This window comes from Oryza glaberrima, chromosome 12 (assembly GCF_000147395.1).
Source record: "Oryza glaberrima chromosome 12, OglaRS2, whole genome shotgun sequence".
NCBI classification, from domain to species: domain Eukaryota; kingdom Viridiplantae; phylum Streptophyta; class Magnoliopsida; order Poales; family Poaceae; genus Oryza; species Oryza glaberrima.
Window position 1 is genome coordinate 10106579 of NC_068337.1, and position 72089 is coordinate 10178667.

Consider the following 72089-nt stretch of genomic DNA (forward strand, 5'->3'; position numbering starts at 1 on the left):
GAATTTATTTGATGCACTCGATTGAGAGGGAAGGGAAATAAATAGGATGTTAGCCTCAAATTATTTAGCAAGGATTTGGAGAAGTATTCGAGGCTAATGGGGAACTTGGATATTTGGCGATAAATAAGAATAGGTTTGAAATCAAAGGATGGGTCGACAATTAATTCTAATAAAATTGGAATTGCTTCGGTTTAGGTTCAAAGGTATTGTTGGAGGATTTCTTGGACCATGATTCATAAAAGTAAAAAGGATTTTCAAACTAAAATTAAATAAATGAAATTTTGGTCGAAAGAACGTTTAAGATGCAAAATCAAATCAAAGAGAATACCTCAATTTAACAAGACCAATTTTTAGAATAAAACCACGAAAGATTTTAAATACCAAAGAGGGGTTTTATGCATGTTAGTTTTAGGAGGTCCCTCTAATTATAATTTCTTAAGTTTAGGAAGTTATTAAAAACATAAGAATCGGCGTGATGCATATGTAGAAAATAGCAAATTTTCGGTATGTTACACGTGCAGGCAATGCAGCTGGTTGCGGTGGTGCCCCCGTTCGCCGACTCGCCGCCCCGGGGATCCCCGTGTGCAGCGGGCTGGGCGAGGCAAGGGGACTAGGAGGGGAGGCACGGACCTGGGTGAATGAGTACATGATGCTGGTGCTGAGGGAGGCGACGCCGAACACGCGTGAATCACCACCGGCTTCGTCTTCGGCTCCAGCAACGGCGGCATCAGTCTCCTCTGATCTGCGTGAGGTGGGGAGGGGCAGCGAGCCTGCGGTCGGATCCAGCGCCGCTGCCAAGATCCTCGCCGTGGTAGTTGGCCCTCCACACGTGGCTTCCTGGTTGGCTCCCAATGGCTATTGTGAGTGTTTAACCACCATACAACCATCATAAGTCACCTATAAATGTGCACTAGTGATGCTTGCGTACGACTTTTGTGACGCTCGGGTAGAATCATTGAGAGTTTCCATGGTACCTGGTGCAAGTTCGGTGCACCGAATTACCGTACTCTCTTGGTCATTTTCTTAGTCAATCATAGTCGAAAATACCCATTCTTGCTGATAGTTCTTGCTCTGCAAGAGGTAGGGTGTGCACCATAACCTTCTAAATGCTAACGCGCCCAGTCGTCTAGCATACTCATTCATGAGAGTAGCTTAGAAGCACTGGTGAGATATTGAAATGTTGGATCAAACTTATCGAGTCAATGCACATAGCGCGATTGGATTAACGGTACCGTAGAACTTCCTGCTCTATCGTAATTTCGACGTTGAATAAATATGTCGGAGATATTCTAGATTTAGCAAATTTTCTAATTCGTGATGCCAGCCATTTTCCTATATTCAAAACATGCGCAAAATTACATTCAGGTAAGAATGCACAATTGTTGCAATATAATGATACACAAAAGTTCCCGCAAATAATTTCAATGTATTCTATGCAATTCTATACATTTTACTGCAAAGATATTAACTAAAGGCAATAAAGCATTACAAATAATCAATAATCATAAATGCGATAAATAAATTTCATAATCATATATATCAGCAATAAAGGTACCTGAAATGCAAAGTCGAGGTCAAAATTCAATGTCTCGTGGCCCCTTTCATGCGAGAATATGATTTTCGGTGATATTTGCAAATTTTGTACGCCATTCAAACAAATATCCCAATAAAGAGGGTTAATTGTGTAAATTATGGAAAAATCAGGGTTTAAAAGGCAAAATTTCCTATGCAAAGGAACATGCACTTAATTTCTAAAAACTACAAGGGTCCTTTTGCAAAATCACATGAGCATCTTTCCTTTCTCTTTTTCTTTTGAAAGTTCAAGTGCCATTAATTTGGTTTTGGTGATTAATGACAAATCCAATTACATGAGACCAACATTGTTATAAGCATTTCTTTGTCTACTAGTCTCATATGGATATAAAAGTGGAATATGTGAGAGGTGATATCCGGACTTCATATGAGTGGAGAGAGAAACGTTCATTGATGATGTACCTAAATCACAAGGATGAAATGCATGGAGATCAAGCTATATATGTCACTCTTTCTCTCCGTGCACATATTGCTATATTCATACATATATATATTTTCATGTGATTACATAAGCATGTGAGACTAATGCTTTGTTTGAGCCATATCTTGTTTGGTCTCTTTACATTGAGAACATGAAGATGATGAATGTATGTTTTTATTTTAATGCCTATATTTGATAAATGCCTTCGATTCTTGTATAGGATAAGCTCCTAATGTTTCATTCTTTTATGCATACTCTTGCTTCACACAAACATTTTGTATGCATGCATTTAGGGGGAAAAATCCTATACTTTAGTTATGCTTGTAATCGATCTAAGTTATTCACTTTCATTTAATTGGGATATTTACATTTGAGCATATATTTGAGTATATGACACTTGTGGTGTTGATAAATACTTATCATTTATTCATATCATTTTATACATGCGATTGGTTGGTCAACATGTGGAGGTTGACAACCGGATCATTGGGACTAATAATTTTATTGAGTTGAATGAAAGAAATAGGTCCCAAGGATTGCAAAGGTGTTGATGCTCAAGTGATATAATTACACCTAACGATACCAAGAATGATAAAGTGAAGATATTGAAGATGTGGGATTCGAAGTGGCTACTGTGGCAAGACGGTGAAGGGCAAGCGATGGTCGGTCACGATGGACCATGCGGCGGTGAAGGGCAAGCAAGGGGCTTGGCACCGAAGAACCAAATCGGTGGTGAAGGAAGAGTGACGGCTTTGTCATGATGGACCGTGCGAGACCATTTGAAGCTACAAGTAACCGCATCAATCATTTGAAGAATATATGGTGAAACGGTTTCTGCATTGGCGTCCCTTAAGACAATGAAAGAAAGATGTAAAGAAGGCATCCCTATTGGTATAATTCTCTTCCTATTTACATTTGAGTTTAGGAATGTCGTACTATTAAGAGGGATGCAACGTCGAGGTATTTGTGTATGTCTCGGTGCTCAAAGCGACCTATCGTAGTGCTACCTTGAGAGAAACCCAAGCTTTAACCTATCCTTTGAGTGGTTTTAGACCTTGCTTTTGGTTGAGTTGGGTAGTCCTCTGAATGAGCTTTCCATAGAGTCCAAGATCATCTAAAATGGACTCCCGAGCAAAAAGTTATAGTCATTTTACTTTGTGCTTTTCGGAAATTCCGAAAAACTAAAAGAAATTCCGAAAATATTTCGGAAATATCCGAAAATTATCGGAAATTTTGAAAATGGCTGCGAATCTGAGATTGGCTTCTGTAAGTTTTTGGACTTATCCGAAAATGCATTTCGGAAATTCCGAAAATTACAGTGTTGGCCTCCAACGGCTAGTTTTTGAGGGGCTCGGGTATATAAACTCCTCCACTCTTTCTTTGAGTGGCTGCTGTTCTTGGGCAACATTAGACAAATCCAAAACCAAAGAGCCATCCCTGTTTTCCCTACCTTATGTGGTGCCTCTTTGTGAGAGGGATTTGAGAAGGGGAGAGATTTGGATTAAGAGATTAAGAAGTTGAGAGCTAGTGAGCTTCACTCCATACTTTGAGCACTCGAGTTCATAGCAAGCAAATCTTTGATTGTATCTATTACCCTTGGGGACTACGGTCTCCTAGACGGCTAGGTGTTGCCGGTGAGCACCCAAGGTTGTGGTGTGCCATGAAAAGTTTGTGAAGGCTTCGATTTCGCCTCCGCAAGGGAAGAAATCAAGAGTGAAACCGATGATTGCATTTGTGCAACCTCGTGAAGAAAGTATTGAAATAGACCCGGCCTTATGGTCCCTCAACGGAGACGTAGGATCCTTGGATCCGAACTTCGGAAAACAAATCAACGTGTCTCCTCTCTTGGTTTGCTCGTTCTAGCCATCTCTCATATCTTGATCTTGTTTTTACCTGATCTACTTGCATGCTTAATTAATATAGTTGGTGACCTTATATCTTGCTTAGATACCTTATTTGTCACCATTTGATTCATATACATTTTGTTTATTCGAGCTACGAGTTCATAGCTAGTGTTTTATTTCATTATCCGCCGAACTTTTTGCTTGAGACCGGAACTTCCAATCCCATACTGGAAGTTCCGATTTGAACCGAAAGTTCTCATCTCTCCAATATGCTATGAAGTGTGATATTTTTTTAGGAACGCCTATTGTAACGCCCCGATTTTCGTTCGGGATTAAAAATCATTAAATAATGCACCTTCTAGAAATTAAATAAAAATTAAAGCAATTTAATCAAGTGAAATTATAGGGGAAATTAAATTTTTCCTTTAAAAATCACTGGCCGAGAATATTTTGTAATATTCTTTGTGCCCTAATGAACTCTTTGAAATTTCCCGCGAATTTTCGGAGCTCAAGAAATAAGTTTAAAGTCACAAAGTTTATTAAACTCATTTAAATAAAAAGAAAATAAATTAAAATCCCCTCTTTGTCTTTGGGCTCGGCCCAATCTCCCCTTTCCCCTCCCAGCCAGGCCACCCTCTTCCCCCTCTTCCCCTCGGGCCACCGGCCCATTCTCCCTTCCCCTCCCTCAGCCCGCTTGGTTCTCTCCCTCGAGTCTAGTTTGCCTCCCCCAGCTGTCTCCTCCTACCTCCTCTCCCCTGAGCCGCCGACAGGTGGGTCCCACCTGTCGGGCTCATTCCTAACCTTCGGCCACGCCGCCCACCCCTCCCGCCGATCCGCGCTTCCCCTCGTCCCAACTGGCATGGACCCGAGTCCTCTCCACCTTGCGCCCACATCCCGCCCCACTCCCCCTCTCTCCCCGCGGGAACCAGCCCTACGCTGAGCCGCCACTCGCCCATGTCACTGGAGTCCCATGCCACTGCCCGTTGCCGCCCATTCCGGCCATGTTCTCCCCTCCCCGAGCCTATAAAAATGCTCCTCGGGGCTCCCTCTCTCTTTTCCCCATTTTTCCAAAGCCTCGGCTCACCCTTCCTCGCTCTCCCCACGCCACCCCGCGCGCCGCCGCCCACCGGCGAGCTCCGACTGCATGCTGCAGTCGCCGTAGCCACTGCCGTGCCGCGCCGTTTGTGCCGTCGGCTTCACCTCGCCGTGCTGCACCCCGGCCTCTGCTCCGCTTCCCCATTCGATCGCCGGAACCACCATCCCATTGCCAACTCGAACCACCACCGCCATTCACCGCCACCAGCCGCCCGCTACTACCATCCTAGGGGCCGCCGTGCCGCGCCGTTTGTGTCGTCGGCATCGCTGTGCCGAGCTCTACCCTGGCCCCTACTCCATTTCCCCTCTTCGCCTCCGTAACGCCGCCGCCACGCGCACCACCTCTTTCCACCGCTGCCACCGACTCCAGCCGCGCGCCACCGACGCTTCAAACGTCGCCGTGGCTCATCGCTTGCGCCATTGGCTTCGCCGTCGCAAGCGCAAGGCCGGCTGCCACTTAGTTTGCCCAGTCCACCTCCGAAGCACCACTTTCGCCATCAACCCGAGACCGCCGCCGTTTGCCGCCTCCGGTCGCCGATCCCCGCCGTTCCCGACCTCCTCGCGGTGCACCGTCGCCTCCTTCGGCTCCGCAAGGACAAAGAGACCCTCGGCCACCACCTCCTCACCTCCGGGAGCTGCCGTAATCGCCTCCCCTCACTCCTCGGTGAGTCCCGCCGCAAACGCCGTGCTCAGCCGGTGTTCCTCGCCGTGCCGCGAAGCCTCTCCCTCTCCTAATCCCTCCTCTGTACTCCCTAGGTCCCGCCGGTCCTCGGCCGCACCTCCGCCGCTGTCAGATCCCAAAACTAACGATTCAGAAACCGAGATGTTTAATTGTATCAAGCCTTGGATCAGTAGATTGATACAGGTTCAACAATCTGGATCTTCATCGCATATATTTGGTAAAGACTCCAAAGGAGATATCTTTATATAAAATAATAGGATATTTACAAGTTTGTGGCTAACTATTACAGCAGAAGCTATAGAATGGCTTAACTCTAATGTTTTGCTATAGACTTAAACCATCTATCTAGTCTATACTTGAAAATTAAGTTAGAATGAAACTAACTTATATGATTGAACTCCCAGCTTCGGCAAAAACTCCAAATAGACTCTGAAAAAGAGGGGTTGAAGCAAGGGTGAGTACAACGTACTCAGCAAGCTATTATATTATTCAACAATGAATGCATGAGAGGTAATATCTGTGTAGAGCTAGATTTACTTGCAGAATGCTGAGAATAAAGAGGTAGAAATCCTGAAATGCTTGATATGCAGCAGTATTTAAGAAAATCTTGAATTATATTTCTAACCAAAGTACCATATGAGTCCCGATGCTCAAATCCGTGAGCACGGCTATTCGAATAGTTTTAAACATATTCATACTGCAGTAGATGTACGCTTTACCCGCAGTCCATAACTTGCCAATAATCATTAGCTTAGTCATGGCCCAGTATTAAGTTATTAACAATTGTGGCACCTGTTCCATGAACTCTAGTCCCATGCGCTCTGAACGTAACGTTATCAGCAGCGAGAGGAGTTCTGGAGTTCCCGAGGTTTTTAGAGAGAACTGGAGGAGAGACCCCACGTCATCTCAACCAGGTTTCCATAAAATCACACAAACATCGTGCGATAATCAAGATATTTACCTGCGCCTCGGTAAATATCACATTTGCCCTGCTCGGCATATATTTGCCTCCTTCGCGAGGACTTACATAAGAACCACTGTACAGAGGTACCACATTGTTAATTAACATAATATCTAGGTCTGTCCCCATTCTAGAAGCTGCGGTCGTACTCGTTCGTTTGACATAAGCACTTGGTAAACTTATATCGACTGAGACAATACTAGCCACCCGCAAATCAACCAAATCTTACGTACTGTCCCAATCTAAGTTCATTATATTTTATGCAGTCTAACTAGGCAGGGCTAAGCAAAAGCTAGCATATAACTGGTTTGCTATATGTTCAGATTATGCATTCAAAATCATAAATGGCTAATGCATAGAATAGAATGTAGAATATAGGATAATTATGCTCAAAGAAAGGAATAATAACTTGCCTTGCTCCAACGCAAATAATCCAAGATAGGCAACCTGATTATCCGATTCTCGAAATACCATAGGTTGCCATCCAAAAGACAATAGACTCTACTGAGAAAGAGGAAGAACCAATTTCAATAAAAGCCATAAAATGGTAAGAAAACGATAAACGGCTAAAAGGGCTAGGGTTTAAGGTATAACCTATATCTTTTATAGGGTATAGGGATTATGGGGCTAGTATTTGCTAGCGGTAGGTTTAGGTAGTATAATACCTAGGGTTTAGTTGTATGGGAGTCGTTTGTGGAGTAGGATAGCATATCGGCTAGGCTCTATATTTTTTGTGGAGGCTCTCGTGGTTTGGACGATAGGAAATGTACTAGATAGTTGATATAGTTAAATAGGCATGTGGCTAATATGGGTCAAGGTTGAGCTTTTGTAGAATAGTGGCTAGGGTTTAGTTGTTTAGGCCGGTATCGAGGTAGGATAAATATTGGCTAGGGTTTTGGGTGTTCGCTAGTCGTCGCTAGAGTTGGACAGCATGACAACTAGGTTTGGTATCATTTCTAGCCGTGTTGATAGACAACATATCGGCTAGAAGAATAGGAGGTGGGTGCAGTTTTAGTGGGGTGGAAGTGTTACTCCGTCAACCGTGAATAGCGGCGGAGCGGCTAGGATCACACAGAGCTCAAGAGCTAACTGTGCGGCGTGCAATGGAGGTCAAGGGGATAGTGAAGCTCCGACTGCTGTACGCATCAAGGCGTGGGGTGCCAGGAGCAGCACTTCGACCTTAGGTTTGGTTTTTGCCGGGCTTTACAACCAACGGTCTGACGTTGAGGTCCGTAGACCGCGCAAACGTCCCCATGGAAGGCGTAAAGCCGGCGGCTTTTTAGTGGCTAAAGGGTATTTTGGAAATAAAAGAAAATATTTGGAAAGCAAATATAAGTTTAAATTGTAAATTCAATTATAAGATTAAATCAAATATTTATTCAAATGGTATTTGAATAAATTAAGGAAATTCAAATAAAATCTTAAAATAGCAAATTTGATACCAAAATGAAGAGTTTGAATTTAGATGAATTTAGGTCCAAATTTGACCGGCGCTCGCACGTAATAGAACACGTGCGCACTTTATGTGCGCGGTTTAGGAGATATGGGCTTCTAAAGAATAGGATTTGAATTAAATCTAGAAAATGAGAAAAGTCACTGTGCAGGGGCCCACCTGTCAGTCTTTCTTTTTCTTTTTCTTCTCCTTCCTCCTCCCGTTCCTTTCTTCTTCTCTGTTCCAGAGAGAGCCGGGAGAAGAGAGAGGAGAAGGCAATCGGGGCGGCGGCGCTTCGGTGGCTGGAGGGCGGTGACGTCGGCGTCATGCGTGTTCCCGAGCACGACGCACCCGGGGAGGGCGGTGGCTGGCGGAGAGAGCGAGGGAGATGGCCGAAACGGCGACGACAAGAGCTCAACTCCGGCGAGTAAAAGAAGTGGTGATGGTGGCTTATAGGATGGCTAAAGGAGAGGGGAAACTAGAAAAATGGGTTCGTCGGAGGGGGGCAAGTATGGTGGCGCGAGGATTTGGTTAGTGTTGCTCCGGTAAAGGAGATTGGGCATGGCAAGATGGTGGCCGGCATGGGAGAGAGAGAAGAGAGAGAGTTCGGTTTTTGTGTAGAGAAGGGCCGGCTATTTATAGGACGGAAGGGCGGTTGTGAGAGGCGGTTCGGAGGAGGAGGTCGAGGAAGACACGGCAACGGTAGCGTGAAGAAAAGAATGACGGCGGCCGGTAACTTCGCAGCGAGGGAAGGCGTTGGCGGCGGCGTGCGCCGTGCGCAACACGCGCACGGGAGGAGGAGGCGGCTCCGCTGGGGTGTGGGCTGGTTTGGGCCGGCTCGGCTTAGCTGGGCCGGCAGCCCAAGAAGGAGGAGGAAAATAGAAAAGAAAAGGGATTGGGCCAAAAGGAAGAAAGAATGGAGTTTCGGCCCGATGACAAAAAGAAAGGAAGTCTAATTTGAATACTTGATTGGATAACTAGGTTTGCGAAGAATTTGAATTCGGAGAGAATTAATAAAAGAGATTTCTTAATTTATTTGAGTGCAATATTTAGAGGTGGAGTTTGAGGGAATTTATTTGGAAGCACTCAAATAGGAAGGGAAATTAATAATATTCCTCAAAATATTTTTGGGAATATAGAAGGGAATTAGTTGAAGGCAATAAATAGGATACCAATTCTAAAATTGGTATTATGTATATTCGTGGCTAAAAAGGGTGAATGAAGAGTATAAGTTGGAATTTTCTTAGCACAAGAGCAATTATTCACAATATTTGAAATAATACTATTCTTGTGCTGAAGAGGAAATCAAGCCACAGAAATTAAATTGGTGGCTAGATCAAAAGGAGGAATTTGGATATTTGGATCGAGAATCAAAGGATGGGTTTAAGATCAAAGGATGGGCTAACAATTAATTCCAATGAGATTGGAACTGCTTTGGTTTAGGTTCAAGGCAAAATTGGAGGATTTCTTGGACCATAATTCATAACAGTAAAAATGGTTTTCAAACTAAATTTGAATAAAAGAGTTTTAGTCGAAAGAAGGTTTAATATTCGAAAATAGAATTCCAACAAGAAATAAATATGTTTTTAAATGAAAAACACAAAAGGGATTAAATACCATAGATATTTTTATGCAAGTTAGTTTTAGGAGGTCCCGCTAATTATATTTTCCTAGGTTTAGAAGGTTATTAAGAACATAAGAATCAGCATGATGCAAGATTAGAAAATGACACATTTTCAGGATGTTACAGCCGCGGCCGGGAGTCATCGAAGCGTCATCCCCGACTCCAACCCAAGGAGCGCCGCCGCCTAACCTCATCGCAGGCCGCCTTCCCGTCTTCGCCTCACCATCCCGTCCGCTCGGTGAGCATCCCCCTTCCCTCCCAGCCTCACTCTGCTGCATCCCGTGCATGCCGCCGCGCCAGTGGTCGTCGCCGGCGACCATCGGGCCATGCGCCGCCGCTCCCCTGCCGGCTGGCCGGCTTGAAGCCGTGCCGAGCCCGGTAGCCGCCAAGCACCGTTGGATTCACCCGAGGCCGTCCACGTGGCTGTCGTGGTGCTGTCCCACGCTGGTGCCACCTTGGCGCCACGTCCTTGCCAACTCCCACGTCGGTCCACCGTGGCCACCGCGTGGCTGCCACGTGGTGTGCCCACGGGCACGCGTGCGTGGACTCGGTCCACAGTGCGCCCGCCCCTTTTAGCCACCGATAGGTGGGGCCTGCTTGTCGTTGCTACCCCTCTCCCCTCGGTGACGTCATAAATGACTTTAAATTGCGCAATAAATTCAGTTAATAATTATAGAAATTTATTTGATGGCTCAAAACTTCTAACATTCATATCTAATTCATATGAACTCCAAATTGAGCCATTCAACTTGTAAAATTCATCTAAAATTGAGATCTACATGTTTGTTTACTTTTTATGTACTGTTTGCTTGGTTTTTACTAAAGTTTTTCCTCGTTTTGCGTGCCAGCGTGTAGTTTCCATCGTTTTGAAAGATCGCAGGCGCAAGGAAAAGAGATCAGAAGGTTGTTGTGAAGAAGCAAGGCAAGTCACACATTCCCCTTGAGCATGTTGATCTCAATTTATAAATGTTTTATCGTTTGCAAATACATATGCATGTTTTGCTAATTACATGGGATCAGGGTTTACCTACCTGCTTGCTTGTGCCATATTATTTGATATATGTTCTTTGTCAACCTTGGGTGAATAAATCGCCTAGATTGTGTTACTTATGTTGACGTAGCTAGAACCATTTGCTTAGCCATGCTTAATTACCACTAGCACAGTTGATGGGATAATTGTAGTATTAGACCTTTTAATATCATGACGAGCTGCATGCTCGGGACATCCGACCATGTTTCTTTGGTCATAATTATCCAACTAAAATGCGACTGAATGGTGGGCTGTGGGTGCATGGTTTTGCTAGTCGCACCCATGGCAATTAAGGACCGGTTCGCGGGATAGACTGGAAGACATACAGCGCTTACCACAAGCGGGAATGGGTAACTGCCTAACTTGAAGTATAGCTTTCCTCTGGTTGACGCATCCAGGCAAGGGTGAGCGTGATGGAGTTCGGATGGGCCCTACGACGGCCTATGCGGCTTTTAGATTCGCCTAGGCACGAGAGGGAATTGCCCGCTGCCCGTGGAAAGTAGGGGTGAAACCTGAGGTGTGGTGTTCTGAGTGTTTTCAATGGTGATAAAATCTTTCTTTTAATGTCTTGCTATTTTAAGATTTTGACAGGGGTGTGCGGTGTAATTCCATTGATTTTTGGATTTCGATCGTATCTAAGATCCTAGTTTATCTGGGTTGCTAACTCAATGGTAGAGTACTCGGCTTTTAAGTGCGACTATGATCTTTTACACTTGGATGAAGCAAAAAATTCGTCCAGACTCTTGGTAGAGTCTATAAGACCGCGACTGATCCTCAAGGGTAATGAATGGAAAAAATAGCATGTCGTAATAAAATCAATTTCTTATTTTGGAATTTTGGAATGGAATAAAAAAATTCTGATTTTCTAGGTCTAATGAATAAATGGATAGAGCCTGGCTCCAATTCTGGTAAAACAAAAAGCAGCAAGCTTAACTTCTTAATTGGAAGAACTCCCTGATCTAATTAGATGTTAAAAATAGATTAGTGCCTGATGTAGGGAACAGCTGGTTTTCCTATGAGTAGACCTTTGATTTTTTCTTTTTTTTAGAAATCCTAATTACTCTTGATTTTGGATTGAAAAGGATGTTATGGATTGAATGTGTAAAAGAAGCAGTATATTGATAAAGAGACTGTATCCCAAAGTCAAAAGAGCAATTGGCCTGCAAAACTAAAGGATTTGTTCTCTTTTGTAATTAGAACAAACATAAACAAATTGGATAGAAAAGGAGCGGGAAAAGATCCATGGATTAGACTCCTTTTCTTCCCCAGGGGTTTGTATTAAAAAATGCAACACCCTGTTCTGACCATATTGTACTATGTATCACCATTTGATAAACCGAGAAATATTTCTCTCTCTCTGATTCAAGTAGAAATAAAAATGGAAAAATTCGAGGGTTATTCAGAAAAACTTAAATTTCCTAGACAATATTTCGTCTACCCACTACTCTTTCAGGAGTACATTTATGTGTTTGCCCATGATTATGGATTAAATGGTTCTGAACTTGTCGAAATTATTGGTTCTAATAACAAGAAATTTAGTTCACTACTTGTGAAACGGTTAATGATTCGAATGTATCAGCAGAATTTTTGGATTAATTTGGTTAATCATCCTAAACAAGATCGATTATTGGATTACAACAATTTTTTTTATTCTGAGTTTTATTCTCAGATTCTATTTGAGGGGTTTGCGATCGTTGTAGAAATCCCATTCTCGCTACGAGAACAGTCTTGTCCGGAAGAAAAAGAAATACCAAAGTTTCAGAATTTACGATCTATTCATTCAATATTTCCTTTTTTAGAAGACAAATTTTTGCACTTACATTATCTAGCACATATAGAAATACCCTATCCTATCCATTTGGATATCTTGCTTCAACTCCTTCAATACTGGATCCAAGATGTTCCATCCTTGTATTTATTGCGATTCTTTCTCAACTACTACTCGAATTGGAATAGTTTTATTACTTCAATGAAATCCATTTTTATTTTGAAAAAAGAAAATAAAAGACTATTTCGGTTCTTATATAACTCTTATGTATCAGAATATGAATTTTTCTTGTTGTTTCTTCGTAAACAATCTTCTTGCTTGCGATTAACTTCTTCCGGAACCTTTCTGGAACGAATCATCTTTTCTAGGAAGATGGAACATTTTGGGTTAATGTACCCTGCTTTTTTTCGGAAAACCATATGGTTCGTTATGGATCCCCTTATGCATTATGTTCGATATCAAGGAAAGGCAATTCTTGCATCAAAAGGAACTCTTCTTTTGAAGAAGAAATGGAAATGTTACCTTGTCCGTTTGTAGCAATATTCTTTCTCTTTTTGGACTCAACCGCAAAGGATCCATCTAAACCAATTAGCAAACTCTTGCTTCGATTTTCTGGGGTACTTTTCAAGTGTACCAATAAATTCTTTGTTAGTAAGGAATCAAATGCTGGAGAATTCATTTCTAATAGATACTCAAATGAAAAAATTCGATACCAAAGTCCCTGTTACTCCTCTCATTGGATCTTTAGCAAAAGCCCAATTTTGTACTAGATCGGGGCATCCTATTAGTAAACCAATTTGGACCTGATTTATCGGATTGGGATATTCTTGATCGGTTTGGTCGGATATGTAGAAATCTTTTTCATTATCACAGTGGATCTTCAAAAAAGAAGACTTTGTATCGACTAAAGTATATACTTCGACTTTCATGCGCTAGAACTTTAGCTCGTAAACATAAAAGCACGGTACGAGCTTTTATGCAATGGTTGGGTTCGGTATTTTTAGAAGATTTTTTTACGGAAGAAGAGCAAGTTTTTTCTTTGATGTTCACCAAAACAACTTACTTTTCTTTCTGTGGATCGCACAGTGAGCGTATTTGGTATTTGAATATTCTCCATATCAATGATCTGGTGAATCCTCTTAATTAATCATTAAACAAAACTAATAAACTAGAAATGATTGATAAATGATCAAGGTAAAACTTTCACAGTTTCTATTCTGAAATGTTCTCTGTACTATAATAAATAGTAAGTGAATCAACTTACTACTAAAAAAATTAGTAGACTTCCTCTTCGGAATAGAAATAGCCTATTTCTACATAGGGAAAGTCGTGTGCAATGAAAAATGCAAGCACGATTTGGGGAGAGGTTTTTTCTCTATTGTAACAAGGAATAATTATCTACTCCATCCGACTAGTTCCGGGTTCGAGTCCCGGGCAACCCATATGGAAACTAGAAAGGAGCAATCTGAGTTTTGATTTTTCACTCACTTCATTTACAAATTTTTTTGGTTTGGTAAATTTTGTTGTATGGATATACAACTGTCAGGGCTGGCTTGGTTGACATTGGTATATAGTCTATATTATACTGTTAAATAACAAGCCTTCTATTATCTTTCTAGTTAATACGTGTGCTTGGGAGTCCTTGCAATTTGAATAAACCAAGATCTTTCCATGATTGCAATTTTAGAGAGACGCGAAAGCACAAGCCTGTGGGGTCGCTTCTGCAACTGGATAACTAGCACCGAAAACCGTCTTTACATTGGATAGTTTGGTGTTTTGATGATCCCTACCTTATTGACCGCAACTTCTGTATTTATTATCGCCTTCATCGCTGCCCCTCCAGCAGATATTGATGGTATTCGTGAGCATGTTTCTGGTTCTTTACTTTACGGAAACAATATTATCTCTGGTACCATTATTCCTACTTCTGCTACGATCGGATTGCACTTTTACCCAATTTGGGAAGCTGCATCTGTTGATGAGTGGTTATACAATGGCGGTCCTTATGAGCTAATTGTTCTACACTTCTTACTTGGTGTAGCTTGTTATATGGGTCGTGAGTGGGAACTGAGTTTCCGTCTGGGTATGCGTCCTTGGATTGCTGTTGCATATTCAACTCCTGTTGCAGCTGCTACTGCTGTTTTCTTGATTTACCCTATTGGTCAAGGAAGTTTCTCTAATGGTATGCCTTTAGGAATATCTGGTACTTTCAACTTTATGATTGTATTCCAGGCAGAGCATAACATCCTTATGCATCCATTTCACATGTTAGGTGTAGCTGGTGTATTCGGCGGTTCCCTATTCAGTGCTATGCATGGTTCCTTGGTAACCTCTAGTTTGATCAGGGAAACCACTGAAAACGAATCTGCTAATGAGGGTTACAGATTTGGTCAAAAGGAAGAGACTTATAATATTGTGGCCGCTCATGGTTATTTTGGCCGATTAATCTTCCAATATGCTAGTTTTAACAACTCTCGTTCTTTACACTTCTTCTTGGCTGCTTGGCCTGTAGTAGGGATTTGGTTCACTGCTTTAGGTATTAGTACTATGGCTTTCAATCTAAACGGATTCAATTTCAACTAATCTGTAGTTGATAGCCAAGGTCGCGTTATTAATACTTGGGCTGATATCATCAATCGTGCTAATCTTGGTATGGGAGTAATACACGAACGTAATACTCACAACTTCCCTCTAGACCTAGCTGCTCTTGAAGTTCCATCTCTTAATGGATAAGGCTTTTCTGCTAACATATAGCAATTTTTGAAGAAAGGAAAGCTAGAAATACCCAATATCTTGCTGGGTATTTTTTATTTTGAATCTTTCTATTCTGAATTTAGTTAACGATGAGATTTAGTATCCTTTCTTGCACTTTCATAACTCGTGAAATGCCGAGTTAGTACGAATTCCCCCAATTTGCGACCTATCATAAGATTTGTTATGTAAATAGGTATATGTTCCTTTCCATTATGAATCGCAATTGTATGGCCAACCATTGCGGGTAGAATGCTAGATGCCCGGGATCATGTTACTATTGTTTCTTTCTCCTCCTTCATATTGACCTTTTCTATTTTTGCCAATAAATGATGAGCTACAAAAGAATTCGTTTTTTTTCGTGTCACAGCTGATTACTCCTTTTTTTTTTCCATTTTAAAGAGTGGCATTCGATGTCCAATATCTCGATCGAAGTATGGAGGTCAGAATAAATAGAATAATGATGAATGGAAAAAAGAGAAAATCCTTTAGCTGGATAAGGGGCGGATGTAGCCAAGTGGATCAAGGCAGTGGATTGTGAATCCACCATGCGCGGGTTCAATTCCCGTCGTTCGCCCATCCCATTATTGCAAATTCCAAAAATGCAATTTTCCATATTCCTAGTTACGTATTTACTTACGGCGACGAAGAATAAAACTATCACTATATTTTTTCCTTTTCCTAGTTCTTCCAAGCGCAGGATAACCCCAAGGGGTTGTGGGTTTTTTTCTACCAATGGGGGCTTTCCCTTCACCACCCCCATGGGGGTGGTCCACAGGGTTCATAACTACCCCTCTTACTATGGAGCGTTTACCTAGCCAACACTTAGACCCGGCTCTACCCAAACTTTTTTGGTTCACCCCAACATTACCCACTTATCCGACTGTTGCTAAGCAGTTTTGGGATACCAAACGGACCTCCCCAGATGGTAATCTTAAAGTGGCCGATTTACCTTCTTTTGCAATCAGTTTCGCTACAGCACCTGCTGCTCTAGCTAATTGCCCACCCCTTCCACTTGTGATTCCTATGTTATGTATGGCCGTGCCTAAGGGCATATCGGTTGAAGTAGATTCTTCTTTTCTCTCATAAAACCCCTTCCCAAACTGTACAAGCTTCTTCCAAAGCATACGGCCTTCTAGATGTATATGACGATCTCTAGACAGATGGATCTTATATGAATCGTATGATGAAGTACCACATGAGTGGATATATAGGAAAGGAATCCAAATCTGCCAAATCGCTCATGTTATGATCTTCTACATCCTAGGTCTCCGCGTTCCGTCATCTGGCTTATGTTCTTCATGTAGCATTCAGATCGAATGACTCTATGAAATTACGTCGATACTTCTACATATTATGGGTAACGTAGGAGACATCCCTATTTTCCCCCGAGGGTCTTAATTACCACTGCTTAGCTTTCAATTCGCCTCTAACCATCAAATTAAATGTGAATAACCCATCCTCCTCTCTTTGAAACAAGGGCGCTTCCGGTTCTGTGGTCAGAGGGGGTTATATGAAGGGTCTTGTCACAATCACTCGACATGGTGACATGTCTAGCCGAGCACGGTGACATGCCGATGGATTGTGTCTTGTGGGTACAGTTGTGCACCTCTGGCTAGAGTAAAATTATTCGAATAGTCGTGCCCGCGGTTATAGGTGATCGACCAGATTCACCGTGATTAGTCTCACACTTAATAAATCGACCCAATGCATTGTAGTTCAGGTGGGTTGGTTGGGCCTATTCAACGTGGTGTAGTGTTGATCAGTAGAAATTTAATATTACTTTAATTAATCAATAGTTTTACTGTTTTGCTCAATAAAATGTTTTACAACTGCCTTTATGCAAATAGCCACAAGCCATCCTTGTATCCCATTGCACGTCTGCATCATTGGTGTGGCTTGCTGAGTATGGTGGTTGTACTCAGCCTTGCTATTGTTCCCCCTTTTCAAAAGTGTAGTGCTTCTGAGTTGAAGACGAAGTTAGAGGACCAAGGCTTAGACCCTAGTTGAGTTTTGCCTGTAGAGTGGAGCTGAAGCCTCGCTAGGATCGCCTTTTTCCGCTGCTGCTACTTTCATTTCGGTGCGAGGACTAAGTGCCTCTTCTGTAAGTATTTTTGCTTTATTTACGTTTGGATCTGTTTATCACTTGTCGTTTTGTGTACCCTGTCTTGTCCTGGACATGGATTTAATACACAAAATAGCTTGGAAATTTGGGCTAAATTTCTGGGCGTGACGCCTATTCACCCCTCTCTAGGTGACATCAAGGTCCTTTCAATTGGTATCAGAGCGAGGTCTCTCATTTTGGGCTTTACTGCCCCGAGAGAAGATGTCGACAAGAGGTGAAATGTTCCTAGAACCTCTTTTCCTAGATGGTTCAAATTACATATCTTGGAGTATTCATGTGCTTAATGTGTTTAGGGCCATGGGTCCTCATATAGAGCGAGTTGTAGATGTGAGTATTTCTCCTCCTAATGATAAAGAGCTATCATTTGAAGAGGGAGAGAAATGCACACATCTCAATGCTCAAGCTATTAATGTTTTGTTTAGTGCTTTGAGTGAATATGTGTTCAAAACCATCATGCCACTTGAAGATGCTCATCTCATTTGGATAACACTAAAGGAAAGATATGACAAGTCTAAATGTGATGGAGAGGATACTCTTGTGGAAGCATCATTTGGGAATTGCTCTACTTCATTACCTCATCATGACAAGTCCCAAGTGATTATCTCCTCCGACCAAGAAGATCTCACCTCATCATCCATCTCATCAACATACACTATGAGCAAGGTAATAAATTGGTGAGTAAGGTTGATGATCTTCCAACTCTCCCATTGGACTCAAATAACACCGATAATGAAATTGCTATATTTCATAGTGTTGTTGACTCATGCATATCACCTAGCACTAAATGTGTGCATGAGGATGATATGGATGGATGCTCTACTTCCTATAGTATTTGTGAAACTAACCTTTTGAAGGAAGAAGTGAATGAACATTAATGGTTAATTGAAGAATCCACATCATCAATTTGTTCATCTTCCATTGCTGAAGATCATGTGTGCTTTATGGGTGATGATGATGACTTCGTGGTTGATCACTTGAACAAGAAGGACACAACAATGGTGATCAAACTCATGAGGGTTATTGAGAAGCAACAAGCATGCCTCATTAAGAAAAATGAAGAAATCAAGGGTCTAGCCGATGAACACAAGAAACTCAAGGGATCTAATTCTTCATTAATTATGAGGTATGAAAAATTGGAAAAATGAATTTGCTTGTGCCACTAATTCTATTGCTTGTGTAGCATCTTTGGAGAAGGAAAATCAAGAGCTCAAATCTCAACTTGAGGAGATCACTAACAAGTATATGGATTTACAAGAAACACACGATGAACTTTTGTGTTCTCATGAGAACCTTGTAGATTCTCATGCCATGGTAGAGATAGCTCATGAGGTGATAATTGCAACGGTAAAATCCTATGAGCCACATGTTCAAGTTGATTTTACTTGTGCTAACACTTGTTGCTCCAACACAAACATTTCCCCGAGCACTACATGTGACTTGGATTGTGTAGGAAAAAGAGAGAAGCACATGGATCATGGACTTGTGGGCAATGCTCAACCTTCTCAAGATACCCGTGGGAACATGGTGAAGAAGCTTGAGAGGGGATCAACAGTAGCTTGCACCAAGTTCTATCAAGAAAACAATAAGTCCAACAACAAGATTAAGGGACAAATTCAAAGTTGGATCAAAACTCCCATTACTTGCTTCATGTCTAAGAAAGTGGGACACTATGCCTTGATGTGTTTCAACAAGATTGATGACCAAGCCACACTTCCAAAGAGGAGAACAAGAAGAAGCAATAGGAAGTGCTATGGATACAATGAGAAGGGTCATGAAGTTGCATCATGCCCCCACATGAAGGATGACTCTGTGTCATCAAGGAAGAAGCTTAATAGCAAGGTAGCAAGTAAAATGCAAGATGTGGTGAAGAAGACACCATGTAAAGACAAGAATCGACTTTGCTACAATTGCCGTGCAAAGGGACATATTGGTAAAAATTGTCCTCTGAGTAACATTTCTAAACTAAACTCCTCATTTGATTATGATTTGCTTAGGAAGGCAAAAAATGACATTTGTGCTACTAGGGTGACTAGTTCACCACATGCTAGCACAAAATTCATTTGGGTGCCTAAGTCTTGTGTGACTTACCTTTATGGACCCAATGTTGTTGGGGACAAAAATGTGCTACAATGAGAATATAGGTATGACTCATGAAAGAAATGGTGGATCTCACCAAGTTCGGAATTTGGAGCCAACCATTGCAAAATTCACGTAAAGAACCAATGTCATCTCGGTAACATGTATCTACAACGAATTATCTTGTATTTAACCTTGTGTAGGTTACATTGCATTCTCATAGCATTTAAGAATTAACATTTCTTGCATATGTGAAAGTCATCATTTATGCATTCTTAAGCAAGATAGGTTGTGATGTATGACTGTTTAATGCTCATTCATATCCATGTATATCACATCTCATATATGTGTTCAAGTTGGCTAAGTGCTAGTTGGTAATTTCAAAATAAACTTTTTAGCCAAAAATGAAAATTTTGAAAACTATAGCTTTTCTATAAAAATCTAATTGGAAATGATCTCAATGTGTGTTTCAAATATCTCTCAATACTTTTATATTTCAAAGAAGAGCTAATTTTCAAAAAAAAAATGAATTTCAACTAAAAATGTAGCTCTAAGTATCTTGTTTTAGCTTTTAACTTCAATTTTTTTGTACAATTAATTCTAAAAGGAATTTGGAAATGGTTTCAAAACGGAAAAGATAGGGTTGGCTAATTCAAACATTTATGGTATTCAAAGTTTCTCTGAAAGGCCAACCGATCAAAATAAATTTAGATCCCAATCTTATCCAAAATATTATCTAGACCATAAATGGCCACTACTAGCACTTAGATGAGTTCTCATTGTTGGGGTTGCATAAATGCATCATACTAGCTCAAATGAGTGCATAATATTCATTCATAGTCATTTCTCACCAAAACCATCTTCATTTGTGTGTGTTTGCATTTTTGAAGAAAAGTGTTTAAAATAGAAGCTTATGTAGCTTTTTGCTCAAACTTGGTATTTTCTTCTAAACCTTGACTTCATGGAGTTGAAGTGTGAAATACATCAATTGAGAGTGGTCTTAATCATGTCAGCATGAAAAATTCCATATCTATCAAGGAACAAACAAAAATCTTCCTATGTTCTCAGACAAATCCAAGAGCAAGCTACTTGACTGGCAAACAAGATATCGCATAATCGATTATAAGCAATTTGCGATGAAGAAGAACAAATCAAGAAATAGTGGAAGAAATCAATAATAAATCAAGAAATCGTGTCCTCCTGGCTTCCCTTGCCGTTGCGGCAGAGCTTCCACTGCCATGGCGAGAGGATGTGATACGCCGGTGTCCTCCGCCACACCTGCCATCACCGTGTGCTGTTACCACCACAGTAGTAGCGCGCTCGCAGAATCCCTAACCCTAGGAGAGGAGGGGAGAGGGGAAGGGGAGGAACTCACCGGGGAGAAGGTGGCCACCGGAGGAGAGACCGTGCCGTCGCCGTCGTGTCCGAGTCACGCCGCGTGCTGCGCTCCGCAGCAGCGCCTCCTCTCGTTATGTTGCCTCCTCCCCTCAAGGGTATTTTCCACACGCTCCGGAGATGTTTTTTTTCAGGGCCGGGGCGCAGGGGAAACATCGAGATGGGTTGGGTTAAAATACCGACTGGGCTTAATCGAACACGTAATTTTTTGTAGTCGGTATCCTTTCCACACCGAGATGATCCATGAGAGTTGGGCTGTGATCCTGGCCATTCCCGCCCCAACCGAACAAGCCCTTATTGGTGAAACGAAAAGAGGAGATCTAGGGGACAAAAACCCCTCAAACAATTTCGTAAAATCTCTAAGGATTCGACCGAATTGGGTGGAGGAAGGCTGCGGCTTTGGGGTGGCATCGTGGTGGAGCTAGGACTCCCGTCCGAGCTTGAAGACGACCCTGACTTGTTGGGTCTGGGCCCATATGTCAGTGGGAGGAGCGAGGGAGGAGGCCCAAAAGAAAAGGAGAAGAGACGAGGGAAGGAAGCGAGCCGGCAAGAGGGAAACATGTGAACGGAAAGATGAGGAGAAGTGGGCCGGGTTCGCCCCAGAGAGAACTGATGGATTTTAATTATTTTTCATTTAAATAAATGTTAAAATGATCTTTGTATTAATAAAATTAAAAATTGAGCTCTGAAAAATCCGATAAAATTTCAGACTGTAATTTATCACGAAGAATTTAATAAAAATTAAGTCCAACCATGTTTATTTGGGAAAATTTAGTTTACACACTTTACTTGTAAATTAAGTAAATTAATGTGTACTTAGTATAAATTCTAGAAATAATTTATTAAATAATTTATAAATCTCTGAAACGAAAATCAGGGTGTGAAAATGTTGCAGACGGCTCCTCCATCCCCCTTCTCCCTTCTTCTTCCTAGTGCCTCTGCTACCGACCATCGATGAGGCATGGCATAGGGAGCTCGCCGTCCTTCCCTCATTTCTCCTTTTTTTTAATCTATTTTTTTGACTGACATATGACCCCATATGTTTTGTTTTTATTTTTTTAATTTTGCTTCCAATGCCATGCTCACATAGGATGAGAACCAACTCAAACCAGTCACATCAGCCGAAACAACCATCCAGACCGTTTTAGGATCTTGTTTGTACTAGTTTTGGATGATGAGGGATACGTTATGTTATATCTAGTTTTACGATTGAGAGACACAATTCAACCTCAACCCTTAGATGAGGGACCTGGGTGAACTTTTTCATTTCGGACCACGCCAATGGTCTAACGGGACGGGCCCAACTTATTCAGTTTCACCCCAGAAATTAGATCAAAACAAGCCCACTACGCCCATCAATAAACCCTAGCAGGGTACCAGTCCAATACCCGCACGCGTACAGCACGCCGCCAGCTGCTGTCGCTTCTCGGCTTTCCTCGCTAGTCGAGGCTCGCGTCGCGTGGTCGGCCCCTCCGCCGGCCGTTCCCTACTTCCTTCGCCGCCAGTCGCCCGGAAAGAAGGCGCATCCACCCTTCTCGCTGAGACATTTCCATCGAGCCACCCACAGGCGGCGAAGGAAGGGATTGCGCGGCGCGATGGAGGGAGGCGGAGAGGATACGGCGGCGGCCATGGCGATGGAGGTGGAGATAGAGGCAGAGGCCGTCCTATGCATGGGGACATCCTCGCCCGCGACGTCCAACTCCTCGTCTCCAAGCCCTAACAGCGGCATCTCCTCGAGACGTTTGGGCCTCAAGAACAGCATCCAGACCAACTTCGGCGACGACTACGTCTTCCAGATAGCTTCTTGGTAGGCGCCCTTCCCCCACCCTGGTTCATTTCAGACTGCAAATTCTTTACCCGTTTAAATGGATTTCACTAGCTTCAGATGATACTTGTCGACCACTTTAGCTTTGGTTTGGGATGTTAATAACCGTGGTGTGCTATTAGGTGTATGCTTTTATGTTATTACGAATTCCATGACATGCAAAAAGGACCATTCAGATTTCAAGACCACATTATTCCTGTCTTTGTTGTTGCTGTTATATTATCATGAGTAAATTTCACAAAACTACACTTTTTGTGGTCCAAGTTACAGAAAACCACACACACTTTGACACTTGGCACTTGAGTACATATATTTTGGTTGTGTAGTTTTCTGCAACTTGAAATTTATCCATACTCATCCTTTTCTCTTTTCATCTTTTTTATGCATGTTGTATGTACTGCTGATATTATGCATGCTTTAGGACTTATGCCCTCTGCATCTTATTTCATATATCTGGTAACAAGTCAGGAGAACTCTACGCTCGCAGTTTCCTTGTCAACAAATGCACTAAAATTATATTCTCCAGCAACTGGGCAATTTTTGGGTGAATGCACTGGACACAGCGGAACAATCCATGAAATTTCCTTTTCAGCCCCATCATCCCCACAAGTAATCTGTTCTTGTTCTTCAGATGGAACTATAAGAGCTTGGGATACAAGAAGCTTTAAGCAGGTCTGTTTTCCTAATCTGGTTATCAAATGCATAATTAAGGGAATAAGTATACTTTACTCTTGCCAGCTGATGTATTTGATTAATTTTCAACTTCTAACTATGGAATAACTGACACCCCTTAACTATCAATACCAAACAAACTCCCCCCTGGTCCAATTCCACCCGGTTTGACGCCACATCACCCTGCTCTTGTTGGTCAGGCCAGCTGCCGCCGTATTGGAGGACCCCATAATTAGCTTCGGCCTAGCATGAGAAGCAGGCCAACCTTTACTGTGGCCAGGAGTCATCAAGTGTGTCAATGACTACACAAATGGCACTGTGTGTGGGCGATGGGGATCCTCACATTCAGAAACTATGGCAGTTCATTGTTTAGGGGCAGCCAACAGCAGGGACCTGTGGTAATAGGAGGGAGATGAAGAATTTGAGGCTGGCATGTGGGAATCACCATCTTTTGCTGATTGGACTGCACTTTTAGCACCTAATCAGCTAAACCACCTTTGGATAGTCTTAGAGATATGCCTGCTATTGATAGTTGGCAGTGCTATTTGTCCTGCTTGATAGTTGGAGGGAAATGAGAGAACTGCAGTACTTGAGATGGGTACAGTAGACTGTCCACACTATTCATTATGTTAATGTGCTGACAAATCACATACTTAGTTCTGTTACTTAAAAGGAGTTAGTGATGATGTTGTGGTCTGCAACCCCCCGACACATTCTCCTAAAGGATCTTCTATTAATGGGTCAACTTAGACCTGTCTACATATTTTGGGCGCTGGTGGATGGTTGGTCAGATATGAATTATACATGTTGAGTTGAGGACAATCAAATTTGATTCTTTTAAGTTCCAGTTTTTTGGTATATCTCTTCGAGATACGGCCCAAAGCACAACCACTGTGCTAGCTTATGCACTTCTTGCTCAGTAGTATTTCCATGAAATCATCTTTTTGAGTTTATCTTTTACATGGTAAAATGTAAATGCATGGCCTTTTGTTACACATAAAGACCTTCCCGAATGCAACTTTTATATCTGGTAAATTCTAATAGTCTACTCAATCTTGTGCAATTAAGTTTGTCTCTGTTCTGCTGATAATTGGATCACAATTGATGTTGCCTTTTCATGGAACTAACATCAATATTCGGTGTATATGGTTATAAATTGTCATGATATTGTTTTTGTGCTTATGCTAAATTATACAGACAAAATTTTGCATCTACTACTGCTTTTCATACTCTATTTGTTGTCCATATCTTTTCAATATAACATTACTAGGACTGATTTAACATTATTAAGCAGTGCGATTGGCTTAATTGTACGACCAGTCTGTTAGCTGTTTTCATTAGTATTATAATTGGTTTAAGTAATTATATATATTTCTAAATTCAACCATCACTGGTTCAAATGTTTTGCATAGATATCTTTGCTAAGGGGTTCTCAAGAATTGTTCAGCTTCTCCTTTGGTGGATCAAGTGGTAACCTACTTGCTGCCGGTTCTAATTCCCAGGTAATTGAGTTGAGTTTTATTCTTTCACAGATATTAGGACTGTTTACATTCTCACTTAACTGAAAACACTAGAGCAAAAGTAATGAACTGCACCATCCACTGTTCGGATTATAAGCCACAAATTCTAATCCCGGAAGTCTGTTTGTTTGGCAAAAACTGGCTAAAACCATAATAAATTGATGAAACTAATTTGTTGAATGCTTCAATCTGGTGTTCAAATAGATCAAGATGAAACATCAAAGTAACTGAGAATTGAGAATGATGGCTAGATGTACAATTTCTGAATAGTGGACTATTGTTTGCTCAGCCATTCTGATGCTTGTGTGCACCGTCTCTTGCATGAAAGGCAATTGTAGCTGTAGATCGGTGTCTCCAGCCATTGCAAGGGAAGGGGAGCATCTCCAATAGCCTCTCTATTCCAGCCCCTGTAGCTATATTTACCAATTATCTCCAAAACCAGTTCCAACTATGAACTATCTCAATCTCAAAATTTATCTGATTAACATACCAGGATGGTTTACTTCCATATGTTTGTGACGTGACTTCTAGAAAAAAGAATCTTATGATGTTACACTTGTTTTGATTCTTGTTGTCTCATTCTAATTTGTTGGTTGTAGGTTCTATTGTGGGATTGGAGAAATTCTAAACAGCTAGCATGCTTAGAGGAATCTCACATGGATGATGTGACTCAAGTATGTATTGTTCTATGTCATATATTTTACTTTGCATTCTTTTTGTTACTCAGGACTGTTTGTTCCTTCTCTACATTAATGGAACAATCTGTTCAAGAAAATATTTGGGTGCAAGTAGTCCACAAATAAAATTGGTCATACATTTTTATGTTATTGTGTATTTATGTAAAGTAGCTGACTCATTGCATTATTAGAGCCATAGTACAAAAAACCGGACAGGCCGGGGGGTTAAACCGAAAAAACCAGAACCAGAGGTCTGGATGGCTTGGTTTGCTATAAAGACCGCCCCTGCATGTGAAGTGGAACAAACCGTCTAAACTGGATGGTTTTCATGTGAACCGGTGAACTAAGGCAAACCGAGCCGGCCGGTTTATCATGCCAAGAGAGGATGAGCCTTGATGGGCCAGTCAAGGGCCTTGTGCATGCAAAGATCACAAGGCCCACGGTTCATGTACTTATTGAAAATAGCAAGAAAAAGGTAGAGAATGGGGGTTCGAACACAGGTCAGCTGGTTGAAAGCTCTACGCATCCACTGTCCAGCTAACTTTCGCAAGTGACAAATGGAGAATATGCATACAATATAGCACTTCCGGTTCAACATTCGAACCATGTGAACCGGCAGTTGAACCGCTCTTGTTTAGAGCATAACTATCTCAACTAAAAGACGCCTTGCAATAGATAGCTCTTGTTTAGTGTTGACTTGAATGATGCAGCCTCAGGCTAGGTACATGAATCAGTTTCACCTGTTAAAGGAATGTAATGTTTAACCTAATTGGAGGAATAGGAATCATGGACCAAGCAGGATCAATGTTAAAGCTTGTTTACTTGCTGTTCTGTTTCATAGCTGCTTCATTTGGTAGCTGCATTTGTGGAATTTGGAGGGCTCTGGTCCTGGTGAATGGAGAGTATTCACAATCTAAGAGGTATTGGACACCTGGCTGCATCAATAGTTAGATCTTATGTGCAGAAAGATCATTTGTGCAATCTTGATGTCATGCTAATATGCATGCTGCTGCCTAGTCACCGACTAGTCATCTGACTAATTACCCAAACTGACCTTTTGTGAGTTGACTCGACTTGATGGCTTAATGCTGTGAGCAACTGAGCATTACACCTTGTGACTTCATCTTTTGGAGCAGACACTGAATGTGTTCATCTGTTATGGACACTAATTCATGGATGGGTTAAGGGTCTAAAGACTGGGATAGAAGTGAGATCACTCTCATCGGTACTAGGCTTGTCCTCATTGCCAGTAGACCCTGATCAAGCTACACCTACTTTATGATTCTTTATTGCTTACTTACATGGGTTACATGGGTCCCTTATATGGGAGGTTCTTTTGCTGCAGTACTGGAGGCACTTACGTGAACAGTACCATGAATAGTATCTCTACCTTAACACACCATATTTCTAATTTCTAACTGAACATTCCTAACTACTACCTCCGTCCCAAAATACAAGGAGTTGTAGACTTGGGCACGGGTATTAAAGAAAGTAGGTGGTATTAAATGGGAGAATGATTGATTAAGAAGAGGAAGTAGGTGGAAAAAAATTGAATGGTGGAAGGTTGTGTTTTGTTGAAAAGGAATTGTAGGTGGAGAAGTTGTTCTATTTTGGGATAAATTTTGAATGCTAGAAGTTGTATTTTGGGAGAGGGAGTAATAGATATAATACCAAATAACTAAGCCATATTGACACAATAGATGTGATTGGTTGAGGCAATAGATTTATTATGGAAGGTAAATCCTAAACCTTAATTGTATTGCTACACTGCTACAGTACATGATACTGTTCGTGCACTACATCTGTTGTGGCAAGGCATCTCAACCTCAAGCTGTGGCAGTAACTACGGCTGAAGTCTTTGGTGACCCATGTCGATGAAACTGTATGCCAACGGAATCTTGTGTAGACGATCATAGGCTCTCCAATGAACAGTTGTGAAGGAACCCTTCCATAACATCACCTTTATATAAAAACACTTAGGCTGTGTTCTTCCCCCCATTTTCCCAACACATCTCTCGTTTTCCGCGCGCACGCTTTTCAAACTGCTAAACGGTGGGATTTATGCAAAAACTTTCTATATGAAAGTTATTTTAAAAAAATCATATTAATCCATTTTTCAAAAAAAAAGTTAATACTTAATTAATCATGTAATAATACAAGCTTTGTTTTGCGTGCTGGGAACCTCCTCCCGAACACAGCCTTAATCAAGTGAGAACTGAGTCATCCTGCTGGCATATTTGAAGGCATTAATGCTGGAGACTACATGTGTATACTATCAAAATATGTGAGCATGCGGATATCCAATCGAAATGGTCCTAGAAGCAAACAGTACTTTTATATAAAAATCATGATCTAATGATCTGCTGTCTCCGTACCATGCATTATCAGCATTTAGATTGATGGACTAGATATCAAATATGCACCATTATATTTTACAAAGTGATGCTTGGATGGTTTTGTATGTTTTCTACTCTTCATGGAGACAACTATTTTTATATCACAGGAGACAACTACTTTCATCACTTACTCTAAACATTTTGATAATGTGCTTACTGAATCACTTGAATGCATTTTATTGTGAAAATATCTTGTATTTGCTACTGTTCCTCTCATACTATTTCTGTATTCTGGGTGATTATAAATTTTTATGTTGTCACCTTTTTTGGACAGGTAAAATTTGCACCACATCAGCATAGCAAACTCATTTCTGCAGCAGTTGATGGATTAATATGTGTTTTTGACACTGATGGTGACATGAACGAGGACAATCATTTGCTATCTGTATGTTTTAGTTGTTTCCTGTGCCCAAATGCCTTGTCTTACATATCCTGCTATGTCAGGTTATGGTTTGATACTTTGATGTTTGTTGTTTACTGAAGTATCCCATTAGTACTTCAAGTTATGTTCCTTTGTTGTTTCATATGACGATGCCAAATGCGCATGATGTTTTTTCCCCTTTTTGTAACTTCAATAACTGGCCATGTGTGTAAAATGCTGTTATTTGTTCGTGAAGTACATGATAGAGCTTACAATTTTATTCCTCACCGCTTCTTATAACAATGCTACTGTTAATCTCCATAGTTCTTTGTTAATCTTCATACAATAGAGCTTACAATTCTTGTATGTTACGGATGCAGTTCTAGTTTTGCCTATTCTTTTCTTGGTTGTTAGTACTATTCAATTGTGGTATTACAATATCTCCCTTTTGAAGTATTTTTTTTTTAATTTTAATGGTTCTGCATGAGGTTATTTGTATGAAGATGTCAATTTTGGGTGATAGTTCTCTGATATCTGATCTTCCCTAGGTTATGAATGTGGAGACTTCTGTTGCAAAAGTGGGATTTTTCGGCAACACATACCAGAAGATCTGGTGCTTGAGCCACATTGAAACATTAAGGTAGTTTATTCGGTTTGCTTTCTCTGGTTTGGCAATGTCATGTCATCTGACTTATATTTCAAAGTTCAAATAAATAAATAAGGACAAAAGTCTAATTGTGATTTTTGCTGTTGAATTCTCACAGTACCTGGGACTGGAATGATGGGAGTAGAGAACTGAATATAGATGATGCTCGTTCCTTGGCAACTGATAGGTGGAACCTTGACCATGTGAGTTTCTAATATTTGCCTTTATACATTCTAGCTACTCAGCATTTGTTGGCATGTAGTGTGGTATTTGGTAATTGACAGTTTTTTTTATATTAATATTAGAGAGTTATGATATTCAAACAATCATACCTCATTAGTTCATTGCTTTCTTCATTTGGCTCATGGTACAAAAAGATTACAGAACTTCACGAAATGAATGATATTGTAGCACCTTATATCTGTAATCGTCTTCATCAACTAACTCCAGAACTAGCCAAATTTTAGATATACTCCCTCTATTCTTTTTTACTTGTTGCTTAGGACATTGACATAATCTCCAATGCACTTGTTTAGGGTATATAGAGTGCGTGACCGTCTTTCTTTACTCCTTGCACAGTTCCACTGTGGAGACACTATAGGGAACTCTCCATTCCAGTCACCATTCTTGCTGGCTACAGAAACCTATTCTCTCCAATCATGGAGCCAATCCAATATCCTCATGCATCATTTTATGTTGCACCCTCTTGTCATCTTCTCATATGAACCCAAAATTTGCTTGATCTTTATTTTTCACAGCTTACTGAACTGACTATCTCCTCTAGATGCCTTGTCACTGTTGTTGCAAGTGTTACATTCCCGTTTACGGGACCTCACTACCATAGTGAAAAACCGGACCGGCCTGGCGTTTGAACCGGAAATAACCGAAACCAGAGGTTAGCTCGGTTCGGTTCAATAGAAAGACCGGCCATGTAATCGAACCGGTTTGAACCGCTTGAACTGGCTGGTTTTGAGGTGAAACGGACAATAAACTGCTATCGGTTGAACCGGGCTAAGACATGCGAGAGTGTAAATGGGCCACACGAAGGCCCATTTAGTTCTTCAGCCTACCAAGACGATTTTTTGTTTTTTTTGAAAAAATGCCAAATCGCTCACGGAGGAGATTCGACCTTTGGTCACCAGGTTGTAAGCCGGCTGCGCTGACCATCCCACCACGTGCCCTTATGTGCAAGTATCAAAAGTTCAAAACATATAAACTAGATGACCTTATTAAACCGCGGTTCAACCGTCCAACCCGTCGGTTCGACCGCTGGACCGGTGAACCGAGGTGTTCACCGGGTCATCCACCGGTCCGGTTTTTTCAACTATGCTCACTACGCCTCCATTGCTGTCCACCTACTTAGTCTAAACGTCAACTCAGCTTTTCCTGCTTCTCTCTAGATTGGTTGATGTGGCGAAACAGAGGGATTGCTGCCACAATGTGAAACTACACGATGTGGCTGCCCATGATGCTTCATTGTTTAATTAGCGTGGTTGGCAATGCAATATAGCAGTCCAGGGAGGCAAATTACCTAGACAATTTATTCTCAACGTCTAATTCTGTTTACTATATTTTGTAGGTGGACTATTTTGTTGATTGTCACTACTCTCTGCCCGACGACAAGTTATGGGTGATTGGCGGCACAACTGCAGGGACAATAGGTTACTTCCCTGTAAGAGCTGGTCTTGAAGGGGCAATAGGTTCCGCAGAAGCTATCCTTGAAGGAGGCCATACAGACGTTGTTAGAACCGTATATCCAGCCGCAAACACTCATACTGGGCAAAACAGGGGCATTTTTGGATGGACAGGTGGCGAAGATGGTCGTCTGTGTTGTTGGCGCTCTGGTGAAATTGCTGAGATGAACAAGTCTTGGATCTCTAGTTCATTAGTGTCAAGGGTTCAAAAGAAAGCTAAATGCCGACAACAGCCATACTAACTGATGCGATATATGTCCGACACATATGGTTAACAAAATACAGCTGTTCTCCTATATTAGGAAGGTTGACAATTGTTAATCCGTAATGTTTCCCTTGTATGTGCTATATAGATTATTTTCGTTTCAAATGAAGTAATGTTTGTGTTTACTACCTTCGTCCCAAAATATAACTACTTCTAGCTATGAATTTTGATATAGATATGTCCAGATTCATTGTTAGAAATGCTTATATTCTTTGAGAATGTCTCCGTCGTCTCTTTTTTAACCTTATTGCCCTCACAACTACCTAATAATCTCCTACAAGTGGATCACTGTCAATTTTACATTTGATAGGGTCACTAACACTGTCATCGCCGCTATCGTGTGCTTGTTATTGTCATCTCCTACAAGTGCTATCTTGTGGTACCGTTTGTATCTAGGCTTGCGCGTATAGTATTTTCGAGCCTAGGACCAACATGGTACTGATTTTGAATGATTTTTCAACTTTACATTATCTGATTTGAGCATTTGCTATTCATTTACTACATATTTGAGCCTACTTGAGCTATTACTTTGGGTGGGCATAGTGAGGTGGCACCGGGAGGCCACGTGGATGGCCCAAATTCCCCCGAGTTGAATCGGATGACCGGTGCAAGTGGGAGTGGGGCTCGACAATTGGCTGGCTGGGTAGCGGCGGCGCGTAGCCCTATGATCACTAGTGACGACCAACTGGCACGACGGCGCACATGGGAAGCGGTGAAGGTGGGAAGGAGTGTGACGGTGTGCTTACCGAGGGAAGAAGACGACGACATGGCACATGAGGTGGCCGGCGGCGGTCAGCGGCGGTGAGAGAGGTGGCGCGGGAGTAGACGAGGAGAGGATTCTCACCGTTCGCACGCGACGGGTAGGGGAGAAGGGAAGGTGGCCGACAGCGGTGCTCCTCCGGACGGGGATGGCCGCAACCTCGGGAAGGTGAAGGAGTTAAGGGAGGGAGAGGAGTCGCGGCGCAGCGAGAAACGCTAGCTGGAGATTGAGTTCGCAGCGGAACTCACTAGGGAGTGTGAGAAAGCAGGTTTGGGCCCCGATTTGAGGTTGCGGATGGGTGGCCAAGCTACTGCTAGGCGCATTTTAGCGGAAGGTGGAAGCACCGCAGCCTAGCGTGATGCCAATTGCTGACAGTGAGCAGCCAGATGCTACAACAGTGGCGGTGGTTCGGATTGGCGGTGGAAGAGGCACTCTAGCAGTGATGATGTGAACCCGCGAGGGTTTGTGTCCCGATCTTTCTATGGGAGGCGGGGATAACTCACTTGGATGAAGAAGACGTTCACGACCCAACTACAACCATCTAATGACGCTGCGCCTTAGCAACCAATACAACGTCTGTTGTCGCGAGCTTGTGGTGCACAACAACCAGGCAACGAGGTCGCTCTTCCTGCAAGCAATCGAAGAACAAGTAGAACAAACACTAAATGAATATGAAAGTTTCACTATGAAGAAATCACAATATGGTGGGGTTCCGAAGACAAACAGACAGACAATTTAGCCAACACGCGCGCTGAATGCAAGTATCAAGTTGCTAACTCTAATAAACAAAACCCCATTGTTCTTGGTAAGAGGGGGAGAACGATCACATGGGTGCTGGGGTTGTTGACGGTCGTTACCGACAAATTTCGACCATCAATATAACTAAAATAATGGAGAATTAGCTATACTTACAATGCATGTTTATTTCCAAAATAATATATTTCCGCTTGTACTTGGAGAATAACATGTTGCAGGAATTTATCAAATAAAATAAAGATAAAAGTTAAGAGACCTCACTCCTAAGCAAGCATATGGATAAGGAGGGCCCACATATCAGAAGCAACCGCCGGAAACCGACTTTTAACTACCACAACCGCCTAAGGGACCCACTTGCTAGCGACTTGCCAAAGCTGGAGGCTTGCTGGGCCAGCCTAGGTTCGGCCGAACCTTGGCAGCTGCGGCTCCAGCTGGCCTTACACGTGGACGTCCAGGATTGCTTCTCAACGATGGTTGTAACGGCAAAATCGACATTTCGTGTTTCTACAACCGTCATACCGGCTCTATAAAAGGAGGAGCTCATTCACTCTCTCAACACACTCAAGCAAGCTAAAGTCCTCTTCATACTTTAGTATTAGTAGTATAGTACTAAGTGGAGTAGAATAGAATAGTTTTCGGAAGTCATCGGAGTCTTCGGAAGAGTTTTCGGTATGGCTCTAGCGGCTCTTGTAATCTCTTCTGTAATACTTTCCAAATTAATGGAATACTCTTCTTTATATATCTTCGGTACTTTACTTAGTTGGCAAAATTTGTTACAGGACATCCAGAAAACGTGTAATTAGCTAGGAGACACCGCAAGAACGTGTTCCGCTGTAGGGCACCACAAAAAACTGGTAATTAGCTGCTGGACACCCGCGTGATTATTTTATTATATCTGGAAGAATTGAAGAGTGAAACACATGTGTAAGTACGCTTCTACCCTTTGATTTTTTTTCTTTTTTTCTTCATTATCCTTTTCTCCCTCTCTCATTCTTTCCCGCGATGCTCACCGGCGCCGTGCGCGCCGACGACGTCGACGCCATTGCGCTGGTCGCCAACGACGGCACCGGGCGCGTGAGCTGGTCCGGCTGCCGTGCGGCGCCGCGCTACCGGTGATGCTCGGGGCGCTCGAGTACGAGGTGTTCCGTCAATGCCATCGCAGCGGTACCGGAGCAGGCTCCAAACATCTCGAAACATCAAAAACCCAAGCTCGCTACTTGGCAAGCTCCAAATCCACCTGTGTAACTCAAAACGATGCACAGACAGAGCAGCTAGCAACCGGAGCAAACCAAACAATGCAGCTGCCACTGTGAGCAAGAGGGGACATGACGCGGTGTAGCCGCCGCCTCCTCTGCAGCCTCTTCCTCGCCGCTGCGGCGCTGTGCGGCGTCACGTCAGCCGCGGCGCCACGACTGGGACATCACCTACCAGTTCACGTCCCCGGACTGCGTCCGCAAGCTGGCCGTCACCATCAACGGCCACACGCCGAGCCGCACCATCAGCGTCGTCTAGAGGGACAGTATCGTCATCAACATCAAGAACTCGTTGCTGACGGAGAACGTCGCCATCCACTGGCACAGCATCCGGCAGATCAGCAGGCCGTGGGCGGACGGCATGGAGGGCATCACCCAGCGACGCTGTCGAGGAGTGCGCTGTCGACGCCACCGCAGCCACTGTGCCACTCAGGGTGCGCGGTTGCGGCCGTTTCGATGCCTACTTCTCGCGGAGGCTGGCGAGCTGCACGCTCGACGGCGCCGACGTGGGGTTCACCACTTCACCTACGACGGCGACACGAGGAGGACATACTCATAGTGGGGCCCACATTGGATTAATTTGAGCCAAGGGCAAACTGGTCTTTAATGATTGTTTTTCTCTCCTATCCCTCTAAAAATAATAAAATAATCCCGCTGGTGTCCAGCAGCTAATTACCAGTTTTGTTATGATGCCTTACAGCAAATACACGTTCTTACGATGTCCCCTAGCTAATTACATATTTTTCGGATGTCCTGTAACAAATTTTGCCTACTTTGTTTAAGTACTAGTCTTATTTTATATCTGTATTATGTTAATTGTGTGGGTAGCCTACCAGAGAGGTGTAATGGTGCGGGTTTAATGTCTGATTTATCAGTTACTCTATGTCTAGCATGCGGGTATAGAGTAGTATTTAATAATGTAAGTATGGTGCTTAGATTATTAAGCATCATTAATTAGGTATATATGCTACAGGACAGTAGAGGTGGGCCGCTGATGGTGACAGCTCAGTACGGGTATTCCTCCTTGTTAGTATATATTTCTAAGACAATTTCCTGGGGAGAGTACTCATCCGTATTTAGCCCCGGTTGGACTACCATGACAGGTTGTCTTAAGAAATTCGGCAACCCGAGGTAGTCTCTCAAAGTATCAGGAGGACACTGTTAGGGGGTATCGGCCACATAATTGTACATTAACAGATGTAAGTTAGGATTTAAGTGTATACTAGAAGTATAGGAATTGAGTGCTTTCTATTTCTTCTTCCACTTAGTAGAATTATTCGTTATGAGGATTGGATAGCTTTGCTTCGTGTCACTCTACCCTTATATTATACTTAAACCCTGTTTAGGCTCTGACAATTATAAGTAATATATGTATAAAGTGCATTAGTAAAGTTCACTCTTATTATCTTCCCTTGGGATAAAAAATACGATACCTTGGGATAAAAAATGCTACAATGGTATATCCGTGCGCTTGCGGATTATTTCTGTAACTATAAATATACCAGGACTATTTCTGGCGCCATTGCTGGAATGACTATTTTTAGTAATGTAGTTAAGAAATACCAATACGGACCGCGGTGGCCGATTGCGTACCCGCCAACGCCGAGCCGCTCCCGTCAAAGTCAAGCTCGGGCAGCCCCTTCTATGTCGCGTCCAACCCATCCTCCTCCCTCCTCCCCGCCAGCGGGGTGGGAACCACGGTACACCGCGCCGAAGCTACCGGAGCCGATGCGTTGCTCGGCAAGAAGCAGCCGGTGGCGGCGCGGAGTGCCACCATCAGGAACAGCTCTACCGTCGTGTTCGGGCCCTTGGAGAGCAGCGCACTGAGCCGCCGCTCCACGCGCGGTGTCGTGCCGTCGGCTCGGCGTGGATGCGCCCGGAGACTGGTGAGCTGCTCCTCCAATGCCAGCCCAACTCGTCTTCTTTAACCGACCGAAGGGTATTTTGGTCAGACCATGTGTAGAAAATGATGAAAATTTTATAAAATGGTGAATATGGCAAAACCAAATGTTTGGCATTCATTGGGAGTGGCATTTTAACGATACTATTCCGTGGAATGGTATTGTGATGAAACCCACTCTTTACAGTGGCGTAATGTCCAATTTGTCGCGCACAAGAAGCGAGAAGCAGAGAAAGAAACGAGGGGGAGAGAGCAAGAGAAGATACCGACAAGAGGAAGGAAGGATAAGAGAGAGAAGAAAATAAAAAGAAGAAAAGAAAAAGCCGTGGGACCCACCGGTGGGGCCTACTGTGTTGTGACTCCTCGGGACCTTGACGCTGCCGAAAAGTCTATTTCATCTCCCTATTACATCCCCTGCCGAGCCCACTTGCGGCCTCTTTATCCACTACAAGTTCATACTACATCCCCTTACAACCCGAGTTCCTCTCTGTAAGTTTGAAACATCTCCCTAATTCTTCTCTAATCCCACTGACAGAGCGGCCTCACGAAGAATATTCATTGAAAGGAAACCTTTTCCTCGGATTATTAATCCGTATAACCTTCGGAAATTCATATCTTGCAAACTGTGACTCCGATTGACTCCGTTCAACTTCCGGAATTCTTTTAAAATTGAGATATATCCAACGGCACTTCTGGTTTGAAATGTTTGGTACCTTATTTGGAGGATTTTGTTTGGTATTCTTGTATTAACTGCGTATCGGATATTGCGGATATTCAACAGATGTGGATTTCTCGAAGATATCGATTTCTAAAAGCAAGGCCTGTTGAACCCATGTTACAAATGCTTTGTTTATAAATAAAGTTGCATGCTAATTTCCTTGATATTGTTACCTTTATATATATCTTTGTTGCCCGAGTCTATTTGTTATACGTGGTCAAATATTGACATTGCTTAGTACTGCTTATTTATAGACGATTGTACACTCCATACTAGTTGGATATGAATGTGTTGGGGGTGGTCACTTGTCGAGAGTGATTGCCAAAGAAGGCGGGTGGAGACATGAGCGCCACTCGCAGGCCGCAGCACAAAAAGCTTTGCGAAAACCAAAAACCTAATAAAACAAATGTTTTCGACTGGGGCGGCACGGATGGAATATGGGTGGTTCTGGAAACGACTCGGCGCAGGCCCTGGTCAGTTAAGGACCAAGTCAAGAAGCTATGCAGGAAATGATCAGAGTACGACCACACTTCTCGAGTGGGTATAGAACCGGTGGACTAAGAAATCCTCGTGGGGCGGCACCCCTATCATGGTGGTTCTGCACTTGTGATGATGTGATGTTGTTGCAGTGTGGTGGATTGGTTTGGTTATGCTGGCAAAACTTAAAACACACCTAACCTACATGTAATGTAACTTCTTGTGATATCGGGAGCGCCAGGACTCCCCTCACCTTCCGACTCGAGGTAGGGTTGGGCGTCGGGGTGCAATGGGAGTTCATAGTCCTTGGAGTGGGTGCCGTAATGCGAGGGTTTACTGAAAAACCGGGCCGTGACACGTCTCATTTGTTGGGACTAGGCTCATTCGTTAGGCAAGTCGCGGAGTGCAGGATTAAAAAGCGTACATCCATTGCAGTGTGAGTAAATCAAATCTATTCGAATAGCCGTGCTCGCGGTTAATGAGTGCCGGGACTTGTACTACTCTTGATTAGCCTCATAGATTTTAATCTTGCTTAGATTGAGAATGAAGTGTGACTTTGCTCGTTGGACAGGAAGGTCATTTTGTGGTTGGAATGTGAAAAAAACTGGATGCAAGGGTAGACCGGACCAAGCGAGGCTTGGGGAAGGTGGATGAACCCTCACGGATTAATGACAACATCAACTTAATGTTGTTTTTCACTTAAAACTGCTAGGTCATAGGTTTGTGAAATGAATTGTGAAAACTAGCTTTATGTAAATATACCAAGCCATCCTTGAACCACTGTGTGCACTAAATGCATCCTGTAGTAGTGGCTTGCTGAGTAGGTTGGTACTCACCCTTGCTTAACTAAATCTTTTAGAAAGGAGTTGGAGTCGACCATACGGGAACAATGTTGATGAAGAGATATTGAAGACGGTGGAGTCGGGACCTAGGTTCACCAGTCGATGCCTATGGAGTACGTTGGACCGCCGCTGCTTCGCTTCCACTATCTCATCTACTTCTTTTGGTATTTTGTAATGTATATGACCATGCTCGGTCTATTTGGGTCCCATTTGGGTTATCCTTGTATTATTAATGTATAGTTTAACCTGTATAATGATGTCAGCTTTTGATATACAACTGTGCCATGTGTGTACCATTTACTGGTCTAGGGAATGGTATTGTAAAACATATGGGGTTTCCGGTGCATAAAATCGGGGGCCCACAAGCTTGGTATCAGAGCTAGACGACTGCAGGACCTAAGGACCCTTGCGACCACCCTTAAGACCTAGGATCGGCTAAGCGTAGCCTATTACACATAAACCACATATTTTCAAAACCTATTTCGATAAAACCTTAGATTCTTACTACTCTCCCTTCTCAAGTATTATTGAAAAATTTCTTTTGATAAATCTCGACTTATCCCCAGTATTCAAATACTCCTATACAGACCATAAGGATTAAGGTTGAAGAGATAGAAGGTATGCTAGAGCTATCCTAACCACTGACTGAACTGACTAAAAACGTTAGATGTGTGTTGTAGACATTGTATTAAGCCGCTCACTAGTGCGAGTTCTCGCAATAAGGGGCAGCGATCCATTATTTGTGTATTGTTTTCCTTGCTATGTAGCTGCCACCTTTTGGGCAATCTTTGTGGGTTAGTTTCTCATCCCCTTTTCAAACTCAAATCCTTATCTTTCCTCCCGGTGGATTCTTTCCCCAATTTTCTAAATCTGGTGCTGCTTAAGATAAAGGACAACCACTAACAAGTGGGCACTAAGAACCAGCTGCACCAAGATCCAACCTGGCCTAATTATGATTAGCCGACCGCGAAGAAGCCATTCGTATGCTTAGCAACCTGAGGCAACAGAAGCATGGGACCAACATGAAGCTTCGACCGTAAGGAATAAGGACCAGCACAGTGTCTGACCGTTCAAGGACCCCGGAAGACCTGGAACCACTGTGTGCTGATGGCACTCGTGGGAACGCAACAGGAACCCTGATCGACAGGACCTACAGGAACTCTGACTGACGAGATCTACAGCAGAGCACTATCCATCACCAGTAAATGGGACCGACCATACCACAGGATAAGCACTGGAGCTACTGACCTTATCACAGGAGCCCCAGTGGTTGGTGCCTATAATAGGAGCCCCAAGCGACCCTGAGAAAGTGCACCAGTCCTCCCCTCCCCTCTCCTTTGAACTAAGCTAGCCAGAAAAACCCTAGCTCCATGGCAGACCTCACAGTAACCATAGCTGCGCCCCCTCCAGAACCACCTCAGCAACCACCTCAGGTACTCCCTTAGGTGTGTACTATTGGGTATGCCTGGCAGCTGGGTCAGCTGCTCCAGCACCTCGGTTTCTTTTCTGGGCCAATCTATCGTGGCGAGCAAATCGTCCGGGGATCCCAGAAGTACTGGAAGGTGAAGCTCTTCCTCCCCTTCCCCAGAGAGGAAGAGAAAGAGATGATCATGATCTCTTTCCAGACTCGTCACCCTCGGATCATCCTAGACGCCGCCATCCTACGATGTGTTCCGCGACACCCTGTATCGATTCTGCAAGCTCTCCGTCCCCCTGGGTATAGTCAATGTTTTGAGCTTGTACCCATTCCGCTCTGAGGACGACAACCGATACCACCTCCGCTTCACCGGACCAACCCAAGAAAGTCGGTGTACCCTCCTCTCCGAGCTGGCCCGCACCATCGAGGATGCCTACGAGCTGGCACTCGAGGAGCTGGACGAGCTTCGAGAGCAATACATGGATCTGGAAGCCCGCTACCAGAAGATGAATCGCAGGAACACCTCCGCCCTAGTCGCACAGGCAAGCGTGAAGTCCGGTATGATCCAATCCCACAGGTTGGGAAGGATTCGCAGGAAGCCCCCCACTTCCGGTCGATCCACTTGCGCCTCCACCATCTCTGTGAGAAAGGCTAGGTGTGTGAGCCCCTGTTGGGTGTTCGTTGTTAAGCTTGGTAGCCTCTCTGTCCCCCTTGATATGTATCTCGTTGTGCCCTGATGTGAGATGGAATGGAATGGAATGAAGCCTGATGGTCCGACATGACTCTATGTGCTGCTTAGGTCACTGAACGGGTTCTTTTCGTCTGTGCTCAAGGCAAACCTTACGTTTCTCGGGTTCTTTGCAAATTCCGGGTGTAGTGCATCAAAGTTTTTCCACTGTCGAGCATCGGCAGGGTGTCAAATCTTACCGTCATTTTTCCTACCCTCCTGGTGCCATCTCATCAACTCGGCATCGGTACGGTTCGAAAATGTCACACCCTAAAAATCCTAAATTTATAAATTGTTGTTTAAATGGAATTATTAGAAATGATTTTAAAAGCCTAGAAGAAAAGATCTAATTTTAAATAATAAATTCCAATATAAAAGTGGGCTAGATAAAATTTTATTAAATACTTATCTTGATTCTATAGTTCCTAGATTTTTCTGGGATTTATTTGAGCCAAGGAAGTATTTTTAATAAATGGAATTGCATTTCATGAATAATTTAAATAGAAAAAGGTTTTAAAATCCCTCTTATGGCTTTGGGCCGAAAGTCGGCCCAAAACCCCTCTCTCTCTCTCTCCCCGGCCCAAGCGCGCCTCGGCCCAGTCCGCCCACCGAGCCGAGCTGCCGCTCGCTCTCCACTCTCCCGTTGACAGGTGGGGCCCACCTGTCAGGGTCGTCGTCTTCCTCGCGCCGCCGCAGCTGCGCCCTAGCCGTGCAAGCCACCGTCGCCCCCTTCCAAATTTCGTTGCCCCTTTCTTGATCCGGTCAAATTGGTAGAGGGGAAATGATCCCCTTAATCTCCTCTATCTTTTCCCCTATAGAAACTTCATCTAATTTCATTTGGTAATCGCCAGATTCGAGCTCGATTCGGATTCGTTTTTCTTCCCGAACCCTAAACTTTCCATCACCGTCGCCGGCTGCCATGGGCCTCCATCGCCGCCCCTAGCCCCTATATAAGGACCCCCGGGACCTCCTCTATCTGCCGCCACCCTCGCTTTAGTTCGCCGCCGCTTGTAGCGCAGCCTCCGCGTCAAGCCATGTGCCGCCGCCGCCGGAGGGAGTCCAGCCATGCGCTGCCGCTGCTCCGGTCATCGTCGTCGCTCGGGAAGGTCACCGTCGGGATCGCCAAGTCATTGCCGTCCTCGTCCCGCCCTCCGTTTCCGCCAAAGACCGCCGGAGCACCGCCGTCGTCGTCGACCCGAACGTCTCCGCCGTTTCGACCTCGCCGCCGTCACCGTCCGTTGCCGTCCACCGTCGTCCAAGCCCTCGGTGAGTTCGCCGCGTCGCCCGCTACCCATTGGTGCCCTCCGTTTGCGCCGCCGCGCAGTCGTTCCCCGGCGAGCATGAGGTGCCAAGTCGCCGCTGGTGATGACGTCACCGCTGGCGTCAGCGCCGCGTCATCCGTAGACCCGCGGTAGACTGATTCAATCTCGGCCGTCCGTTTTGGATTAGATTAGATCTCGGACTTCCATTCCGTAGACCGTCTCCGTGCACCCGGTCCACCATAAACCCGAGCCGCTGACGCAATAATTCCTTTTTCCTTTTCAAAAATAATTCTTTATTGCGTCATAATTCAATTAAAATCTATATAAATGATTTAATCTGATTTAATCTTTAAAAATTCATAACTAATTCATCTTAGCTCGGATTTAGTTGGTTCAAGTCTCTAAATTTTTCTAAAATTGAGATCTACATGTTAAAAATATCCACATGTACTGTTCATGATTTTTTATGTGCTGTTTTGGTGATTTTGATCTTTTATGCTTAGGTTTCGACATTCCCAGAGAGTCCGATTTTGCAAGGGAAGATTTTGAAGAATTCCAAGGCCAGCAAGGCAAGTCACACAGATCCCAAACGACCCTTTGAGCATGTTGATCCCGTTTAAAGCTATTGTTTCTATTCAACTATTGCATTTTTTTTGAATGTCATTGAGTGGAAATAACCTATTGCCTTTGTTATAGCCTTTTGATTATTGATTACCTATTCTTTGTCACTTGGTTAATAATTGGATTAGCTAGAACATTATATGGTTTTAGCTAAAGTGCTAGAATGCTTAGCCATGCTTAGAGACACTAGCTCGTATAAATGGGGTATCTTATGATTCACTATTATTTAATGATGGCTTAATGATAGCTCACGATGGTTGATCGTGATTGGTTAATTAATCAATTTGCCAACTAAAACCTGACAATGGTGGGTTGTGAGCACATGGTTTTGATGGTCGTGCTCATGACAATTAAGGACCGGTTCACGATTTTCGGTTGTGAAACATTAACCGTGCCAACCACAAGCCAGCGTGGGCAACGGCTTTACTTTTTGTATAATATGGTTCATTGTAGAGCACCAGACTATGAAGTGGCGGAGATAAGCCCACGGGGGTCGCTGGGGAGTCCATGCCTTGTTTATCAGGGGGTGATTATGATCCAGGAATGGTGCACTGCTTTGAATTGTGTTATGCAGAGGGTATTGTCACCATCTCTATTCGGGTACCTGTTAAGTAGATAGTTCCTCTCAAAAAATAAAAATCTAAGAAGAGGAAAATAAGATAAACGGTGCAGGCGACTCCATTCCACAAGCAGCTTGACCAGGGCTACGCCTAATCCTTCACACCTTCAGTATCACTGTAGAACTCCTCTGATGAATGATTGCAAGGTGAGTATATGACATACTCAACAAGCCACACAGCAAATATGCAATTGCAAGGGATAACAAAGGATGGTATAATATAGTCTCATTTGCATAAATGGAATTTAATAAATACTTCAGAATTTAATAAAACAGTAAAGTATTTAATTAAACAATATTAATCCATCGCTATACAACATACCTGTTGCATAGGCCCAACCATCCTGAACAACCATTCCCGGCTGCACAGTTCTATCTCCAAACCAGGAATATACCATTCCAAACCAGGAGCTAAACAAGTTATTACCAATTACAGCATCATTTATTACGGTGAGAGGTATGAGACTAATCACGAAAGGCATTGTTAGACCCGCCCAAAACCGCGGGCACGGCTATTCGAATAGTTTTACTCTGGCCAGAGGTGTACCACTGTACCCACAAGACACAACCTCAACATCATGTCAACCATTATTGAGTAATTATTGCACTCTATTATCAATTTGTTATTGTGTGCCTCGGCTGATTCCTGGACGAGGGTTTACACACATGTAAGCGTTTGGAATTTTGGATAGAAATTCCGGGCGTCATAAGTTGGTATCAGAGCCACATTGACCCTAGGTTTTTCCAAATGGATACCTATAGAAGCCCTCTAGAAAGATTGAAAAAGTAGAACTGTTCTCCTCTCTTTCTCTTTTAATTAAACCAAGCTAATGGCACATGCAGTTTATAGTCCCTTTAATTGTTCTCATTCAAAATTTATTTATTATTCCTGTGTTGTTAGTACTGTACATCTATTACTGTACTAATGGCCCACTTTCTAGCAGAGATTTTACAACCTTTCATTTATTTATTTATTCAATCATGTTGCAATATAATTTAGCATGTTGATTTTATAACTCTCTTTTATTTTATTTCTTTTGAAACCTGTTATTCAAAAGTGCAAAATTTGTGATCCTGTTTTCAACTGTTTCAACTTATCTTGCAAGATTGGTTTACTATATTTATTTACCTTTTACTTTGATTTTCTAACTTTATTCAAATTAATCCAAAAACTTGTGCTATTAATTGGATAAATGTCTTAACTCCCTCCTTTCACTTGTCTTTAGATGCCGCGCTTCAAGCCTGAGTACTTGTTCGGTACTGAGGGATTTGTCCAGGAGTTGCGTACGATGTCCTTCGCCATAGGATTTGGGACTGCCCCTTTGTATGCCCAGATTCCTCATGACCGTGATGAAGAGAAGTGCCGTGTCAAGGTCACCTTGAACACTAATCATGAAGACATCCCATCGGTGATGTTCGAGGCTGGAGGGGGAAACTACATTCATGCTTGTCAGGAGGTGGCAAGGATCGCCATAGGAGAGCTCCGCGATCGGTACAGTGATCAGTTGGCCGACACTGAGTATCGCTACCATCCTCGCCAACCCCAGGGAAGTGACCGTGGCAGCTACCTTGAACCTGCAGGAATTGAGAATGATGCTACCACAAGGCATTTGGTTGAGATGCTGTGGGCCATGGATGAGTTCCGCGCTGAGATTGTGTTAGCTGCTCAAGATCGTGAAGACCGGAATCGTGGTAAGATCTGTAAGCTTGAGGACAAAGTTGATCGTTTGGAGAAGGAACTAGCCGCGTTGAAGGGAGAAGCACCACCACAAAAGGCCAGGGTTCGTCTTACCACAAGGAAGAGAGCTCTATTTGTCCCTCGCTACCAGTCTCAGCGAATCCTTCGGTCGTTAACGTAAGTGATGATGATGGAGAAGAATCGAAGCGCACCTATTCAAAGGTCGAGTGGGGAGCTACTCAAGATGATGGGGGCAAGCCGAACGAGCCTTCAATCAACTCCGATGCCCGGAAGATCTAGAACGCCTTGTTAAGTCGTTACCCTAGATCGTTGTGTTAGTTTGCTTGTTTAAGTTTGGTTGTGTGTGTGGGTCTTGCATGTGGTTTACATCATTGTTGGGATGTAAATGCATGCGTTTGTTTGCTTTCGAGTGTTAGGGAGTTTGAGTTAAGTTGTGTGAGAGTCTTCAGTTTTGTGTAATAATGAAACTCAGTTAAGATCAATAAAAGTCAAGTTAATAAAAATCAATTCCCTTTCCTAAGTAGTTTTTCCCCCTTGTTTCTCTTCTTGTGCTCCTGCCTATGCCAAATGGTGCTTACTCGCAGCAATGGGAATGGCCCAAACAACAACAACAACAACAACAACAATGGAGAGAATCCCACGCTTGCCCAAGTCCTGGTCCAACAGGCACAGCTCATGAACATGATGATGCAGCAACTCCAGAACCAGCAGAACCAGGGGAACAACCATGCACCTCCCTAGAACAAGTTAGCAGAATTTCTTCGTGTGAGGCCGCCCACTTTTTCTAGCACTACCAATCCAATTGAGGCTAGTGATTGGCTGCACGCCATAGAAAAGAAATTGGACCTGCTTCAGTGCACTGATCAAGAAAAAGTCTCCTTCGCTTCACATCAGCTTCATGGCCCTGCCTCTGAGTGGTGGGATCACTTCCGTCTCAACAGGACCACTGCGGAACCAATCACTTGGCTTGAGTTCACTGCTGCTTTCTAGAAAACTCACATACCATCGGGAGTGGTGTCTCCCAAGAAGAAGGAGTTCAGGGCGCTCACTAAGGGATCTCGCTCTGTCACTGAATACTTGCATGAATTCAATCGTCTAGCTCGCTATGCTCCGGAAGATGTACGTACAGATGAAGAGTGTCAAGAGAAGTTCTTGGAAGGACTGAATGATGAGCTCTCTTACCCATTAATGACTGGGGATTATCATGATTTCCAGAAGTTGGTGGATATGGCCATTCGCCAGGAGGACAAGTACAACCGAATGGAGCAGAAGAAACGCAGGATTGCTCACTTCAAAGCTTAGCAGGGGAATAGTCAGAGGCCGTGTCTTGCTATGGGACCTCAGGCAGTGTCACAGGGAGGATCTTCGTCGGTTGCCCGTCCACAGCGTCAGTTCTTCAACAACAATTCTGGCAACAACAACCTCAACCAAGCTCCACGTCCTGTTGCAACTCTAGCCCAGCATCAGCCTGCCAAGAGGGAGCTAGGAAACAAGCCAAGAGTGTGCTTCAACTGTGGGGAACCAGGTCATTATTCTGACAAGTGTCCGAAGCCCCGGCGCATGAAGGTTGTCCCTGCACAGAACAACTCCGCCGCACCAGTGTCCAAGGCTCGTGTCAGTCATGTTGCTGCTGCAAAAGCCCAAGGTGCTCCAGATGTGATTTTGGGTACGTTCCCTGTTAACTCAGTTCCTGCAATAGTGCTTTTCGATTCTGGTGCTACACATTCATTTTTGTCTATGAGTTTTGCGGGAAATCACGGGATGGAGGTAGAAGATCTTAGACGTCCGTTGATGGTTAGTACCCCCAGCAACCAAGCACTCTCGTCACAACGTAGCCCCTCCGTCAGAATAGAGATTGAAGGAGTACCATTTCTAGCCAACCTTATTCTATTAGAATCCAAAGACCTTGATGTCATCCTAGGGATGGACTGGTTAGCCCGATATAAAGGTGTGATAGACTGTGCCAATAGAAAAGTAACTCTCACCAGCAATGACGGTCAAGTTGTAACTGTTCACGCATTGCCTTCTGAGCCTTTAAGGTCAAGTCTGAACCAAGTAACTTTGGAAGAGATTCCCATAGTATAGGACTACCCGGATGTGTTCCCGGATGATTTACCTGGTATGCCGCCCAAGAGAGATATAGAATTAAGAATAGATCTGGTACCAAGAACAACTCCGATCCATAAGAGACCTTATAGAATGGCAGCCAATGAACTAGTAGAGGTCAAGAGGCAAGTAGATGATTTGCTTCAGAAAGGATACATGTCACACCCTAAAAACCCCAAATTTATAAATTGTTGTTTAATTGGAATTATTAGAAATGATTTTAAAAGCCTAGAAGAAAAGATCTAATTTTAAATAATAAATTCCAATATGAAAGTGGGCTAGATAAAATTTTATTAAATACTTCATTTGATTCTATAGTTCCTAGATTTTTTTGGGATTTATTTGAGCCAAGGAAGTATTTTTAATAAATGGAATTGCATTTCATGAATAATTTAAATTGAAAAAGGTTTTAAAAATCCTCTTTTGGCTTTGGGCCGAAAGTCGGCCCAAAACCCCTCTCTCTCTCCCCGGCCTGCTAGCGCCCGGCCCATCTAGCCCGCCGAGCCGAGCCGCCGCTCTCCCCCTCTCCCTCCTGCTGACAGGTGGGGCCCACCTGTCAGAGTCGTCTTCCTCCTCGCGCCGCCGCAGCCGAGCCCTAGCCGCCGCCGCCCCTTCCAAATTCGCCCACCCCTTTCCCGATCCGATCAAATCAAATGAGGGGAAATGATCCCCGGGATCCCCTCTTCCTTTTCTCTTTTGAAATCTCTCGCTAATTTCGTTTGGAAATCGTCGGATTCGAGCTCGATTCGGATTCGATTTTCTCCCTCTAACCCTAATCTTTCCTTCTCGCCGCCGGCCGCCGTGGGCCTCCATCGCCGCCCCCTAGCCCCTATATAAGGACCCCGGGACCTCCTCCGTCCGCTGCCACCCTCGCCTTTGCTCGCCGCCGCTCGTAGCGCCCTAGCCTCTAGAGCTCGTGCGCCGCCGCCGCCGAAGGGAGTTCAGCCATGCGCCGCCACCGCTCCGGTCGTCGTCGTCGCTCGGGAAGGCCACCGTCAGGTTCGCCAAGTCGTCACCGTCCTCGTCCACCCCTCCGTTTCCATCGAAGATCGCCGGAGCACCGCCGTCGTCGTCGAACCGAACGTCGCCGTCGCTTCAACCTGGTCGCCGTCGCCGTCTGGTTGCCGTCCGCCGCCGTCTGTGCTCGCGGTGAGTTCGCCGCGTCGCCCGCTACCCGTAGGTGCCCTCCGTTTGCGCCGCCGCGCCGTCGTTCGCCGGCGAGCGTGCGTAGCCGAGCTGCCGCCGGTGGTGACGTCATCGCCAATGTCATCGTCGACGTCAACCGTAGACCGCGGTAGATCAAGTTGATCTCGGCCATCCGTTTTGGATAGGATTAGATCTCAGCCGTCCATTCCGTAGACCATTCCTGTGCACCCGGTCCACCGTAAACCCAAGCCGCTGACGCAATAAATCCTTTTTCCTTTTCAAAAATAATTCTTTATTGCGTCATAATTCAATTAAAATCTATATAAATGATTTAATCCGATTTAATCTTTAAAAATTCATAACTAATTCATCTAAGCTCATATTTAGTTGGTTCAAGTCTCTAAATTTTTATAAAATTGAGATCTACATGTTAAAAATATCCACATGTACTGTTCATGATTGTTTATGTGCTATTTTGGTGATTTTGCTCTTTTCTACTTAGATTCCGACGTTCCCGGAGAGTCCGATTTTGCAGGAGAAGACATTGAAGAGTTCGAAGGCCAGCAAGGCAAGTCACACAGATCCCAAATGACCATTTGAGCATGTTGATCCTTTTTAAAGCTATTGTTTCTATTCAACTATTGCATTTATTTTTGAATGTCATTGGGTGGAAATAACCTATTGCCTTTGTTATAGCCTTTTGATTATTGATTACCTATTCTTTGTCACTTGGTTAATAATTGGATTAGCTAGAACATTATATGGTTTTAGCTAAAGTGCTAGAATGCTTAGCCATGCTTAGAGACACTAGCTCGTATAAATTGGGTATCTTATGATTCACTATTATTTAATGATGGCTTAATGATAGCTCACGATGGTTGATCGTGATTGGTTAATTAATCAATTTGCCAACTAAAACCTGACAATGGTGGGTTGTGAGCACATGGTTTTGATGGTCGTGCTCATGACAATTAAGGATCGGTTCACGATTTTCGGTTGTGAAACATTAACCGTGCCAACCACAAGCCAGCATGGGCAACGGCTTTACTTTTTGTATAGTATGGTTCACTGTAGAGCACCAGACTGTGAAGTGGCGGAGATAAGCCCACAGGGGTCGCTGGGGAGTCCATGCCTTGTTTATAAGGGGGTGATTATGATCCAGGAATGGTGCACTGCTTTGAATTGTGTTATGCAGAGGGTATTATCACAATCTCTATTCGGGTACTTGTTAAGTATCGCGACGCATGGTTGACATGATGTTGAGGTTGTGTCTTGTGGGTACAGTGGTACACCTCTAGCCAGAGTAAAACTATTCGAATAACCGTGCCCGCGGTTTTGGGCGGGTCTAACAATGTTTTTCGTGATTAGTTTCACACCTCTCACCATAATAAATGATGTTGTACTTGATAATAATTTGTTTAACTCCTGGTTTGGAATGGTATATTCCTGGTTTGGAGATAGAATTGTGCAGCCGGGATTGGTTGTTCAGAATGGTTGGGCCTATGCAACGGGTATGTTGTATAGTGATGGATTAATATTGCTTAATTAAATACTTTACTGTTTTATTAAATTCTGAAATATTTATTAAATGCCATTTATGCAAATGAGACTATATTATGCCATCCTTTGTTATCCCTTGCACTTGCATATTTGCTGCGTGGCTTGTTGAGTATGTCATATACTCACCTTGCAATCATTCATCAGAGGAGGAGTTCTACAGTGATGCCGAAGGTGTGGAGGATTAGGCGTAGCCCTGGTCAAGCTGCTTGTGGAATGGAGTCGCCTGCGCCGTTTATCTTATTTTGCGCTGCTTAGAACTTTATTGTTTGAGAGGAATTATCTACCTCTGTAATGACTTTATGTTTGCTTATTAATTAGAGTAATAATTGTACTCTATTATCAATTTGTTATTGTGTGCCTTGGCTGAATCCTGGACGATGGTTTACACACATGTAAGCGTTTGGAATTTTGGATAGAAATTCCGGGCGTGACAATACATTAGACCAAGTTCGTCTCCATGGGGAGCTCCAGTCATTTTTGTGGAAAAGAAAGATCATACCGAGAGGATGTGTGTGGATTATCGTGCACTAAATGATGTGACTATCAAGAATAAATACCCACTGCCTAGAATTGATGATTTGTTTGTTCAGCTTAAAGGAGCCACCGTTTTCTCCAAGATCGATCTTCGATCAGGGTATCACCAGTTGAGGATTAAAGAGGAAGATATACCTAAGACGGATTTTACCACTCGAGATGGGTTGTTTGAATGTATTGTTATGTCTTTTGGACTTACCAATGCCCCCGCTTTCTTCATGAACTTGATGAATAAGGTGTTTATGGAATACCTGGACAAGTTCGTGGTGGTTTTTATTGATGACATTCTTATCTACTCCCGAACCAAAGAAGAGCATGAAGAACACCTTCGCCTTGCACTAGAGAAGCTACGAGAACATCAACTATATGCCAAGTTTAGCAAATGTGAATTTTGGTTGTCTAAAGTAAAGTTCCTTGGACACGTCATCTCAGCCGGAGGAGTTGCCGTTGATCCGAGTAATGTGGAATCAGTAACCAACTAGAAACAACCGAAGACAGTCTCCGAGATTCGCAGTTTCCTGGGTCTTGCAGGCTATTACCGGAGGTTCATAGAGAATTTTTCCAAGATTGCTAAGCCCATGACACGACTGCTTCAGAAAGATGTGAAGTACAAGTGGTCAGAAGAATGTGAGCAGAGTTTTCAAGAGTTGAAAAGTCGCTTAATATCAACACCCATTTTGATTTTGCCTGATCCAAAGAAGGGTTTCCAAGTGTACTGCGACGCATCTAAGCTTGGGCTAGGTTGTGTTCTGATGCAAGATGGGAAGGTGGTTGCCTATGCATCTCGTCAGTTACATCCGCATGAGAAGAACTACCCTAGTCATGACCTTGAGTTAGCCGCAGTGGTTCATGCGTTGAAGATTTGGCGTCACTACCTCTTTGGTACTCGTACGGAGGTGTACACGAATCACAAGGGTTTAAAGTATATCTTTACTCAGCCGGATCTGAACATGAGACAGCGGAGATGGTTGGAACTGATTAAGGATTATGACATGAGAATTCATTATCACCCGGGAAAGGCTAATGTTGTAGCAGATGCTCTCAGCAGGAAAGGCTATTGCAATGCTACGGAAGGACGGTGGTTGCCGTGGGAATTATGCAAGGAATTTGAAAGATTGAATTTGGGAATTGTCAGTAGAGGTTTCGTTGCAGCTTTAGAAGCGAAGCCCACTCTCATTGACCAGGTTAGAGAAGCTCAAATCAATGATCCTGATATTCAAGAGATTAAGAAGAACATGAGAAGGGGAAAGGCTATCGGGTATTTGGAAGATGAGCAAGGAACCGTATGGTTGGGTGAGAGAATTTGCGTCCCAGAGAACAAGGAGTTGAAAGATGCAATCTTGAAGGAAGCTCATGACACTTTATACTCCATTCACTCTGGTAGTACCAAGATGTACCAAGATCTCAAGGAGAAATTTTGGTGGGCAAGTATGAAGCGTGAGATAGCAGAGTATGTAGCTGTGTGTGATGTTTGTCAGCGAGTCAAGGCAGAACATCAGAAACCCGCAGGTTTGCTGCAGCCCTTAATGATACTAGAATGGAAGTGGGAGGAAATTTGGATGGATTTCATCACTGGTCTACCCAGAACGTCATCAGGCCATGACTCTATTTGGGTGATAGTCGACAGACTTACCAAAGTGGCTCATTTCATCCCTGTGAGGACAACATATTCCGGAAGTCGTTTGGCGGAATTGTATATGGCAAGAATTGTGTGTTTGCACGGAGTGCCTAAGAAAATAGTATCCGATCGAGGTAGCCAGTTTACTTCAAAGTTTTGGAAGAAGCTTCAGGAAGAGATGGGTTCCAAGCTGAACTTCAGTACCGCTTATCATCCGCAGACAGACGGACAAACTGAAAGGGTAAATCAGATTTTGGAAGACATGTTGAGAGCTTGTGCTTTAGACTTCGGTGGAAGTTGGGATAAGAATCTGCCTTGCGCGGAATTCTCATACAACAACAGTTATCAAGCTAGTCTTCAAATGGCTCCTTATGAAGCACTGTATGGTCGGAAGTGCCGCACTCCGTTGTTGTGGGATCAAACGGGAGAACGTCAGGTTTTCGGGACTGATATTCTAAGGGAAGCAGAAGAGAAGGTAAAGATCACTCAAGAGAGGTTGCGTATAGCTCAGTCTCGTCATAAGAGTTATGCCGACAATCGCCGCAGGGATTTAAGTTTTGAGGAAGGAGATCATGTGTACCTTCGTGTCATGCGTCTTTGGGGGGTTCATCGTTTTCACACCAAAGGAAAATTGGCACCGCGTTTTGTGGGACCTTATAAGATTGTCAGTAGAAGAGGTGAGGTTGCTTATCAGTTGGAGTTACCTCAATGCTTGGCAGGTGTTCATAATGTGTTCCATGTGTCATAGTTGAAAAAGTGTTTAAGGGTACACACTGAAGAAGCTAATCTTGAGCAGATTGAAATCCAAGAGGATTTGACATATGTTGAGAAACCAATCCGTATCATGGAGATAGATGAGAGAAGAACCAGGAATCGAGTTATCCGTTTCTGTAAGGTCCAATGGAGTAATCACTCGGAAGAAGAAGCTACCTGGGAACGAGAAGAAGAATTAAAGTCAGCTCATCCGCATCTTTTCGCCAGCTCTTCCGAATCTCGAGGACGAGATTCTGTTTAAGACGGTAGGTTTGTCACACCCTGAAAATCCTAAATTTATAAATTGTTGTTTAAATGGAATTATTAGAAATGATTTTGAAAGCCTAGAAAGAGAAGATCTAATTTTAAATAATAAAATCCAATATAAAATGGGCTAGATAAAATTTTATTAAATACTTCATTTGATTCTATAGTTCCTAGATTTTTCTGGGATTTATTTGAGCCAAGGAAGTATTTTTAATAAATGGAATTGCATTTCATGAATAATTTAAAATGAAAAAGGTTTTAAAAGTCCTCTTTTGGCTTTGGGCCGAAAGTCGGCCCAAAACCCCTCTCTCTCTCTCCTTGGCCTGCAAGCGCGCCCGGCCCAAGTCAGCCCGCCGAGCCGAGCCGTCGCTCTCCCTCCTCTCTCCCTCTGACAGGTGGGGCCCACCTGTCAGGGTCGTCTTCCTCCTCCCGCCGCAGCCGTGCCCTAGCCGCGCGCAAGCCGCCGCCGCCTCCTTCCAAATTCGACCGCTCTTTTCCCGATCCAATCGAATCAATAGAGGGGTAATGATCCCCGGGATCCCCTCTTCCTTTTCTCTTTTGGAATCTTCATCTAATTTCGTTTGGAAATCGTAGGATTCGAGCTTGATTCGGATTCGTTTTTCCTCCCGAACCCTAAGCTTTCCTTCGCCTTCGCCGGCCGCCGTGGGCCTCCGTCGCCGCCCCCTAGCCCCTATAAAAGGACCCCCGGGACCTCCTCTATCCGCTGCCACCCTCGCTTTAGCTCGCCACCGCTTGTAGTGCCGATTCCGCGTCAAGTCGTGCGCCGCCGCCGCTGAAGGGAGACCAGCCGTGCGCCGCCGCCGCTCTGGTCATCGTCGTCGCTCGGGAAGGCCACCGTCGGGATCGCCAAGTCGTCGTCGTCCTCGTCCAGCCCTCCGTTTCCGCCGAAGACCGCAGGAGCACCGCCGTCGTTCGCCGGCGAGCGTGAGTTGCCAAGCCGCCGCTGGTGATGACGTCATCGCTGACGTCAGCATTGCGTTACCCGTAGACCCGCGGTAGACCGATTAGATCTTGGCCATCCGTTTTGGATTAGATTAGATCTCGGTCGTCCGTTTCGTAGGCCGTCCGTTTTTTGGTGATTTTGCTCTTTTCTGCTTAGATTCCGACCTTCCCGGAGAGTCTAATTTTGCAGGAGAAGACTTTGAAGAGTTCCAATGCCAGCAAGGCAAGTCACACAGATCCCAAACAACCCTTTGAGCATGTTGATCCCGTTTAAAGCTATTGTTTCTATTCAACTATTGCATATATTTTTGAATGTCATTGGGTGGGAATGACCTATTGCCTTTGTTATAGCCTTTTTGGTTATTGATTATCTATCCTTTGTCACTTGGTTAATAATTGGATTAGCTAGAACATTATATGGTTTTAGCTAAAGTGCTTAGGATGCTTAGCCTTGCTTAGAGACACTAGCTCATATAAATGGGATAACTTATGATTCACTATGATTTAATGATGGCTTAATGATAGCTCACGATGGTTAATTGTGATTGGTTAATTAATTAATTTGTCAACTGAAACTGATAATGGTGGGTTGTGAGCACATCGTTTTGTTGTCGTGCTCATGATAATTAAGGACCGGTTCACGATTTTCGGTTGTGAAACATTAAACGTGCCAACCACAAGCCAGCATGGGCAACAGCTTTACTTTTTGTATAGTATGGTTCATTGTAGAGCACCAGACTGTGAAGTGGCGGAGATAAGCCCACGGGGGTCGCTGGGGAGTCCATGCCTTGTTTATAAGGGGGTGATTATGATCCAGGAACTGTGCACTGCTTTGAATTGTGTTATGCATAGGGTATTGTCACAATCTCTATTCGGGTACTTGTTAAGTATCACGACGCATGGTTGACATGGTGTTGAGGTTGTGTCTTATGGGTACAGTGGTACACCTCTGACCAGAGTAAAACTATTCGAATAGCCGTGCCTGCGGTTATGGGCGGGTCTAACAATGTCTTTCGTGATTAGTTTCACATCTCTCACCGTAATAAATGATGCTGTAATTGGTAATAAGTTGTTTAGCTCCTGGTTTGGAATGGTATATTCCTGGTTTGGAGATAGAACTGTGCAGCCGGGATTGGTTGTTCAGAATGGTTGGGCCTATGCAACAGGTATGTTGTATAGCGATGGATTAATATTGCTTAATTAAATACTTTACTGCTTTATTAAATTCTGAAGTATTTATTAAATGCCATTTATGCAAATGACACTATATTATGCCATCCTTTGTTATCCCTTGCATTTGCATATTTGCTGTGTGGCTTGTTGAGTATGTCATATACTCACCTTGCAATCATTCATCAGAGGTGGAGTTCTATAGTGTTGCTGAAGGTGTGGAGGATTAGGCGTAGTCCTGGTCAAGCTGCTTGTGGAATGGAGTCGTCTGTGACGTTTATCTTATTTTCCGCTGCTTAGATCTTTATTGTTTGAGAGGAACTATCTACCTATGTAATGACTTTATATTCGATTATTAATTAGAGTAATAATTGCACTCTATTATCAATTTGTTACTGTGTGCCTCAGCTGATTCCTAGACGAGGGTTTACACACATGTAAGCGTTTGGAATTTTGGATAGAAATTCCGGGCGTGACACAATTGAAGATGGAGAGCCCAAATTATTATTTTGAGGGCATCGTGGAGGGTTCAAACGTCTACACCAAGGACACAGTAGATGATCTCGATGACAAGCAAGGACAGGGTTTCATGTCAGCTGATGATTTGGAAGAAATTGATATAGGTCCAGGTGATAGGCCCAGGCCGACATTCATCAGCAAGAACTTATCTCCAGAATTTAGAGCCAAGCTGATAGAGCTTTTAAAGGAATATAAAGATTGCTTCGCTTGGGAGTATTATGAGATGCCAGGACTCAGCCGATCGATTGTTGAACATCGGCTTCCTATTAAACCGGGGGTTAGACCATACCAGCAGCCGCCGAGGAGATGCAAAGCCGATATGCTCGATGCTGTCAAGGCTAAGGTTACACGTTTATATGATGCTGGTTTTATCCGTCCATGCCGATATGCTGAGTGGGTTTCTAATATAGTTCCAGTTATCAAGAAAAATGGCAAGGTCAGAGTGTGCACTGATTTTCGGGATCTAAACAAGGCTACCCCAAAGGACAAGTACCCAATGCCGGTTGCCGATAAATTGGTTGATGCTGCTTCAGGGCTTAAGATATTAAGTTTTATGGATGGCAATGCGGGTTACAATCAGATCTTTATGGCAGAAGAAGACATTCATAAGACAGCTTTCAGGTGTCCTGGTGCAATTGGCTTGTTTGAGTGGGTTGTGATGACTTTTGGCTTGAAGAGTGCTGGAGCTACATATCAGAGGGCCATGAACTACATATTCTATGATCTGATCGGCTGGTTAGTTGAAGTTTATATTGATGACGTGGACGTTAAGTCCGAGGAGATAGAAAACCACATAGCCGATTTGAGGAAGGTTTTTAAGAGGACTAGAAAATATGGCCTGAAGATGAATCCGACAAAGTGTGCTTTTGGAGTATCGGCTGGTCAGTTTTTGGGATTTCTTGTTCATGAGAGGGGGATTGAGGTAACTCAAAGGAGTATTAATGCAATCAAGAAGATTCAACCTCAGGAGGACAAGAAGAAGTTGCAGGAAATGATCGGCAAGATAAATTTGTTATAAGGTTTATTTCTAATTTATCTGGTAGGTTGGAACCTTTGACACCTTTGTTGAGATTGAAAGCCGATCAAGAATTCATCTGGGGGGCTGAACAACATAAGGCTTTGGATAATATTAAAGAATATCTTAGTTCTCCTCCAGTTTTAATCCCTCCACAGAAGGGGATACCTTTCAGATTATATCTATCAGCCGGTGAGAAGTCAATCGGCTAAGTTTTGATTCAGGAGCTTGAAGGGAAAGAGAGAGCTGTATTTTATTTAAGCCGCAGGCTCTTGGATGGAGAGACAAGGTATTCTCCTATGGAAAAGTTGTGTTTGTGTCTATATTTCTCTTGCACAAAGTTGAGGCATTATCTATTATCCAATGAATGCGCTGTGATATGTAAGGCCGATGTGGTTAAATACATGCTATCAGCTCCGATTTTGAAAGGAAGGGTTGGAAAATGGATATTTGCTTTAACGGAATTCGATCTTCGGTATGAGTCACCAAAGGCGATTAAAGAACAAGCTATAGCCGAATTTATTGTGGATCATCATGATGACTCAATCGGATCGGTCGATATTGTGCCTTGGACTTTGTTTTTCGATGGATCAGTGTGCACTCATGGTTGTGGTATCGGCTTAGTTATAATTTCCCCTCGGGGGCAAGTTTTGAGTTTGCCTATACAATTAAGCCCTATGCAACAAACAATCAAGCTGAATATGAAGCGGTTCTCAAGGTGTTGCAGTTGCTTAAGGAAGTTGAAGCCGATGCTGTCGAAATTATGGGTGATTCCTTGTTGGTGATCAGTCAATTGGTAGGAGAATATGAATGCAAAAATGGTACGTTGATGGTATACAATGAGAGGTGCCGGGAGTTGATGGATGGATTTCGGCTAGTAACTTTAAAGCATGTATCTTGGGAGCAAAATGTTGAAGCTAATGATTTGGCTCAGAGGGCATCAGGGTACAAGCCGATGACGAGGGATATCAAAGTAGAAGTTGCCACGATAACAAACGATGATCGGAGGTATGATGTGTATCAATATTTGCAGAATCCATATCAATCGGCTTCACAAAAGTTGCGTTATAAAGCTTTAAAGTACACCTTATTGGATGATGAGTTGTATTATCGCACAATAGATGGGGTGTTGCTTAAATGTTTGAGTGCCGATCAGGCTAAGGTTGTGATGGGTGAAGTTCATGAAGGTATTTGTGGTACTCATCAATTGGCTCACAAGATGAAGTGGTTACTTCGGCGCGTAGGGTATTTTTGGCCGACGATGCTAGAAGATTGTTTCAGATATTACAAGGGGTGTCAAGATTGTCAGAAGTTTGGAGCGATTCAAAGAGCACCAGCATCGGCTATGAATCCTATCATCAAGCCATGGCCATTCAGGGGTTGGGGAATTGATATGATCGGTATGATTAATCCACCTTCGAGCAAGGGGCATAAGTTCAGATTGGTAGCAACCGATTACTTAACCAAGTGGGTAGAGGCAATTCTTTTAAAGAGAGTAGATTCGGGGGATGCTATACAACTCGTTCAAGAGTATATTATTTACCGATTTGGGATTCCTTAAACAATTACAACCGATCAAGGGTCTATCTTTGTGTCTAATGAGTTTGTTCAGTTTGCCGATAGCACGGGTATCAAAATGTTGAATTCTGCGTCGTATTATGCACAAGCCAATGGACAAGCCGAGGCGTCTAACAAGAGTTTGATCAAGTTGATTAATTGAAAGATTTCTGATTATCCTCGGCAATGGCATACTAGGTTGGCTGAAGCATTGTGGTCTTATCGGATGGCTTGCCACGGATTGATTCGAGGCAGTTTTACCATGGGAACAGATTTGCAGAATGAGTTGTCAGCTGATGAATATTATAATCTCATGGCCGATGAGAAGGAAGATTTGGTTCAATCCAGATTGAGAGCTCTTGCAAAAGTTACCAAGGATAAGGAAAGGGTTGCTCGACATTATAACAAGAAGGTGGTGCCTAAGTCTTTTTCTGAGGGAGAGCTTGTTTGGAAGCTAATTTTGCCGATAGGAACTCAGATAACAAATTCGGCATGTGGTGTCACGCCCGGAATTTCTATCCAAAATTCCAAACGCTTACATGTGCGTTAAATCCTCATCCAGGAATCAGCCGAGGCACACAATAACAAATTGATAATAGAATACTATCAAACAGCTAATTAATATTCGCAAAATAATAAATTATTACAGAGGTGGATAGTTCCTCTCAAAAGAATAAAATTCTACGCAGCGGAAATAAACATAAGACTAAACAGCTATGGCGACTCCACTCCACAAGCAACTTGACCCGAACAAAGCCTAACCCTCCTGATCATCACCTTCACTAAAGTACTCCTCCTCTGATGAATGAATATTGCAAGAATGAGCATATGACATACTCAACAAGCCACACAGGAAATATGCAAGTGCACAGGATAACAAAGGATAGCATAATACAGCTCAATTGCATAAACAACATTTAATAAACATTTGAGAGAACAGTAAAACAGTTGAGTAATTAAGCAATATTAAATGAACACTATACAACACACCCGTGTTGCATAGGCCCAACCTCACCTGAACAACCAACCCCGGTTGTACAAATCAAACCTCCATACTAGGAATATACCATTCCAAACCAGGAGTCAATTTAATTATCACAAACTATCACCAATAATGAGTAGTGTGAGACTAATCACGAAAAACATTGTTAAACTCACCCATAACCGCGGGCACGGCTATTCGAATAGTTTTACTCTGGCCAGAGGTATACCACTATACCCACAAGACACAGCTCCACAACATGTCACCATGCGCCTCAATACCACCATGATATCTCAGATAGGAACTGTGACAGTACCCCTTGCACAACACAATCCACCACAGCGCACCGTTCCTGGATCATAATCACCCCCTCAATAACCAGAGGCATGGACTCCCCAGCGACCCCCACGGACTTCTCGCCACTTCTCAGTCTGGCACCCCGTAATGAACTATTCTATACAAAAGGTAAAGCTGTTGCCCATGCTGGCTTGTGGTTGGCACGGTTAATGTTTTACAACAGTAGCTCGCGAACCAGTCCTTAATTGTCATGAGCACGACCATCAAAACCATATGCTCACAACCCATCTTTAATAAGGTTTTAATTATCAATTAATTATCATAACATGATTAACCATCGTGAGCTACCATCAAATATATAAACATAAATAATAATGTAATATGATTCATCCCATTGATGAGCTAATGTTTCTAAGCATGGCTAAGCAATTATACATATAGCATTTAGCTGAACCAAACCAATATATAAGGTTCTAGCTAATCAAATTATAACTCATAGGAAAATAAAGTCATCTTCGGCCATTAATTAATTGGGAAAGGTTCACCACCCGATGACATTCGAAAATAATGCATAAGTTGAAATAAAACATTAGCTTTAAACGGGTTCAACATGCTCAAAGGGTTGTTTGGGATCCATGTGACTTGCCTTGAGCTTCTTCAAACGCTTCTGAACCTTCCTCAACGAAAACGCTCTCCTCCAGAACATCGGAAACTAAAGCAAATGAACAAAATCAACAAAAAAGTACAAAAACAAGCATAAACAGAACATGTGGATATTTTTAACATGTAGATCTCGATTTTAGATGAATTTAGCAACTTGAACCACTCGAATCCGAGTTACGCTGATTTAGTTATGAATTTTTGAAGTTTAATCAGATTTTCCTCAAATACAGAAAATTATTACGAATTAAATAAAAGATTTATGACGTCATTACGACATCATCGCCGGCCATGGTGCGGGATGACGCGACCACCGGTGGTAGAGGGCTCGGCCGGGCTATCCAAGGACACATACGCGTAGAGGACGACGACGCGAACTCACCGGTGCAAAGAACAACGATGGACGATGACGAACAACGGCCGGCGACGAGACCGACGATGGCGCGGCTCGGCTCGACGGCGGCGACGGCGCTCCGGCGGCTTGCGACGGCGGCGAAGGGGTTGCCGGGGTACTCCTCCTCCGCATGCACCCGACGGCGGCGACGGGAAGCGGCGGCGACGGCTACAGCGGCGGCGCGGCGCGGCTGGAACGGCATCGGCGGCGGCGGCGACTAGTTCAACGCGGCGGCGGCGCTACGGGCAACGGCGACGGCTAGGACTTGGGGCAAACGGAAGAGGATGACTAGGGGATGCTATTTATAGGCTTGGATTAGAGAAATTGGACTTCAAACGAGAGGAATCGAAGCCGGAAAATCCTAGGGTTAGGTGGAAAGATAAACTCGAAAACGAGTTTGATTCGGATAAAATACGAAGCAATTAGCTCCGATTCTTGGGGAAAGGATAGAGGACAACAAAGGGATAAAAACCCCTCAACCAATCGGACTCAGAGATGGCCGGTTGGGGCGGATTTGGCGGGGAACGGCGGCGGCTTGGGCTCGGCAGGCCGGCTGGAGGTTGAAGACAACCCCGACATGTGGGCCCCACATGTCGGCGGCTGAAAGGAGGGGGGCGGTGGCGGCTCGGCTTGGGCCGGCTTGGGCCGCACGACCGCGCGCGAGGAAAAGAGGAGTTGGGCCGGAAACGGCCCAACGGCCTAGTGGATTTTAAAGACTTTTTCAATTAAAATAATTCGTGAAATGATATTTCATTTATTAAAAATACTTCCCTTGCTCAAATAATTTCCAGAAAAATCTAGAAAATAGATAAACAAGCAAAGTATTTAATAAAATTTTATCTAGCTCAATTTTATGTTGAAATTTTTCCTAGATTATTAGAGTTTAACTTGTAAGCTTCTAAAATAATTTCTAAAAATGATTTAAAGAATGAATTATTAAACTAGGCGATTTTCAGGGCGTGACAAGTGGTCACCAAATTGGGAAGGACCGTTTCAAATCCATAAGGTTGTGTCCAAAGGAGCTTGTATGTTGCAAGGGTTTGATGGAGAAGTTTATGGACGAGCACTTAATGACAAGTAGTTGAAGAAATATTACCCAAGTATCTGGGTCAATGCATGATCGGCTAGGTGTTGCCGATGCATGTTAGCCGATGTGTTTAGATCGCCTTCAGATGGCCGATATAGTTATATCGCCCTTAGTTTTGTTATCATAATCGGTTGTGTCTTGCCGATGTATGACGGCCGATATGGTTATATCGCCCTTAGTTGTTTTTCTGTATTATTATAATCGATGGTGTTTTGCCGATGTATGATGGCCGATATTTGCTATATCGCCCTTAGTACAAGTTATAATTTTATCAATGCCTTCGTCATTGCAAAATTAGGGGGGCAGATATATGAAAAAAAATGTGGATTTTCAACGCGAAAATTATATTAATCGACAGATGGATTAAGAGTTAGACTACAAATAGCCGATTACAAAAATGAGTTTCAAGCTAAGTCTTATTACAAAGCCAATCATTTAGAGAGGTATCGCAGGATAGCCGATATAGGTCGTTGTCTAATTTCCTCTACTTCTTGGATGTCTTGGGCATCGGTTCCTGGGATAACCTTCACAGACTTGGTTAAATCAGCAAAATTTTTGATGGCCGATTTAAGTCGTGATTTTTTCTCTTCGATTGCTTTTGGGAGATTGGCTAGCTTCTGTGTTTCCAAGGCCAATTTAGCATTGCATTCTTCAAGTTGTGCCATGAGATCAATCTTTCGGGCCTCAAGCCGATCTATGTTGGACTGGATCGGACCTTCAGATAATTTATCAAGCTTGGACTTCTCTTCATGCACGAGTTGCCGATTGGCTTGGATTGTGGCTTCGATGTCCTTCCGCTCTCGCCATTCGGGTAATCTTTGTTTAGTTTTTTCCAGCTTGAATTGATGTTGCTCGAGGTATGCAGCTGGAGTGATGGTGTTCGAAAGATCGTCCGGGATCAGAGCGTGAATTTCTCGAAGTCCTGCCCGGATGGAACCACAGCCAACCACAAAATTGTCTAAAGATGCCTCTAGCCGATGAGATATATCTTCAAGAGTTCTTTTGACATCTTCGTCTAGAGGAGCTAGGGTCTTGCTTGTTGTTTCATCTTCTGCCTCTTGATATGGATAATCCTTGATATCAAAGGAGAACATATCAGCAAGGAATTTATCGAAATTTTGATTTTTTTCTTGTTGAATAATGCCAAATCAACACCAAAAAAATATCCAAAAATCCAAAAGTCAAAAGGAAATGAATTAGTTAATTCAATAAGAGAGAAAAGGGGACCAGCACTTGATTTCGTTGCCCAAACGAATCCCATTCAATCGTTTACTCATGAAATGAGTCCGTCGGAAAGTTCAATCAATCTTTTTTTCATATACATTTTGCCTTTTGTAAACGATTTGTGCCTACTCTACTTTCTTATCTAGGACTTCGATATACAAAATATATACTACTGTGAAGCATAGATTGCTGTCAACAGAGAATTTTCGTAGTATTTAGGTATTTCCACTCAAAATAAGAAAAGGGGGTCTATTAAGAACTTAATAAGGATTAGAAGTTGATTTGGGGTTGCGCTATATCTATTAAAGAGTATACAATAAAGATGGATTTGGTGAATCAAATCCATGGTTTAATAACGAAGCATGTTAACTTACCATAACAACAACTCAATTCTTAATACCTGCAAAAGTGGAAATTGAAGATAATTGAATATCAAAATATGTTATACAGCCGATCTGGGAATTTTTAGGATGAGACTTACTGGGATGGCAGGAGCTGCTGGTTCTTCTTCTTCCTCAATGTTGTGGCTGTCTGCAGCCGTTGGACTACGGTCACTTGACATCAGCTGTACAGGAGGTGAAGGAGGAGGACGCTAAAAGAGACAAGTGTTAATTATCATCGGCTACGAGCAAATTTAAAAGATTTTACAGAAGGAACCTTACCGATGGAACCTGTTTAGATGGTGCTAGTGTCAATTTCTTCTTCACAGCAGTTTTCTTTTTCTGCAAATACAAGACTTACAAATAATCGGCTCTACAATTTTTTCAAAAAGGTGATCAAGATGAGTTATTTACCATTGAAAAGTGGGCTGGAGCAGCAGGAGTTGGAGGAGTCTGTTTGGGTGAAGCCGATGGTGTTATTTCTCCTAAGTCACTCAGTTCGGTTGCCGCTTGGTCAACATCTTCCTCGATCTCCTCTTCATCCAAGGCTTGTTCTATGGACGGGTCTATGGCAGGCAAATCATTGGTTGGCTTGGATTTCTTCTTCTTGGCCTTTTTCTTTGGTGCTAGAGCTGATGAATCAATAGCTGATGCCTTAGTTTTCCTCTTTTTGCCAACATCAGCCGATTCTCCCAGCTGCCCTTGTAGTAAACTTGAGGTCCTGGGGGCATGGTAGCCAATGACAGGGGGAGCTAGTCCACCTCCATTTGGGATAAGGCCTGGAGCATATTCTATATCCTTGCCACTATTGCTTTTGCGAGGAGGACAGGATTCTGTTGTCTGCAAAATAGAAGAAGAGATTAGTCAAGATATACCTGAGGGATGACATCCGGGAATAGATCTGTCATGTACATGGAAGCCGATTGGTGGAACAAGTGTTGCTTCCATTCACCCCACCATCTGTCAAAGTTCCTGCTCTTGAACCTTGCTAGCTCTATGTTTTCAATGCTGCCCAAAGGAGGTCCTGGGATGTTGAGCAGCTGATCCATCATCAGTGTTGATGAGATTTCTCCTCTGCATTGGATCTTATCGGCGAAGTACAAGCCGATTGGGACCTGTCCCATCCCAAACTGCCTGGCCGAGCTCATTGGGTGATAGAACTCATAGGATACTTGTATATTTCTTCCTTAATGAATGCCAATAGGAAGAATACATGGGCTAATAGCAGCTGAAAAGACTTCTCTAGACTTATCGTACTTCTCAGAGTTGATTTCTTCAAACCGGAAGTCCGATGGTAGCTCAAAGTCTACTGTATCCTCATATGCGAACTAGACTCGAGCATCTTTCTTGAAGCCATCGTAGAAGCTAGAGAACCAGTCCTTGAGCAGTTCAGCCGATAGCTTTGCTCCAGAATCGGCTCGTGTTGATGCAACTTCTCCATAGGACATGCATCTGCGATGAGTTAGTTCTCCCCCATCTTCATTGGCGATCGGCTCTAGACTTGGAAACTAGGACTCTGACAGGGCTGGCTGATTCACAGCTTTCATGACGACTAAGTTAAGCCATGTTTGCAGTAACCACCATGGTCCATTTGCAGCTACTGTCGAGCTTGTGGCTATTTTAGTCGATGCGTTGTTCAACATCTGATACAGATAGCCGAGGAGGATTTTGCCTAAACGGATTTGTTTCTTTGCTTCAAGGCTTTCGGCTAAGAACTGCCAGTTGGTGGTAGGGCCACAACTCGATCCACAGAACAGGAATTTCTCAAGCCACATTAGCAGAAAGGTTGTGTGCTCTCGGGGGGTGACAGATCCTTTGCCCATGATTGTAGCGACATAGCCAGACCAGCCACCTATGGTTTTTGTTTTAAACTCAAACTGGTTCTTGGAGTTCAGGGTCATGGGATTGGTTGAAGAGGTGACATCTAAACCAGTAATCATGATGACGTCAAGCAGAGTGGGGGTGTTGACAGAAAACACGAGGCCTGGGAGATCTGCTTAACTCCAGTGCAGGTCCAAAGCTCGCCTTCGGATGTATGAGCGTGCCAGTTGATTTGATTCTGTAATCAACAAGAAATAGAGACAAAGAGACCGCGGTTAAATCTATAAATGATAGCCGATCGGCTAGGTGCCAATGACATATCATTTATCTTTGAGCCGATGTCATATGTGAATCGATCGGCGGTTGTAAATAGACAATAAAGAACTAAATCTATTCGATCGGCTGTAGATATTAACAATATATAGTTCTTATATCGATATATACTTAAATCAAGTGACTGGGATAGATCGGTTGCCATGCCGAGACAGTATAAATCACTTAGATCGAAATATATATTAATAACAGCATTATATATGTTTATAGCATAGCCGATCAGATAGATCTAGCATGTATCGGCTAATACTCCGATACTACTCTATATCAAGATATCAAAACAAGTATAATATATCAAACAAAAGCCTAATATACTTAAATGCAGTAAGATCTTGACGTAAAGGGTGGATTTAACATATCAATGAAGCATATAGAGCGAATATGGTTAAATCAGATAAGATCGGCTGAAACTCCGATACTACCCTAATCAGCAACCAGAAAGCAGGCTAGAGATTGAAATTCTAAGCACGACTTAATAGATCAAACTCAACTGATGCAGCATTAAGTATGAAAAGAAGAACAATATCTAGACAATCAAGCCACTGGATGTTTCATAAAGTGGTAGATATCTTATATAATCTAGGTCAACGCCGCTATTTAACCTAATCGGCTGCCTTCTGTCGACAGATGCTAGCCGATTGTAGCTTAGATGACGATATTGTCGAAGATTATGTAAGATATATGATAACTTGACGAATTACATAGACAAGATTAGAGTATCGTAAAGATGGAAGCACTTATCCCCAGAACACAATCCATCATAACAAGTTTTACCTTTTGTTGAAGATCGAAACCAACGCAGCTCAACCCGAAAGCAAGAACTCGTCGAAATAAAACTAAAGCAAAAGGTGGCGATGCGCCGAAATTGTATTGAACGTGTGTGTGTTTAAAATTACATAGGGCTCAGGTCTATTTATACCCGAGAATTACAAGACATGTCCATACCTGACACGACTATTATCTCTAACAAACTCTAAGATACCATAAGTCTTTGCGGCAGACTTTTGCCCAAGCATATCTCTAAGAAAATTACATAAAATAACCTAATTAATAGATACAATTGCCTTCTCAGGACTCTATCCATGCGCGGCAATCATCTTGAAGCACCTCAATTCAACCCGATGTCATACATCAAGTCGTATTGTCGGAATCGGCTGTATCGGCTTACCTAGTCCAACTCAGACCCAGCCGATCCTAATCGTAGCCGATCTGGACTCCAGCCGATTCCTGCTCTGTTTTCGGATTCGATCTCCGCCTTCGACTTCACTTCGATCTAATCTTCTTTCCCGATGCCGATATTACCAAATTTGGTTGTTAACAGGGGGTCATCAGCCCTTGATTGAACATAAAGGCATTGAGGGTGTTGGACCAGAAATAAGCTGCAGAGGCCATCAGAGGTTCATCCTTAGCCGAATTTGCTATTGTGAGAGCAAGCGCTTGGCCGATTCCGAGTTCGTCCCAGTGAACTTGTTTGCTAGCCGACACGCGCTTGTACCAGGCGGGCCAACTTTTCTCAAGGGAAGGCCAAGATTTGAAAGTGTTTTTCCAATGACCTAGATTTGGGTTGCCAATCTAAAAGGTATCCTATTGGTTTCGGTGATAATGAACTCAATGGGGTCGGAATCGCCGATAGGACCAAGGAAATACTGATGCTCATGGGATAGACTGGGAATCGCAACCAGATTGGAAAGATGCTACCGATGCAAAAAAGAATAGAGAAGAAGAAAACAAGATGAGACAGAGGAAAACCGATCTACTGCACAAAGGAGAGGATCTAGCCGATGGATACATACCTCTGCATATTCGGCTAATGGCACGGCAGACGGGCTGGCAGAAATTGACATTGCCACGGGCGGAAGTTTGGTCGGAGGGAAAATCATCTCAAGATCGCCTTACGCACCGAGGGGATCGCCGGATAGAGAGAAGGCAAGATTTGCTTAAGCGGTGAAAACAGAAGTAATGGTGTGAAGTTTCTCAGGGGTGACGGTTAGTATTTAAAGCGCTGCGGTAACAGTAGGAAAAACGGCAATGAGCGATTTTCTTGGAGATAAAATATGGCAAATCCGAAACATTACAAAATATTCCGGACTTGGGGGGCATTTGTTAACGACCAAATTTGGTAATTCAAGTATCGGAGATGAAGATAAAATTGAAGCAGAATCCAAGAGAAAGATCGTTCCGGAAACAGAGCAAGAATCGGCCGAAAATTTGGTAATTCAAGTATCGGAGATGAAGATAAAATTGAAGCAGAATCCAAGAGAAAGATCGTTCCGGAAACAGAGCAAGAATCGGCCGAAGTCCGAATCGGCTACGATCAGGATCGGCAGAGTTCGAGTCAGACAAGGTAGCCGATTGAGCCGATTCCGACAATGTGACTCGGTACACGTTGTCGAATTGAGTTAATGTGCTTCATATGGATTGCCACGCACGGATTAAGTCCTAAAAAGGCAATTGTATCTATTAATTAGGATATTTTATGTAATATCCTTAGAGATAAGTTTGGGAAAAGTCTGCCGCAAAGACTAGGACATATTTTTTATCACGGGTATAAATATGACCCGAACCCATGAAATCAAACAACAATCGTTCAATACAATCTCGACGCATCACCACTCTTTTACTTTCATTTATTTTCGACGAGTTCTTGCTTTCAAGTTGAGCTGCATTGGTTTCGATCTTCAACTAGAGGTAAAACTTGTTATGGTGGCTTGCGTTCTCGGGATTAGTGCTTCCATCTTTATGACACTCTAATCTTGTTTATGTAATTCGTCGAGTTATCATATATCCTATATAATCTCTGGCAATATTGTTATTTAACTTTTAATCGGGTAATATCTATCATTGGAAGGCAGCCGATTAGGCTAAATACCAACGTTGACCTACATTATATAGGATATCCACCACCCTATGAAACATTCAACGGCTTGATTGTCTAGATATTATCCTTCTTTTCATACTTATAGCTGCATTAGTTGAGTTTGACCTTATAAGTCGTGATTAGAATCTCAATCTCTAGCCTACTTTTTGGTTGCCGATTAGGGTAGTATCGGAGTTTCAGCCGATCTTACCTGATTTAACTCTTTTATATCTTATGTGCTTGATTGACATGTTAAATCCGCTCTTTATGTTAAGATCTTGTCACAGTTAGGTATATTAAGCTTCCTGTTTGATATATTTTGCTTGCTTTAATATCTTAATATAGAGTAGTATAGGAGTATTAGCCGATGCATGCTGGATCTATTTGATCGGCTATGCCATAAACGTCTATAATCTTCTTGTTAATATATATATCGATGTAAGTGATTTATACTGTCTCCATCACTTGATTTAAGTATATATCAACGGAAGTATTATATACCATTGATATTGATGTGACCATGGCTACTACGGACACAACCATTGCTCACATCATGGATGAACAGCACGATATCAAGTTCAAGTCCTCCAAGTGCTGGAATCCGATTCGGCCACCAGCTACACTGCTGTTTTCAAATGGCCGCCGAATCTGCATACGACCTTCGTTTTTGGCCTGTGAGTACTTGATGGAAAGCTCTTGGAGCTCTCTTTCCAACGGATCCAGCCTCATCGCCAAATTCCTTGTCGTTTGGCCGCAATCACATAAACAAGGTGCTGCGTCACCTGTCTTGTGCCTCTGGGCTTGTAACTTTGTTTGGGACCCCTGCCCAAGTGGGGCTCATGTGGGGTGCGCCCCACCAGGTGGAGGACGACCCTTGGCACCCCTTGGTCGTCCTCCCACCCCTATAAATAGGTAGGTACCCCTTCAGGGTTTCTTGGGTTTTGTTTGGATGAAAGTTTAGCCATTGCTACTTCCTTGCAGCACGCGTGTCGGCTAGACCGTCCGTCTGCTTGTATTCAAAACCCCAACTTATCATTCGTATTCAACTCCTATTTGCAATTCAGATTGCTTTTATCTTGTTCTTGCTTGTTTCTTCGATTTGCTTGCAGGAATAAGGTTGATTTGCACCGGCAACATCAACAACCCACGGAGAGGTGTATCGATCGCTAAGGCGCAACGCAACGTCTTGTACGGTTGTAGTCGGGTCGTCAACGTTTCTCCCAAATCGTAGTTATCATCAACTCACCGAAAGATCGGGCCAACAACAGCCGTGAGTGTCGAGAGGAACTCAGGGTTCATCAGATATCTACAGCCGGTCGAATAGATTTAGTTCTTTCTTGCCTATTTATGACTGCTGATCAATTCAAATATGACATCGGCTCAAAGATAAATGATATGTCATCGGCAGCTGGCCGATTGGCTATCGTTTATGGATTTAATCACTATTTTTCTATCATTATTTCTTGTTGATTGCAGGATCAAATCAATTGGCACGCTCACGAACCTAAAGGTAAGATTTTTGGACCTGCACTGAAGTTAAGCAGATCTTCCAGGCCAGTGTGTATTTTTCGTATCAACCGTCCTGGACTTGTTCTGGTTGGTAGCCATGTCGCAAACGTCGCACTCAATCAAAACGAGAGTTATCCTCTCACCAGAAGATCGGGCCACGAGAGAGAGCGTCATCAGTTGGTATCAGAGCTTTGGTTGCATGGTGAGGATTTTTTTTTATAGATTTATTTTCCGTACCTATCAATATACAAAATTACCGCACCACTTTTCCCTTTACCAAACCATAGGTTTGTGATTTGCAAATTTCATTCAGTTTTGTGTCTTTGAATGCTAGTCCGTTGTCGTCTCTAGTGCTGGCTTCGTTTAATTCTTAGTTGTGGTTTGAGTTTTGCTTTTGATTGCATGCAGATCGGGTCCCGTTTATCTTGGTAGCATATTATTTGTTCTAATCAGATTGTGTCGTCGTCCTTGTTCCTGTCGCTTGCACTTAAGCCCAGAAAAATAGAAGATCTGTGGTTTCCTTCTGATCGGTGGATTTGTTTCTGAAATTACGAGGTTGTTGCACGACCGTTTCCCTCTGGCCGCGATCTCCTGTACTGCTTGCTATTTTACTGGACAAGCATGTATATCTCTTGATTTATTTGGTTGATCTACTCGATTGTCTATGCATGCAACAAATCCTTGTTTTCCTCTCCAGATCTGCATGCATATCCACTGCCGACTGCCTACATGCATGCACGATATTTCCTCTATCCATTGCCACTGATAACTTCTAGGAATTAAATTCTATGCGCTGCACCAGCTCCACTGGTTTTTTGAGTTTTAGTCTTGTTTCACGTACAGCCCCCGTTTGACGGGCTGCCGTAAGGAACTCGGCACTCAGGTGTGGCTTGTCGAAGTACCAGGAGGACATCGGATAGAGGGTATTAGCTAGTGTATTAGTTAACAAGAATGTATGTATGTATATTAGAAGTATAGAAATAGATTTCCTTTTCTAATTTCTTTCCACTTAGCTTAGATAATATATTCTCAGTAGCTGATGCTTGTTTATCAGTCTACATGATTTTCTCATGGGATAAAATAAATACAATACTCTTGGAATACTCTCGGGTGAAATGCTACAATGGTATATCCGTGCGCTTGTGGATGAACTCTGTAACCATAATATACCAGAAGTATTTATGTGCCATTGCTGGGAATTATCTTTCTAGTAATGTCGTTAAGAAATACCAACAAACATTTCTGGCGCCATTGCCGAGGAAGATTCGTAATAGAGATTACCTGAACTAATAGCAGGATAACCTTGGTTGTTTTCGCTTTTATTGTGAAAACAGGGTAGTGCATGACTGGTTTCAATTTGTCGGAAAACTTCAAAGAAAATCCAAAAGCTTTCGTCCGGAGCGTCAGACCGCGAGTCGTGGCTCTGCAGAAAACTCTACCGACATAGAAACTAGTCGTACCAGCGCCACCAACTTTCAGGACTATGGCTGACAAGACCCTTCACAAGTTCGCTGCTCCCTCTACTGACAATGTGGCCATTGGGCCGCAGATCAACATGGGAGACGTGGATTTCGACTTGAAGTCCAATCTCATCACGATGGCGCAGGCTAGCCCATTCTGTGGCAAGCCTAACGAGGATGCCTGTTGGTATTTCTTACGACCACAGATAAATCCGCAAGCGCAAGGAATACTGCTGTAGCACTTCACCTTCGGGTGACCCCAAAAGGATATCGAACTCAGGGAACGTATGTAATCTACCTAAGGCTAAGACGATCTAAGGACAACAACCGATGGTCGGCAGGCTTGAGAGGACTTTCTATGTGGCTTAACTATCTAAGCTAAGCAAAGGTAATTTCCTATCTGTTGCTTCAGGCACCGACCCCTGCTGGTCTGCCAGCGTGGTTCCGGCTATAGCTCTATGATGCATCCGAACATGGAGATTACTAGGACGGGATTCAGGGCTGTCACCACCTGCCGTCTACCTCTGACAAATCCATGGGATACACAACAAACAAAGGTAATCTCTAACCTAGACACCACGCCTAAGTTATTAATTACTACTCTAATACTTGCGCAGGAACTTCCTTATTTATCTAGAGTCCTAGTATTAGAGCACTTAGTATAAATACTAAACAATGATCCCGCAAAGATGGAAATCTATCTTACTCAAAGAAAGTAATTAAATAACATAAGAAAGGAACACGAATGCTTACTTTATAGAAGTTCTCCGACCCCGGAGCAGAGTGTATCGACAGCTCCGGTACTCCTCCAGAATTCCTCCTACGAAGCTACACTCATCGAGGTAGAAGTCAGATAAGCGCCAAACTTCCGGGCACTCCTCCAAAGCTCCCCCTCACTCTCTACCTTATTCTAATGTATAAAAGATACAATAGAGCCTCTTGTAATTCAGCTCAAAGTTGTGTGTATTGGAATGAGATGAAGATCTCCTTATATAGGCTCCAAATGACGGTTAGGGGTATGGGAAATGACCAAAACACCCTGCAACTGCCATAGGGGAGAAATCCAAACCGTCCACGTGAAGCCAGATGGCGGGAGGCGCCAGGATTGGTTCGGCCGAACTGGCGGTTCGGCCGAACCAAAAATCTGTCCTTCCGGCCTCTCCTTTGGCCGGTAGGTTGCTTATTGGGCCCCCAACATCTTGCATAATGTTTTGGCCCAATTCTAAGTGGTTTTGGTTGACATATGGGCCCTCCAATCCGTGTAAATGCGTCTTGAATGCGCAGAGGTGAATTTTGTCGCATGACAGATGTGTTTTCTCCTCAAAATACCTACATACACATATTTCACCAACACTAGTGGAAATGATTAGTAATAATACCTACCACTAAGTTGGATACCATGTTTTATTCCATTATATGTAGGTATTGACGGTCAAATATTATGATTTAAGGACCGTCAACAGGGTACTCCTAATGGGCGGGTGATCGCTCCCTCCCCCTCCCAAGCGATCACCCGCCCCTCCCCCTTACTACTTTACCTCCCCTTTTTCTCTTACTACTACACCATATAAATTTGAATTAAAATTCAAATTTAAAATGTGTATGTAAACTTTTTACTTATAAACTTTGGGTCTATAAACTAATATTTGAATTCAAATTCAAATTTGAAACGGGTATGTAAACTTTTGACCTATAAACTTTGGGTCTACAAACTAATATTTGAATTTAAATTCAAATTTGAATCGGGTATGTAAACTTTTGACTTATAAACTTTGGGTCTATAAACTTTAGGTGTATAAACTTTAGATGTATAGAAATACTATATATAGAAAATATTTGAATTCAAATTCAAATTTGAACGGATATAATTCAAATTCAAATTTGAATCGGGTATGTAAATTTTTGACTTATAAACTTTGGGTCTATAAACTTTAGGTGTATAAACTTTAGATGCATAAAAATACTATATATAT

The 72089-nt window shown here is 43.1% G+C and overlaps 2 protein-coding genes and 2 pseudogenes across 3 annotated transcripts; 3 read left to right on the top strand and 1 right to left on the bottom strand.

The window, feature by feature from the left end:
* The window catches only part of LOC127756262 (uncharacterized), an 8382-nt pseudogene extending 3234 nt beyond the window's left edge, over window positions 1–5148 (bottom strand).
* A 6567-nt stretch (window positions 5149–11715) lies between these two features.
* Window positions 11716–14822, top strand: LOC127757166 (maturase K-like). Its single transcript, XM_052282608.1, has one exon. The coding sequence runs from the start codon at window positions 11968–11970 to the stop codon at window positions 12985–12987; it is 1020 nt and encodes a 339-aa protein (XP_052138568.1). The 5' UTR covers window positions 11716–11967; the 3' UTR covers window positions 12988–14822.
* On the top strand, window positions 14215–15243 carry LOC127757167 (photosystem II protein D1-like; annotated as a pseudogene).
* Window positions 15244–22172: 6929 nt separating this feature from the next.
* On the top strand, window positions 22173–31239 carry LOC127757731 (WD repeat-containing protein GTS1). 2 transcript variants are annotated; one of them, XM_052283300.1, is made up of 9 exons: window positions 22173–22604; window positions 23044–23078; window positions 23149–23294; window positions 24707–24796; window positions 25414–25488; window positions 28162–28272; window positions 28797–28888; window positions 29013–29097; window positions 30474–31239. In XM_052283300.1, the coding sequence occupies exons 1-9, from the start codon at window positions 22393–22395 to the stop codon at window positions 30828–30830; spliced, it is 1203 nt and encodes a 400-aa protein (XP_052139260.1). In that variant the 5' UTR covers window positions 22173–22392; the 3' UTR covers window positions 30831–31239. The 2 variants fall into 2 exon arrangements, with proteins under 2 accessions (XP_052139260.1, XP_052139259.1); XM_052283299.1 differs by lacking the exon at window positions 23044–23078 and having other exon boundaries at window positions 23087–23294; window positions 30474–31230.
* Window positions 31240–72089: the final 40850 nt, after the last annotated feature.

Bases quoted from the DNA above. Each gene is read 5' to 3' on its own strand.
- LOC127757166 (XM_052282608.1), top strand. From the start codon at position 11,968: ATGCAACACCCTGTTCTGACCATATTGTACTATGTATCACCATTTGAT.
- LOC127757731 (XM_052283299.1), top strand. From the start codon at position 22,393: ATGGAGGGAGGCGGAGAGGATACGGCGGCGGCCATGGCGATGGAGGTG. The intron at 23,295-24,706 runs GTCTGTTTTCCT...TGTTTTGCATAG, and splicing joins ATACAAGAAGCTTTAAGCAG to ATATCTTTGCTAAGGGGTTC. The intron at 29,098-30,473 runs GTGAGTTTCTAA...TATATTTTGTAG, and splicing joins ATAGGTGGAACCTTGACCAT to GTGGACTATTTTGTTGATTG.